General features: G+C 37.5%; 5 protein-coding genes across 5 annotated transcripts; 3 read left to right on the top strand and 2 right to left on the bottom strand.

The window, feature by feature from the left end:
- Positions 1-3910: 3910 nt before the first annotated feature.
- OR51T1 (olfactory receptor family 51 subfamily T member 1) lies at positions 3911-4888 on the bottom strand (the record flags this gene model as incomplete). Its single annotated transcript, XM_079103562.1, has 1 exon — positions 3911-4888. One exon carries the CDS (start codon positions 4886-4888, stop codon positions 3911-3913), a length of 978 nt encoding a protein of 325 aa, XP_078959688.1.
- Positions 4889-15782: 10894 nt separating this feature from the next.
- Positions 15783-16730, top strand: LOC306640479 (olfactory receptor 51H1-like; the record flags this gene model as incomplete). Its single annotated transcript, XM_079104762.1, has 1 exon — positions 15783-16730. The coding sequence occupies one exon, from the start codon at positions 15783-15785 to the stop codon at positions 16728-16730; it is 948 nt and encodes a 315-aa protein (XP_078960888.1).
- Positions 16731-30462: 13732 nt separating this feature from the next.
- LOC306640463 (olfactory receptor 51H1-like) lies at positions 30463-31419 on the bottom strand (the record flags this gene model as incomplete). The annotated part of the gene is made up of 1 exon (XM_079104747.1): positions 30463-31419. One exon carries the CDS (start codon positions 31417-31419, stop codon positions 30463-30465), a length of 957 nt encoding a protein of 318 aa, XP_078960873.1.
- Positions 31420-37090: 5671 nt separating this feature from the next.
- On the top strand, positions 37091-40549 carry LOC306640534 (chloride intracellular channel protein 4-like). The gene has a single exon (XM_079104831.1). The coding sequence runs from the start codon at positions 37238-37240 to the stop codon at positions 37997-37999; it is 762 nt and encodes a 253-aa protein (XP_078960957.1). The 5' UTR covers positions 37091-37237; the 3' UTR covers positions 38000-40549.
- Positions 40550-64376: 23827 nt separating this feature from the next.
- OR51S1 (olfactory receptor family 51 subfamily S member 1) lies at positions 64377-65348 on the top strand (the record flags this gene model as incomplete). The annotated part of the gene is made up of 1 exon (XM_079104724.1): positions 64377-65348. One exon carries the CDS (start codon positions 64377-64379, stop codon positions 65346-65348), a length of 972 nt encoding a protein of 323 aa, XP_078960850.1.
- Between the last annotated feature and the right edge of the window lie 6741 nt (positions 65349-72089).

Genomic DNA, 72089 nt, shown 5'->3' on the forward strand with positions numbered 1-72089 from the left:
TTAAAAGAAATTTTATAACATGATTCTTGTGATTATTAAAGTATTTGGTATTTAAAATTATGATATAACCAATTACACTAAATAAGTTAGAAATAATTTTGAAGTAGGAGAAAGTAACTCTATACTATGGAATATAAAATCTTATGCATGCATATATGATTTTATATTTTAAAAAATAATAACCAGCTAAAGATGGTTGGATCCCACAAATTGTTTTCTGTAAAATCATTTGCTTCTTGTTCATCTTTTAGTTGTGTCTGCTTAGTAACAAGCAAAGATATAAAAAATAATCTCAGTATTTTGGTGAGGTCCTCAGCCACTTGGCAAGACCCTATCTCAAAAAATGAAAATAAAAAAGGCTGGGGATGTAGCTCAGTGGTAGAGCAACCATGTGTTCTATCCCTGGTATGTGTGTGCATATATATATATATTTTTTTTTTATATGTAGATAAAACATATATGTACTTTATATATATATTATATATGCTATATATGTATATACATATGCATATGTGTATATGTAATGTATATATATGTATACATAGTGTATGCATCATATATATAGATTGCACACACACACTTAATATAGGTAGACATGTATACCTATATATATACATACACACATATACATATGTATTTAGAAGAAGTCAATCTTTAACACTTATTTTATGAATTGGGAAAAATACTATTGTTATTAAATTTTAATGTTTTATTGCCTAGATGGAACTCACGAATGATATTATTTCCATCTCAAAGAACCATTTTAATGAAGTCATTCTTTGATGGATAAATAGTCATATTTATTTTTTGCCCCAGGTGAGTTTAGCTGAGGTTTTACTGTTGGATAGCTGACCCTGACTAATGCCCTAATCAGGAAACAAAGGGTGAATCTTGCCTCTTCCCACGTTGTTACTCAATTCTTTCTCAGGGACCCACACATTCTCCAATTCTGTCAAAATGATTAGTTCATATGTCTCTCTTACTTTTGTTTTGTTTCCACAAAAGAATGGCATAACTCAAATTTCTTGGTGTAGTTCCAGTACTTGTACAGCGCATATGGAATGGCATCTGGTGGGGAGCCTGATGCAACATTTCCCAACTAGTTTTGAGGAACAGTCTTAACAATAAAAGAGTCTTCAACAAGTTAGAGAATATTACAAGCACAACAAACACCTGGAGTGATAGAAAATCTGTTGTAAGAATCAGTCAGTGGAATTGTAGAATAAATCTAACACAAACATGCTGCGTGTGTGTGTGTGTGTGTGTGTGTGTGTGTGTGTGTGTGTCTCACAGGGAATTCCACCTTCGTGTATAGGTAAAAAGCAGCAACCAAAATTAAATACATAGATGCATAAAAGGAAGATCAGTAAATTAGAGGAAGAAGAATGGGGGAGGGAGGGAAGAGGGGGGCAGGAACCTAAATGGAATAAAGCAAATACCAAGCATGTATGACTCTGTTGAAATGAGCCCAACTATTATGTATCACTGTAATTCTCTAATAAAAAAAAAAAAATCAGTAACAGAATTTTAAGTCCTGTGGTTGCCCTGAAAAATAGTTCATGTTCTATTAAACTACACATACACACACACACACCATTTTCATGAGTGAAATGAAAAATAGTGTTTATATCCTGTTTAGTGTTTGCCCTAAACTCAGAAATTCAAATCTATGCCAAACAGGAATTTCTCACGTGATAACATGTCAATTAATCTTGTTTCTACACTAGAAGACTGAATAGGTTAACTGTCTGGTTCTCTCCATTCTCATATAGTTTTCATACATTTCCTATCCAGCTTACAGTAACATTTCTTTGGAAATTTACCAAAATAATTCTAAAAATTGATTTATGAGTGTAAACTAGAGAATATAAGATAACAATAAACAAACTAGGATAAAGCTCAATATGGTTATGACATTTATTATACAGTGTAAAATTGGTGGTTCACTCAACAACTCAATAGACAGAGGAGGGAAATAGAACCAAGACTGCAACACACCGTATGAGACCTGAAAACTTAAAATATAATAAAGCAATATCAGAAAATAATGCAATATAGATTGATTGTTCAAATAACTCTAGTAGGAAAAAAAATCACAATGTAATGTTTCATATGTGTGGGCATGACATTGTGTCATACAAAGATAAATTAAACTAAATTGAGAGCTAAAGGAACTTTAAAATTTACTTCAATGTAAGTAAAAATATCATATTTGGATGGGAACAATTTTCTAAGAAAACAAGAATGCAAAAGTGAAAAGGAAAAGCATGTTTAAGTAAATGTAATTGCTTATATGAATAACATTTAAATAGTAAATTAGAAATTAATAATAGGATATACCCAGGATTTACCAGGTGTCATGCTCTTGGCCTATATTTATCTCTGTTAACAAACCTGAAATTCCAGAGGCCTAGGAGGCTGAGGCAGGAGGATCTTGAGTTCAAAGCCAGCCTCAAGCAAAAGTGAGGGGCTAAGTAACTCAGTGAGGCCTGTCTCTAAATAAAATACAAAATAGGGCTGGGGATTTGGGGGATGTGGCTCAGTGGTTGAGTGCCCCTCAGTTCAATCTCTGGTACCACAAAACAAAACAAAACAAAATAAAACAAAACAAAAACACCATTAAGTTTTGCAGGAGCACAGAGTGTTATATTTTATTAATTACTTGTATTCTGTATATTAGGAAGTTAAAGCTTTAAAAAAATCAACAACTTTTCCAAGAATATAAAGGTCTAATATGTTCAGAGTTTGAATCTTAATGCAGGTAGTATGATTCCAAAATCTACAATATCAGTCACTACACTAGACTTATTTTGTTTCCTTCTAAATTGAATAATTCATATTACTAGGACTCTAATAACATAATCAGTGGCACAATCAAATAAATGTTTACATGGATATATGTCAAGGATGACTAAAATGTTAAATAATAGGACTTCATAACCTAAACCATGATATAAATATTATATGCTACCATTCACCCATGCAACACAATGTTACAACTAAGTGGCATGTACCAGGCAGTGTATCAGGTTTTAAGGATCAAATGAAGCATAAAACATAGGCCTTCTCTGAAGCAGCTTACAGTTTGGTGATGGGGAGATCTAGTAGACAAACGTTAATACTCACTGACTAAAATATGCTTAAATAAGCTTAAACACACATAAAAGAACAACAATTGCTTATTCCAGTAGAGAATTAAAGGAAAACCTTCTAGTGTAGTCTAACACAAAATATTATGACTTAACAGAGAATATTGAACATCATACAAACAAATGAGACACCTAAGCATACACCATTGTGTAAATCTGTAAATGTGTATGTGTACAGAGAGAGAGAGAGAGAGAGAGAGAGAGAGAGAGAGAGAGAGAGAGAGAAGGGATTTTTAAAAAGATGTACAAAGAGTGCATCTGTGAGTAAACAGTCCTCTTTAGACGTGACCCTAGGAGTTGAAACCGGCATGCAAGATTTTCCTATAGTGTTTAATCACAAATTTCTGTGTGCATGCTTTTGCATACACATGCAACTTTTCTTTTTACCACCTCAAAGAAAATCTTCATTGCTCCTTTGGAATGTGAAAAAAAAAAGATTTTTAGCTGAATGCAAATATAAAATTATTGTCATTTATTTCTGTTCTAAGAATTGATGTTTTAAAACAGATAAATTGTTCCATTGTATTAAAATGTCTTTATTGAGCTTTTTATGTGATCACACAGGAGACACCATCATTTTGTTAAATGTTTTGAGAGCATATACACAATTAAAATGGGTTTTGAATTGTGGTATTTTTAAAACTCCGATAAGCTCAAGGAAACACTATTCTCTTTTTCCCACTCTTATATTCCAAATGGAATTGCCTCAGTCACCAAAATGCCTTCAGAACATTTCCCCAAATAAATTTCTCTCTTTAATTTCACCTTCTCCTAAGGCCCCTCACATTGGGGTGCTGTGACCTCTTGAACTGGAACAGCTGAAATATGGCCTGGCGGATCATCTTGGTCTTCAGGCTGTAGATGACTGGGTTCAGTACAGGAGGTAAGAGAAGATAAATATTGGCCAAAATACTACAGATAATCCTTGGGGTAGAATTAAAGAGACGGTGTGCTAACGACAGGGTGATCATTGGCACATAGAAAACAGTAACAGCACAGATGTGACAGACACAAGTGCCAAGAGCTTTTTGTTGCTTCCTGGGGGCCACAATGGTCAGAACAGTACGGAGGATAAGGACATAGGAGAAGAGAATGAATAGTAAGTCAGTGCCATTCAAGAATAGCTGAAGAAACATGCCCCAAAAATTGCTGATCCAAGGGTTGGAATGTGTGAATTTGATCATGTCTGGGTGGTAGCAAAATGGGTGGGAAAGTTCTTGGCCTCCGCGGAAAGACACATTACTCAAGGCTAGACCACAGGGAAACATGAAAATCACCTGTCGTATGAAGATGATTAGTCCAATCACTAGGCTCATCATGTCTGTGAGGACAATAGCATACTGCAGTGGGTTACAGATAGCCATGAAGCGGTCAAAGGCCATGGCTACCAGCACCGAGGACTCCAGAAAGGAGAAGAAGTGCACTAAAAACATTTGAATGAGGCAAGCTTTTAAGCTGATTTCCCGGGCATAAAACCAGAGAACCCCAAGCACAGTGGGGAGAGTTGTGATGGTCAGACATAGATCAACAGCTGCTAGCATGGAGAGGAAATAGTACATGGGCTTATGGAGACTCTGCTCAGTAATGATGACAAACAAGATCATGGTGTTTCCCAAGAGGGCAACTGTATAGAGACAGCAGACAGGAATGGAGATCCAGACATCAGCACGTTCCAGCCCAGGGAAGGCAGTGAGTAGGAAGCTGGAGGAGGAGGATGTGGTGTTATTGAAAATCAACATGTTGAGTTGAGGGCACACCTTGAAAAGAAAAACAATAATGATAATATTGTCATTTAATCCTTTTTTTAATCCTAACTTTTGCATAAACCCTTCCCAGATTACACAAAATGGATCTCTTTATTCAAAACTCCCAATCTAATCACTGTGTCTATCACATCGTTCTGCAGTGTTTTGGATGGTTCTTTTTAGGATCTGGCCATATTTTCCTGTCTCCAGATCATAATCATTTCCAGATTATACCCATTAGTCTCCGTAGTCTCATTCTCACCTTATTTTCTAGACTAGCCTGACTTGAAATAAGAAATTCTTACAGACGAGTAAAACACAAGCATACATAGCAAACAAAAACAGTTACAATTATAACCTAATGGGTCTTTATATTAAGTCTCCTAGCTATACAAATTACTACGAGAATAATAGAGAAGTACATAAGCATCACCCTGTGTACCTGTGGGGTGTACTCCACAATGTCTTTGTTAGAAACTGGTCCAGGATGACACATCCAGAGGTATCTTTGTACCTAGTTGGTGGACCACACTCTCCTCATACTCTCCTATTAGAAATTCCTCTTAGTATTAGGACTTTGTTATTGCACTTCCTGCATGGGGGTAATTCCTATAACTCTGTCCTTCACCACTCCATGTATTTGTGTGGCTGGGATTCACTGTGTCCTCTAATTCTATTTCTCTATATGGTTTTGCAGGTTCTATTTTTCCTCAGGGAAAAATCCTCAGGGTTTTGTTTCTACTCCTTCCCATGGATGTCTACTAGGGGACTTTGCTTGACTGTCCTAATGAATCCTATCCAGATTTTCAGTGATTTTTCTGGAATGTACAACTTCAGTTATCCTTATTTAATCCTAGTAAATAAGCCTAGACAAAATACCCTGCCATTATCAGTTTGTACTTCATTTCTGATAATGTGTTAAAGTCATGATAGAAATTTAATGATTCATTGTGGAGACCATGCCCTGCTTCATTAACTATAATATGATGGGCCCATGAATGTTTGTACCACTTTTTATTATTGGGAAGATACAAGAACAAATCCTGCATTCCTCCTTCTTTATTTTTCTTCTTTTATGGATTCAGACAATTGTGTCAATTTAAATAATTATTTGGTTGATGAAATTATTTTGAGGGCCTTGCAAAGTCCATGTTGGAATGAACTTGAGATTACTTACAAACAAGGTGAAATGTATGGGAGCCTCTCAGGATCATGTCATAAATTACTTTGGAAAAATTGTAAATGAGATAGAAGAAGGGACAAATAAAAGGAGACCAATTCATGGACAGGCAGGCTGAGTGGACACCACAAGTTGGAATAACAAGTAGTTCAATGCATGAAAAAATCCATAGAACGACAGATGAAAAGAAATTAAAAAAAAGAAATGGTGTCACAAGGAGGCAGAAGTATAGATTTTATACTTAAGATGACCATTCAAAAAATGTTTAAGGACTGTTGGTCAAAAGAATAACAATTCCTGATAGTTCATTTTATTTAGGCCAATTAGTCATCTTCAAAGAGCTGACACGGAATGATGTATCTGGCTTCATTGTTGTAGGGACATGGTCAGTTCTCAGTGCCTCATCTTCCAGTTGTCTAGATCTACACACTGATGACAGAGTAAATACAAGAAAGTTGCTAGTTCCAGAGCATAATAGAAGCATAAATATGAGAAATGTTAATTTCTACACCTCCTTCAGCCTACTGATGATGATAATAGAAATACTTCCTTCCTAACTCAACAGGAAAAAAGATTTTATACTGTTATATTTAGTATTATTGTATTGTACCTGTCTAGGGTTTGATTAGAAAAAAACACGAAGAATCAGGAAAACTGATGCCATATGGGACAAGATTACAAACATGCTGAATCAAATCAAACATTCAAAATAAATCCTGACAATTTTAATTGTCAGACGGTGGTGAGAGCCAGGGAGACAGGATTGAGTAAAGAACAGTTTTTACATTCAAAATTTTCTCAACCTAGTGAAAATAAATGAGGCAAGAAGCCAAGGTAAACCTTAATTAAGGACTTCTACTAGATGGAGAAATGGAACTGCTATTCCTACCTGGATGAAGATGGAATAACTAGATAGGAAAACAGAAGACGGCTGAGATTTCTGTGTCATTATTTCTCTTTTTGTCTGCTAAGCACATACATTAAGAGTAGATCTCTTTCTTTGTGGTAAACAACCAGGAATCCCTCAGCAATGTATAATCTATTGAATCTCCTCCAACAGTATTTTACGTATACTTTTAAAACATCTGAATTATTATTTCCGGATCACATTTCTTTCTCCAATCAGAATGCCAACTCTTTAGGGAAAAAAAAAAAAAAAAAAACATAAGTTGTTCATCTTCAAATTTTCTCAGATACAAGCACAATGAGTGGCAATTAATAAAAACTCAGTCAATTTTATGTTAGATGTATTGATAGATTTTTTTTTCCCTTTGGGTTCATTTATTTTTAATGTAACATCAAAAATTCTGTTGTATTAATTACAAAAAACTTCAGGCAAATGTTTCTGACTATTTTAGGTTTTCTGAGATATTTGACATTACAATCATACTAGATATTTGACATTACAATCATACTAGATATTTGACATTACAATAGAAGAAGAAAGAAATATAGATTGGATCTAGAAATTTTGAGGGAATGATCCATGGGGAAATAGATCTGTCTAGACACCCTGAAGATTATCCACTTAACTAGAAGAAAGATGGTAGATAAACAGAAAATGAAAATAATTAAGATTCTTTATGTGTACTATCCATTTTGGTAACCTCCTTTCTGTGTACTTTTATAAAATCCCAGTAAATTTTTAAAATGGATATTTTTTTCCTGTTTTGAAGAAATAAAATGGAACATATTAAATAATGTAGCCAAGGTAGAAATTCAAACTCAGATTTACTAACTCTAGTAAAGTCCACTATATCTTGCTAAACTTTAGACCATCAGAGATGTCAACCTTAGAAGATAATCTAGATAGTTGGATGCTGTGATTTTCTTCTTTTAAAATTAAAAAAAAATTATATTTTCTTATATAGCTATATAATTCAAAGGAGGGATAGAGATGAACATAATTTTCCTGATAAGTGGATGATGTGATATATAATGGGGGTGGAGGGTGGGAGGTGAGAGAAAAATGAGGGAACTTTAGATTACATAGAGGGAAATGAGAGGGAGGAGGGACAGGGGTATGAAAAATGGTGGAATGAGACAGGCATCATTACCCTATGTACATGTATGATTACACAAATAGTATGAATTTACTTTGTGCACAACCATAGAAATGAAGATATATCCCATATGTGTACAATGAGTCAAAATACAGTCTGTAAAAATAAAAATCTAATTTAAAAAAATCTCTGTCTTCATCACTTTCTAAAGAGTATTTGTGGAGTCCAAGTGTATTTGGAAATGTGTGCGAATGTCTGCATGTTTGTATTGTGTGTCTTCATGTTGGGTGTATGTAGAGGGAAGTTCAACAATGGAAGGGTAATCAAGGATAAAATGCCCATAAAGCAGATACCCACTAACTTTTGGTCTTTGAATGGTATATCATCTCATAAAGAACAACAGTAAAAAAATGACACTGGATAATGAGAGGTGGGTAGGAGAAGAGAAGAAGGTGGCTCACGCTGCTAGAGAACTTGTATCCTGTGGGATGAAGATGTGTAGGCAGGAGAAGGAGCAGAATGTTCTCTCTTGATAAGCTGATATACTTGGGAGCTAACTGTAAGATGAAGTTCAGTGCCTAAGTTCATCAAGTTTTTCCCTACATTGTCCACTAACCAGGAAAATGGACTAATGTTTTCTATCTTCAGGTACAAGTCTCCATCTGACTGGTTTAAGTAGAATATGACATCTTCCTATATATTAAAAAAAAAAAGCTAGACAAAATTATCAGAATAAGACCCACCCATTTCTATACCTTAATGATTTACAAGTCAATATCCCTGTTTTCTGGCATCAATAGTGATATAGACCCATTCTCTTCATTTACCAACTGCAATCTTCTGTTCACTTGTCTACACTGAATTCTATTCCCTCCATAACCAAAGCCTTTCCCTGACAACTCCAGGATGTGTTAAATTGATAATTCCCCTCTGCTTTGTGCATCTTAGTGCTTAGACATTTACTCTGGTTCTTCATAGTGAAGCAAAGTGACTATTGATAATTTAAATGCCCAAGTGTCATCTCTTCTTTCTTCCTAGAGTGTGAGGTTCTTTATAGGATGGGCATACATGCTTTCCAACTCTCCATGTTAGCTACTAAAGCAAGATCTCAAATAATAGCAGTTTCAATTAACAAATTTAATTGTTGAAAAATTATAGTCATAAGAGAAGAGTTCTGGGTCCTATCTTCTTTTCTCTTTGTCCATTCTTTTCCTTTATATCTTGTATCTCCCTATCCCAATTTCATCCAGGATTCATTATACCATTCCTGCCATTTCTTCAATTGCCTTATTCATAACTCCCATGAATACATTGCTCTTTCTTCCTCCTATCCTTCTACCATTCTTCATTTTTTAAATTCTTTTCCATTTAATTCTTTCCCACATATGCACTCTCCTTACCTGGTCACATTAGTGGGAAGAACCACCAGCTTCTCTTCAGGCCCACAGCAGAGCAGGGACTAAACCAAGTCCCATGGTAGGCTGCTTATAGGCAATAACCCAGTAGAGTCACCAGGCAACAGAAAGTAATGTTGATTAGTTAAATGTGCCGCTTGGCGCAAGAGTGATGGGACCCATAAGAATATGTTTCTCTATAGCAGCTTAGAAACAGCTTCAAACCCTGCTCCCAGGCCCAAGGCACACCCCATCTATCAGGACCTAAGAGAAAGTTCTAGCCCCAGGGGCTGACAGTAATAGGTGTCTGCACAAACAGCCTGCCTGTGTCAGATGACTACACCCATTCCTCTTCCCCAGGCCTCAGGCTGCTGTCTCAGTCAGAGAGGCTCTGTGCATGTCAGAGCTGGATTAAGATAGGAAAGTAAGAGTAATTTCTCTGTTCTCTGTTCCCAATATGTATTCTTCCTAATAGGTCTCATTAGCTGTCTAACCATTTCCATGCCCCCCCACAGGAACCCCTCCTGTGAAGTCATCCTGAGTCACATTTGCAGGCAACCTACCTTCTAAGCATAAGTAATCTAACATTTGAAAACTTTATATGTATGTATATATGTATGTATATATATACACACACACATATATATATACATATATAACTATATAAAGTTTTTATTTTATATTTTACTTATATTATTTCATTTTTTATATGTGTGTATATATGTATACATGCATATACATATAATGTTTCTTATATATATATATCAGAAACTGGACTATACACTTTAAATACATTGTATTCAATTAAGATCAACTTTATGAGTTAAATGTTGTTCTCCATTATTTCATAATGAGGATATTAAAACTCAGAGATTTTTAATAATTTTACCCAACTAAAAATTAACAAACAACAGAGTGGATGCTTAAGACCATGTCTATCTCATTCCAAAGCACTTGATCTTTAAAAAATATGTATATCCATTCATATTTTCAGGAAATATGGTTTCAATGTGTCATCCTCAGTCAATCCATCCTATAAATTGCTTGATTCCCAACTACATGCTTACATCCGGATTAAGTGTCATTTTAACCAGAATCTGACTCTCCACAACAGGGAGTAAATTAATAATCCTGATAATATTTAATTTTCTCTGACTTTTCATACTCCTTGAAACATTTTTGTATCCATGTTCTCACTGAATCTGTGTAAATCACACCGAGGGAAGGTACTAATCATAATCAGTATCTAAAAAGATTAAATAGCCGGGCTGGGGAGATAGCTCAGTCGGTATAGTGCTTGCCTTGCAAGCACAAGGCCCTGGGTTCGATCCCCAGCACCGCAAAAAAAAAAAAAAAAAAAAAAAAAAAAGATTAAATAGCCCATAAATTACACATCAAATAATGCTCAGAATGATAAATAAACAACATCCTTTCCTCTGATCCCAAGATGAGTGACTCTGAAAACTTCAAGAGAAACTTATGAATTTTGGATGAGTACAGAGAGAAACATAAAACAATCTTAATAAAGCACTTTTCATCGATTCTTCAATTAAAAAAATGCATTATGATTCCACCATATGTCCTGAACCACCTTAAGTACCTGGAATACAATGAAGTGGAAAGATACTTATTTCTATGAAGTGTGTAGAATAGCAGAGAAGGAACATATCCTGTTAGGTTATCACACAGTGTAAGGAACTAACCCCTCTCCAATAAAAAAAAATTTTTTAAAAATCAGATCAGAACAAGGTGTGGTGGCACACTCCTATATGTCCAGCTACTCAGAAAGCTGAAACAAGAGGATCCCAAGTTCCAGGTCAGCCTTAGCAAGTTAATGAAACTTTCTCAAAAGTAGAAATAATATCAGGAAGATAAGAAGCAGGAGCTTACTGACATCAGCAGATGCAATCTCCTCACTCAAGACTCATAAAAGGAAAAGACCCCTGAGACTAAACATGGCATCACTTTGAACCCTGTCACCTGGTCATTCATCATGAGCCTTGCCTGGGAAAATCACCACAGGGACAAACCTCTAACTTCCTGCCCCCATTGAGCTTCAGTGGAGTGTGGTTTTTCCTACCTCTGATGACTGCACATGGCCCACTCCAAACTGTACCTGGAGCTGATGATCTGAAACTGAAACTGCTGGACCCTCTACTCTGCAGAACTGGTTGGTTAAAATCTGATCTGACCACCTACAGCAAATCTGACTCTGCACTTTACTCAGTATCCTGTAGCCTGTAGCTGCCATAACTCATTTTTAGTCTTTCTGTTGCCTATTCATTTATCATTGTGTGAAGAATGATTGTGGGACTTGAGTTATAGATATTGGAAGCTAAAATTGGAGATGTTGAACATTTTTTTCATATATTTGTTGATTGTATTTCTTCTATTAAGTGTTCATTTCCTTTGCCCACTTATTGATTTTTTTTTTTTTTTTTTGGTATTTAAGTATTTTTGAGTTTTTATATACCCTAGAGATTAATGCTTTACCTGTGGTGCATGCAGTAAAGGTTTTTTCCCAATCTGTTAAAAATAAAAAAAAAAAAGGACAAATAAGTAAATAAAAAGAACTAGGGAAGTAGTTAACTGGTAAAACATCCCTGGGTTTGAAGTTCAGTACTGCAAACAAAGTCGAAATAGCCCTCCACACAGAAACGAGGTTGAAATTATCCAAAGTCTGTATGGAATTCCATATTTTTCCAGCTCACTTGATGCACCATGCTTTCATCCTTTGCACATGTTATTTCTAACTTCCCTTTCCTGCTTCCAACACCTTACATGTATACACTTCATTTTATAAGATGTATAAATAAATATAGGTAGGAAAGAATAAATAGCCTACATTTTTCTGATTGACAGAATATAGGCAATCTTCCCCTCCATCCAAAAGCAAAAGTGGTCTCCCGCCCTGTGTTAACAGGGAAAATTACAACACAATGTCATCATTGAGTCTGAAACTAGCTTTAGAGTTAAAAGACCTGTACCAAAATCAGGCTGAGAGAGAGAGAGAGAGAGAGAGGGAGCTACATAATCAAAATGAAGAAAATTTGAGATGTGTTGACTGCAGAAAGGGCTGTCTGGCTGATGAAGGAAGGATTTGCATTCTCAGAGACCTCAGGATGGAATGGCCCAGGCGGCACAACATAACACCCCTCAAGGGATAGTTGCCAAAAATAGTTGCAAAATCCTTATAGAATCATGATGGTTTCTTATACCACCAGAGGTTTGAGTAATCTTCATAAGTGCTCTGCATGCTAGTGTCAGAGAAGGTCAGAACTAAAGCAATGCTGACTTGGAGCACAGAACTTTTTCACACCCTCTACACAGAAATTTCCGGGTAGGATTATTTATGTTCATTACTTCATTAAATTCTCAAAGAAATTCTAGTAAAGGCGATGATCAAGACAGATGAGAATAGTCTAGAGCATCATTTAGTGGTGGATAACTGAGAGAGAAAGAAAAGGTAAAATATGAGTGTCATTATTAGGAATAAAAGAAGACGTGGTGTGGGAATGGATACAGTAATGGAAAATATGAAATAAAAATTAGTTGGAGAAAGAATAAACAAGAATTTCATTAGGTGATAGAGAAAAAGAGGGGGCTGACTAGCTAAGGAAATGAAAGGAGGAAAGATGGAGAATGGAAATAGGAATGAAGGGGGGAAAGGAGAAGGTAGGGTAAAACACATTAAGATAAAGAAAAGCAGACCCGCCAACAGTAAAATGGGAAGGGAAAACGAGAATGAACTATTTGCATTGAAGGACAGCGTTTCAACTGACCCTGTAGACTTAAAGTTGATTGAAAATTTTTCAAGAATTTCCCAAGAAAAATAACCAGTGTGAATGAGCCAACTGATCATTCCCAACTGAAAGCCATCGGAGTTGTTTCGAATGAAGAATCAACAGACCTGAGGAAGTGTGGCTCCACCTTCCATGTAAAGGGTAGCAAAGCTCCTTCCTCAGAGCACAGCGGGAGACTAGACAGGCATCACAAAGTGCTTGCTTTGATTTGACCCTGGTTATTTTTTGAAGAGAAGCCTGGATTCTCTTTACAAGACACAACAATTTTCATACGTGAACTCCATGACTTTTCAAGATTCCTAACATATCAAACAGAAACTAGTCTCTTTGTAATCATGTTTCCCAAACAGCAAATCTTCATCCCACAGTAAAGAAACTGTGGAGCAGGAGTAGGGAAGCCATCTGTTTTATGGATCTGATCCCCTCCAACTGAGAGTCCCTAGAACAGCTCTTGAGACATTTGTTTTCTCTTTTCTCACAAGTACACATATGAGATAAAAGATACTATAGTACCTCTCGAATATTCTCCACTTAAGTTATTGTCTGTGACCTTTTAGAAGAAAAGATTTTCCCTTGATTAATGATTTTCAATCCATATGAAGAACAGCTGGGAGATGTCTGTGGGTTTTCAAGTTTCCTTGAAAGAAACAATGACCGTCAAATATCCATATTCATTCCTTGTTTTGTTCCCTTATTCAATACATATGCAAATGCTCATATATTGCTCTGCATGTGCTCAAAGAGGTGAGGAACAAGGATTTTTTTTTTCTTCATGGAAATTTAACTTTTAGGCAGAGAGAGAGAGAGAGAAAGAGAGAGAGAGATTCAACAAATACTTGTGCAATGTGTAATTAACTATATTCATTTATAATAAGAAAAAAGCCCAGAATATGAAAATAGCATACCAAGAAAGATTAAACTACCATAATCATTTAGCAATAACTTACTTAAGAAGATCAGACAGGCTAGGAAAGGGGAAGTATAGAAAGAGTGAGCGAAAGCAGAAGGAACTGGGGAAAACATTGTAGAAAACTTATATCAAAGTTGGGTGTGGTAGCACACACCTGTAATCCAGGTTACTTGGGAGGCTGCGGCAGGAGGATCAACAGCCTCAGGAGATTGGCCAGAGCCTGTCTCAAAAATATAAATAATAATTTAAAATAAATTAATAAATAAAAAATAGACAAATAAGTGAATTAAAAAGGACTGAGAATGTAACTCAGTAGTAAAGTGCCTTTGAGTTCAATTCTCAGTACACACACACACACACACACACACACACACACACACACAAAAGGAAATAAAAGAAAAAAAAAGAAAAGAGGAAGAAAACCAATATCAGGGAATATCTTAGTGAGATCCAGGAACTGAAAGACTGCAAATGTATCTGCATTGAAGAAACCAAAGTGGAGACTAAACAGTATAAATCGGTGCTAGAGAGATAGTTTGGGGCTGAATTATGCTCATCCTCAAGACTAATATAGAGATTTAGGACTCTATGTACATTGGAAACTTGAAGAAAACTTTGTTTATGATGAATAAATCAGATTTCTAGTATAAAAGACTTCTGACTGAATGAAAAATATATTAGAGAATGCACTCGTGAATACAAAAAAGATCAGTTAAGGGAATCTGAAAGAAGTAGATGTAATATTTATTAGCTATAAAAATAGGAAGAAGAAATACATTTTATATGCTTTAGAGACAAGTTGGAAAATTGTTTAAATATTGGTAGGATGGAGGAAGAGTTTTCAGGAATAACTCCCAAAGTCCTGGTGTGTTAGAAGACTCTCAAAATAAAATGTGTGTGCATGATACATTCCTGGGTAATTTATATGAGGTTGTGTATGAGTCAGTAAATTTTATTCTGTTTTTTGTTATCTTAAAATGAAGTTAAGAAAAATATTGTGTTTTTGAAATACATGAATTAAATGTGACTATCTGCAGATGTAGTTCATTACAAACACAGTGCAATAAATGCCTAGACTGTGTGTGTGTGTGTGTGTGTGTGTGTGTGTGTGTAAGTATACTCACATGGATTTATATGATGTGGGTTTGTGTTGGCAGTGGAATTGTGTATACATGTGGTGATGGCATTGAGTTAAGCAGGTTTAAAAGTTATTATTATTTAGCTAAATGCTCTGTTATTAAGCACTTGGATATGTCTGCTTCTTTTCCAAATCTTGAGGATTGTCAGAGGAGAAGCAATCCAACTTCTTTCTTGTATAAACTCTGGGGGTTTAGTCTCATATTAACTTTTCTAGAACAAGTTAAATTTAAGGAATCAGAGGCAATTATATGTGACTCTCTAGGAAGCTAAAATACAAAGTGATACGGGAAGTGCCTTGACACTGGTTTGTAACCCAATTCTTCCTTCTGTTTTTTTTTTTTTTTTTAATCTATGTACTCCTAAAGTCATTTACTTATCTCATATGAGAATTTTTTTCAATTTAGGAGCTGTGAGCCAAGTGAGAGAGTCTGACTTCACCCAGTACTGAGAAGACCATCATGAACTTGAGCACATCACATGCCAATCACCAGAGTTTCATTCTGACAGGTATCCCAGGGATGCCAGACAAGAACCCATGGATGGCCTTTCCACTGGGATTTCTCTACACACTAACCCTCTTGGGGAATGGTACCATCCTGGCAGTCATCAAGGTAGATCAGAGTCTCCATGAGCCTATGTACTACTTCCTCTCTCTCTTGGCTCTAACTGATGTTAGTCTCTCCATGTCCACCTTGCCAACTATGCTCAGCATCTTCTGGTTCAATGTCCCTGAAATTTCCTTTGATGCCTGCATCACTCAGATGTTCTTTATCCATGGCTTTGGAGTAGTAGAATCCGGAGTTCTAGTGTCCATGGCCTTTGACAGATTCGTGGCTATCCGAGACCCACTACGCTATGCCTCCATCCTCACCCATGGTGTTATTGGAAAGATTGGAATAGCTGTCCTCACCCGAGCCGTCTGTGTGGTCTTCCCGGTGCCATTCCTTATAAAGCGACTGCCCTTCTGCCATTCCAATGTCTTATCTCATTCGTATTGTCTTCACCAAGATGCCATGCGGCAAGCTTGTGCCAGCACCCGCGTCAACAGCCTCTACGGCCTCATCATCGTCATCCTCACGCTGGGGCTTGATGCCCTTATCATCCTCTTTTCATATGTACTCATCCTGAAGATGGTGCTGAGCATTGCCTCCAGAGCTGAGAGGCTCAAAGCCCTCAACACTTGTCTCTCTCACATCTGTGCTGTGCTCCTCTTCTACGTTCCTCTCATTGGTGTCACTATGATCCACAGGTTTGGAAAACACTTATCACCAGTAGTGCACACACTTATGGCCAATGTCTACCTGCTACTTCCACCTGTGCTGAACCCCATTGTATATAGTGTCAGGACCAAGCAGATACGGAGACGGATCATCCAAGTGTTCCAGGGGAGAAAGAACAGGGCTTAGTGGAACAGAATCACCTGTAAGATAAAGAAGTTGACACTGAAAAAGTTAATATTTCCATTTTTAGCACTAGATTCCAATCAAATTTTGCACATCTGGTAAAATATGGGGTTGCTGAGGCTTATGGGTGAAGATACAAAACAAATCGTTCTCATTCTGCATGTATTCTGTTTTGGAATATGTGCATTTTGATATCTGGTGTCAAAAAATCCAGTTTAATTTAGGAACACAGTGATTTTTATTCTTTGGAATGGAGATAAACATCACTGATATAAAATTATATGTTTATACAGATAAATCATGTTTATTATTGTGATATTAAGCAATATTTTTCTTTAGTTACCAAGTAATAACTACATCAAGAAAAATTCAGCAAGTCCTATAGTTCTACTGAAGGACTGGGTATATGAAATATTATTTTATTTTTAGATAGAGAAAAGAGAAATGTCACAGAATCAAGCAACATTTGTTTCTAGATATTTAATGGGCAGATGGTATCTCTGAGGAAATTTAATCAGATTCATGTGTGCTTACTTAATACATACCTTTTCTTTTAAGTAATATCACCTGTCTATAATGTTAACATAGTTCTAGTTTTCTGTCAAATACTTAGTGTACTAATGCATGTTCTGCCTTTACTCTTTTGATCCAACATGAATGGTATCAATTTTGCTGTGTAGTAGATGAAACAGTAAGATTTTACAGAATAAAACTACTTCTGGGATTTATGTAAGGCAAGTAAAAATTCTCAGCATAAGGAGAAGATTTAAGGATGCAGTACAAATATGTGTAGCAATAAATATGTCAAATGCAATGTGCTTATACATTGATGCTAATGCCTGTTTTAAGAATTATGTTAAACATTATGCAATCAGTTTGCTGGCGTATTATTTATTCATTCAACAAATATGTATTTAACACTAACAAAATGCAAGTCATTATGGTAACCTCCAGGTTTACAGAGAAAAATGCATCCATTTACACTCAATTTCTAGAATATGTATCTAGAAAATATGTATACAATTAAAAAGGCAAGTAATATTACATTAGAGTATCATATTTAATTTGTTAACACTAATAATTATTTTGTATACTATCTCAGTAGAGTCTCCCAACGACCTTTGAAAATAGGTGTTATTGACATTTTACATGGAAGGGAAATGAGGTTCAGATCAGTTAAGTTACTTACTCAAGGTCATGCCCTTTCTAAGTGGAATGGCTAGGTTCAGATTTAGAGCTATTGATTCTGAAGTTTGTAAATTGAGATTTGACCCATGTGTCAGGGTTTCCTATACTTGCAAGCAAATTACACAGAGAAGAAAAAGACTAGTGGTTTAAAATAAAGATGAGTGAGAAATAAGTTTAGTAATCAATATTGCTGAGATCTTAAGAGGTTCATTTTACCAAAATGAAATAGAAAATATAGCAGATAAAGAATAAGCTTGAAAGATTGACAAGGAGTTAACCTTTTCAATAAAAAATTATATGTTTCCTTTTTGGTTTGTGAAAAACACAAATGTACATGTTTGGAGATTAGGAAGTACAATTCTTTATTGACCAAGACCTCAATATTGATGCTGTCTAAATAGGGAGCATGTACCTTCAAGAGAATCCATTATAGTCCATTAGCCTATGAGAGAAAGTCACAGAATTTATGTATTTAAGTTTATCTCAGCCTTCAAAAGTACTTTTTATATGTTTTCATGTAAATAATATATTAGTATAGTGGTGCCTATCTATACATTTTGAATGAGTAAATATACCATATGATATATTAGAAAAGGTCCTCATTGTTTGATTTAAACAGATTCATAACTATAAACCATAACCATACTATATTATAGAATGATGAAAAGAGTTAACCAACCAACCATGGAGTATGTATGCTTGGAAGACACACACACACACACACACACAGAGTTTTTTTCAGAATACATAACAAAAGCTAGAGGAAGATGACTTTTCAATGCCCTTATTCTCTGATGGGATTGTGAGCTGGCAAGATCAAAAACCTAAATGCTTTCTACAAGCACTCTTCAGATATACCTCTCTATCCTCACTGTGCAATCCCTCCTCTGATCTCTACAGTCTGACTTTCATCCTCATTGCTACATGAAAACTATGTTTCACAGCTCAGGTCTCTTTCTAATTAACATTCATTATTCATCTGAATTCATTTTCAACTTGATTTCTTTGGGTATATTTCAAATATTTACAATTCTTAGTTTTTAATCCTTTTGCTCGTTTCATAGCACCTTTCCCTTCTTCTACTGCTACCTGCTATTTTCTCGCCTGCCTTCACTCATACAAGATGCAGATATTTCTCAGTGTGCCTCTTATTTTCTCAGTAAATCCCTTCTTCCAAAATGTTATTCATGTTAATGGTCTTAAAATACAGCAGTATGAATCAATCTCTCTCTTTCCCCCATCTTCATTTTAAAATTTTAAATTAAATGCATTTAACTGATAAATAAAAAACATAAATATTGCCCTTACTAGTGGAATATCACGTATGTCTTGATACATGCATACATTGTATAATGTCTAAATTAGGTTAAACACTTTTAAAACATTTATTACTTCTTTATGGCGAAATAATTCAAATTATTCTATTTATTGAAATGAATACACTGATGTCCTATAAAATTCTTTCTCCTTTTTGACTGCTTGTATGCAATCTCTATCTGTAGCTAGCTTTTCAATACCTGAATTACCACATAATCCAGATATAATTCTGGCCTTTGCCCCATAGCAATGACTTTCTGTTTTTAAAAGTGTAAACATTCTCCTTTCATACAATATGAAACATATTGACACATATCCAATCAGAAACTAAGTTCTTTTACTGGCAAAAGTCATAAAGTCATTCTTTTTATTGCTAATATTCCATTGATAAATGAATAGATGTGTTAATGATGAATGCATCAGATGGAGTAGCAGGCCGGTTCTAAAAAGTTTGGGGAACTAGATGTGGAATATTTACTAAGCATCTATACTGCTAGGCTGGTGCCCTGATTTGTTTCATAGAACTGAAACCTGTCATTGTTATTGCCAAGTGTTCATCAATTGTCAGCAGTTACTATTTAGGGAACAATTCAAATTCCTTATCAGATACGAACAATTAAACATAACCAACTCACAATAAATTTGAAAATAAAAGATAAGCAAATTGATATGACTACTTAATCAAACATATAAACTACACAATTGCCACAGAATCTCCTCCCCAACAAAGTACTGCCCATAAACACATTGACAGAAACACAGAAATTTGTTCTCACCTTAATTTGACATGCAAATTTTCTAGATACAATTCAGTTTTCAGTGTGGGTAAAATTTTTCTTCCTCATGTGCTTCAACTTCAGGACAGCTGCACATAGCTGGGAAGAGCCCAGGTCAGGAGAGAGGAAATGGGAAGGAGAATATGAGCAGCCAAGCTGGCTTTGATGAGATCTTATGGAGAAATGCAAACTATTATTAGCAGCTGCTGTGTGTAAAACGATGGACCTGGAGAAAGATGTGCAAAGAGTTATGAAGACTTATTACATATTTTGCTACCAAAAGTCCACTATCACTCTTTTAAAGATACTTTCATTAAACACCTTCTTGGCCTCATTCTTCAAGAAAGTAAGTTAGAGATCTTGTCCACTGAATGTAATACAGAGCAGAGATGGAGCTATAGGGGTGCCTGATTTGTTAAAAAATAAACAATCATTTAAAAATTGCACAGACCGTACTCTTTCATCTATATCTCTTTTTTCAGTGATGTTAAGCAGGGTTGGACTGGGTGACACATACCTGTAAATCCAGCCACTCAGGAGGCTGAAGCAGGAAGATCACAAATTCAAGGCCAGCATCAGCAAGTTAGTGAGGTCCTAAGCAAATGTCTCAAAATAAAATATAAAAAAGGACTGGGGATATGGTTCAGTGGTTAAGTGACTCTGAATTCAATCCCTGCTACCAAAAGAAAAACTCTTTTTCTCTCATTAAAGGCATTGGTTTTTGAAAACATTCTTAAAGTAAAAGAAGAGGAAGTTCCTTCTATTGGCTCTTCTTGCTGCATACTGAATGAAGTGTCTTTTGACATCTCCTCTTTTTCATGCCAGATTTATCACCTGTCAAACACTCTAGGCTTTGAACAGCACTGAACATCTTTATAACTCAACACAAGTACTTGATGATTGATTAGCTGTCAATCTTTACTCACTGGGCATCATATTTCTACCCTGAATGTAACATCCAAGTCTGATTCATGTATCCCAAAATTTTCCATTTGTGTACATGTGTGTGTGGGTATGTATGTTTGTATGTGTGTACACACCCATATTGTCTATCTGCTGTAGTTATAGTTAACCAGCTGGCAGTCCTTTCTTCTTCCCCATCTCCTTTTTCTGCTGGTAAAAATTCACCAATCCAAGGTCTCTTCTTTCCTCTGTAATACCTGCTTCTTATTCCTATGTGTAATTACATAAACATCAATAGTTTTCAGAGTTCAATCCACACAATTTCATTGATGGTTTTTTCCTATATCTTTATTCTACTCATCTGTTCACCAATGGTTAAACAGACATTTACATTCCATTGACCCTGAAATCATTATATCTAATTTAAACTTCTGACCTTCCAGTTATTAAGTTCATGTACTCACTGACCCTCTCAGGGACCCCTCAAATTCAGCCTACCCAGCACAAGTCAACATTTCAACAGAACAAATCTTTCTACAAGCAAAGTCGCAAACCTTGTAGGTAAAATCACTCAGCCTTTGAATTGCCCCAGTGGCTAAGAATACAGCTCAGTAGTAGAGTGTTTGCCTAACATGCAGGAGGCCCTGGGTTCAAGCCCCAGTGTTAAATTAAAAAAAAAAAAAAATCCCTAGCTGAAGCCTCCAGAGTAGTGCCATCAAGCCCTGTCCAAATTTCAGATAAGTAAATAAATGAGTGTTCTTCTTTTAAGGCACCATTTTGGAGGTGATTTGTTTTGCAGTAACAGATAACTGAAACAGAAGGGTCAACTGGAGTAGGATGCTCCTATAACCAACAGCTATAGCAGCTGGAATTGCCTCTGCTGGAGTCAGTGAGATTCACCCATTGGGGGAGGCAGCCAGCGAAGCTAGGAAGCTGGGAGGGCATAGTGAGACTTCAGAGGCCTACAGGGACTAGAGGAGAGTGTAGGCAAAAGACTGAAGGGCTTTGAGTTCAGTGCTAACAGAAGCCCAAGGGCCTTACAGGGCTATCAGAAAGCATTTAAAGAAAAAACATGACAAATATTATTGACATTTGGAGTAAAGGTCACTGTTGTCATATTATGAGAGAAAGTTTATCAATACTATTGTCTGCAATAATATGGAAAACTGGAAATCTGTCTAATGGAATCAACAGTTTAGCTGAGATGAAAGTGATGTTTGTTTTCTACCGACCTAGAGTATCATACTAAAGGGGAAAGATGGGCTGAATAAAACCCAGGCTTTCATTTTAATAATATATACAGGACATCTAAATGAACAGGGGCTTATTAGACTTAACAATGAACTATTATTCTAGCCGTCCAGTTGTTATATTCTCAAATTTGAAAAAATGACTTCTAGGCAAAGATCAAACCTGGGATACGACTGTAAATTTTTCATTGAACATCAGAGAGGAAAAGAGGGTGCCCAGTAAATTTTGACAACAGATAAAAGGCCCTTTATGGATTTTAAGGATGTGCTTTACAAATGTCCTCTGTTAAATAATAGACCCTCTAAGAATTTTAAGGACATCACCCTAAAGCAACTTTACCTGAAACTCAAGGCAAAGAAAGATTTATTTCAAACAGTTTTGTCTCCATGGCTTTTGGCTAATGGAGATTATACAAATATTCATAAGAATCAAATAACAGTTAAAGATAATTATTTGTGTGCAGAATGAAGATAAGAGAGTTGTTATTATTATTATTATTATTATTATTATTATTATTATTGGCCCTGGAGATAGGCACAGTGGAGCACACTCTATAATCCCAGCAGCTTGAGAGGCTGGGCAGGAAGATCAGAAGTCTGAGGTCAGCCTTAGCAACTTAGTGAGAACCTCAGCAATTTAGCCCAAAATGTCAACAGGGCTTAGTTTCAGAAGACTGTAGGGGATAATTCATTTTCTTATCTTTTCCAGCCTTTGGAGGCTGTATCCATTCCTAGGCTTGTGATCCCCTTCAAAGCCAACTATGTCAGTTTAATTCATCCTGGAATCACATTGTATCACCCTAGCCTGTATGCTTTTGACCCCATTTCTCACATTTAGATAACTCTGTGATTGAACTAGGCTCACTTAAGTAATCCAGGATAATCTCCTTATCTTAAAGTCATTTTTATTAGCAACCTTGGTAGAAAAAGAGTATGAGGGTCTCTTGATCCCAGCTCATTCAGCCAACCAGCCTGGTACCCACTGGGAACCCAGAGACAACTCAGGAGCACTTGTTAGGATGGACATCAGCCTGGTCCATGACTCCACCCAGCACCTAGTCTCACTGGTTTGGCAATCAACCAGATCCACTGGCTCCTCAATCCCCAGTCTCCCAACCATCCCCTTGCCACCAACCAGCCCAGTGCCTGCAGCTACCTGGCTGACCCACAGCTTTCAATGCCTGATTTGCCCAATACAGAACAACTTTCAGAGAAAGACACACAGGTCCCAGCTCTCAGCCCTCAGGATCTCCTGGGAGAGAGGTTCTTGACTGAGAAATGAAAGGGCAGGGGCAGGAGAAATACAATTTAGAGACTAAATTATAAACCAGGAATTGTGGGGTCCACAAGTGAGGGAAGGGGCTAAGACCAGGATCCTATGTTACACGAGGGACCACAAAGGAGAGTCCTGGGGTGCAGTCTTCCAGAGGGACTGGCAATTACTATACCCAGCCTCCAGCAGTCCTGCCTCCAAGTCTAATCCTCCCACCTTAGTAACTCTCATCATCCTGAGGGTGGCATTACCAGCAAACTCCGGACAACCCCACCTACCAAAGAGAGGCAGAGAAGATATTGAACTCCAACAGAAACAAAAGTTCAATTTTCCTTCAAGACTTTTCTTTTCCTTTTCTTTTCTCCATTTTTTTTCTTCTTTCTTTTTTTGTTTCCCACTCTCACATTCCCATTATCTTTGAAATCAAGTACCTTTTATGCATCAAGATACTGAAGACTGGGAAGCTCAAAAAGTATATTAGAGTTTTGTTGTAGTTTTTAAAATTCTTTTTATTTTTCTCACTCTGTCTGTTTTCCTCTTACTTATCTGTTTCCTCAGAGTCTCTTTCTCCCTTTTCTCCTGCTAACAACCAACTTCTTTTGATTCCACTTTCACTCTTCCTACGATCTAGTATCTCTACATTCTCACTTCTTACCTCACTAACATTACATCCTACACCCCCTCCCCATCCTCTTTGTTCACCATTAGAAATCATAGACCTTATTTTTTATGCTGTAGATAATAATCAAACTCATTATCTTGGTTTATTACAACAATACTGTTAATGTCTAAATAGGGGCTATTTGACTTAAGACTATATATTGTTTGTATTGGATGCTGTTAATATTGATCTCCCCTTTAAAGGTGAGGTATTGGAAACCTGCAGGGACACTCTAAATCTATAGAGTGGAAACTGTAATACCTTGGATCCACACTGCTAGAGGGGAAGATACACAAACAACATGAAAAAACATAGGAAGAACGTGCCCCAATCCAAGATGTTATATTAATAGAATCCATTGACGGCACCATAGAAAAAATGTCAGACAAGGAGTTCAGAATGCACATACTTAAAATGATCTGTAAAGGATGATAGAGAAAATGTAGGCAACAAAAAAAATCACTTCAATAAATAGTTAAAAGAGTAAATGCAGGAAGCAAAAGATTACTTCAATAAAGAGATAGGGATTCTAAAAAAAAAAAAGCAAACAAATTCTTGAAATGAAGGAAACAATAAAATAAATTAAAAACTCAACAGAAAGCATCACCAACAGACTAGATCACCTGGAAGACAGAACCTCAGAAATGAAAACAAAATATTTAATCTTGAAAATAAAGTTTCCAAACAGAGAAGATTGTAAGAAATCATGAACAGAACCTCCAAGAATTATTGAATAACATGAAAAGACCAAATTTAAGAATTATCGGGATAGAGGAAGGCATAGAGATACAAACCAAAGGAATGAACAATCTATTCAATGAAATAATATCAGAAAATTTCCCAAACTTGAAGAATAAAATGGAAAAATCAAATACAAGAGGCTTACAGGACACCAAATGTACAAAATTACAACAGATCCACACCAAAGCACATTATAATGAAAATGCCCAACATACAAAATAAAGATAGAATTTTAAAGGCCATGAGAGAAAAGTATCAGATTACATCTAGGGGTAACCAATACTGATATCAGCAGATTTCTCAGCCCAGACCCTAAAAGCTAGGAGGGCCTGGAACAATATATTTCAAGCTCTGAAAGAACATTGATGCCAACCAAGAATCTTATATACAGCAAAACTAACCTTCAGATTCGATGATGAAATAAAAACCTTCCATGATAAACATAAGTTAAAAGAATGTACAAATAGAAAGCCTACACTACAGAACATTCTCAGCAAAATATTCCATGAGGAGGAAATGAAAAACAACAATGAAACTCAGCAAAGGGATGAACTACCCTAAAGGAAAAGCCAATCAAAGAAGAAACCAAGTGAAGTTAAAAATCAAAAATAAGCCAAAATGACCAGGCATACAAATCTCAATAATAACCCTGAATGTTAATGGCCTAAACTCATCAATCAAAAGACATAAACTGGCAGATTGGATTTTAAAAAGACCCAACAATATGCTGCTTTCAAGAGACTTATCTCATAGAAAAGAGACTTTATCCCACAGACTAAAGGTGAAGGGATGGGGAAAAAAATATCACACACATGGACTCAGTAAAAAAGCAGGGGTCTCCATTCTTAGACAAAGTACACTTCAAGTCAAAGTTAGTCAGAGGGGATAAGGAAGGACCTTTTATATGCTTAAGGGAACCATAAATCAACAAAACATAACAATCATACCTATTTATACCCCAAACAATGGAGCATCTATGTAGGTCAAACAACACTTCTCAATTTCAGGAATCAAATAGATCCCAATACAATAATACTGGGTGACTTTAATACTGGGTGACTCTCTCACCACTGGATAGATCTGCCAAAAAAAAAAAAAAAAACTAAACAAAGAAACCATAGAATTCAATAACGTAATTGATAATTTAGACATAATAGACATATACAGAATATTCCATCCATCAATGAGCAAATACACTTTTTTCTCAGCAGCACATGGGCCCTTCTCTAAAATAGACCATATTTCCATGTAACATACTTTCCAGAAATTAGGTCATGGACCTCTTTAGGGGACAACTATCCTGTCTACCACAGTTTCTGATCTTAAGAGTGGAATGTGAACAGAGAGCAAGGGTAGAAGTCTGTCTGGAAGACTCCAGATCATGTTAGAGTTCCTCCTTTTATTTTTTTATTTGTTTGTTTGTTTGTTTATTGGATATTGAACCCAGGGGCACTTAACCACTAAACCATATCCCCAGGTTCATATATATAATATATATATATATATACTATATATACATGTATATGTGTGTGTGTATATATATATATATATAAAACAATTTAGTGAGACCCCCATCTCAAAAAAATTATATATACATATATGTAATAATATATAAATATATGTAATAATACATATTAAATAATACATATTAAATATATGTAATAATTACATATATTTAATATATAAATATATGTAATAATTATGTATATATAATTTTTTTGAGATGGGGGTCTCACTAATTTGTTTAGTGACTCACTAAGTTACTGTGGCTGGTTTTGAACTCATGATCTTTCTTCCTCAGCCTCCCAAACTGTTGGGATAACACACACGTGCCACAGCATTTGGCTGCTCCTTGATTCTTTATTCACAGGTGTTAGCATTAAGAAAAGTCATAACCTAGATTCCTAAAGCTGGTATAGAAAAATTGGGATTATATCACGGCTCAGTAAATTTAGCTTGGAAGTTCTGATTATAGACTCTATTTGCAACACTGAAAGGATTAAATCTACACATCAAAAATCATGCTGACTTCAGGACATCCTTACCTGGGAAAGAAGATAGCACTCTTCACTTTTTAGGTGATCTTCAGATAACTGGAAGGTATTCCTCTTGCTTACGTGTTGTTTTCCAACATTCCACTGTACTTTTTTTTGTTACAATCCTTGACTTCTAGGTTTCATCCTCATTATTATGTACTACTGTGCTTCACTGAAGTGCATGAATGTATGTGTGTATATACATAGATACATATATATATATATTAAATTACAAAAATAACATAGAATGCATCCCTTTTAACCCATGTTTCTCAAAACTATCCATAATAAAATAATTTGAGCTTTGTTTTTATTTTCTGAATCATTTAGATCAATACAATGTTGTTGTTGGTGTTGGTGTTGTTATTAGTATTATTATTATTATTTGCTTCAGTATCACTGAGAAGTCAAATTGCCATAAACTTTTCCAAACACTCTTTCTGAGCTTTTTCCAAACACTCTTTCTGAGTTCACCTCAGTGTAGATAGATAACAGACCATTCCCACGTCAGAACTGATACTGAGAACTTACTTTCAATCACACTGCATTAAATTGCCCCCTTTTTAAGCTTCTCTCATTAATATCTACTGGACAGCTGAAATCTTACCACGGAGAGGAACTAGATTATACTTCCTTATTTTGAGGGTATTATGCAGTTGTTTCCTTGCGGAAGCAGAAGACAGTTGTTGAGTATACACAGAAAAGAAACGAGAAACCTGGTGGAAATCAGCATGAACTTTGAAGTAGAGTGATGTGGTTTCGAGTTGTGGTTGTGCCCACTTATTTGCCATGTGAGCCAGATAAAGTTACAAAACTGTGCCTCAATGTATTTTTTATTAGGGCATTATAGTTGCATATAATTGTGGGGTTCATTTTGACATATTTATAAATGCATATAACAGAGTTTGCTCTATTTCATTCCCCAGTACATCCTCTTACCCTTATTTCCTCCCTCCACCTGATCCCCTTCTTCTGTTCTATTGATCTTCCTTCTATTTATGTATTTACTTTTTAATTTGTGAATTATAGTTGTTTATAAAATTTGTGTATTTTTCAACTGAGAATAATTATAATATCAATTGATAATTCTTGAATGTTACTCTTTCCAGACCCTAAACTAGTATTATATACATTGACTCCCTTAATCTCCTTAACTCTACAACATAAGCAATATCCCTATGCAGATTTCATAGATTAGAATAGAGAGTACTAAATTAATTTGATATTTTGTCCACAACTACAGATAATCAATGGCACAGACAGGTTTTAAATCCAGAGGTATGTAACACTTAAGCTGTTGCTTTCAATATATTCACACAGAAATAATTCTGAAGATAATAAGATAATATCCAAAACATCAATTATTTCTGTTAACAGATGGCATAGACCATATTGTTGCTATTTCTAATACTTACCTGCAGCTATCATCTTCACCTGTAAAGGGGAATGAGAAGGAGTCTGAAAGTGAATAGAGAGAAACACCGAATCTCCTTCACCATTACACTTTTTTCTGAGGCCAACCTTTATTTACTTTAGGCACCAAATTCAAATGAAGAACATTTCTGTTTGTCTCTAAAGCACAGACTATGATTTTAGAATTCTTTGCCTTCACTTAAATTTAAAATTCTGGAATGGAGGAAAATGCCTAAGACCTATATGTGTTCAGAGACAGGGATCATGCCTTGAAAATCTTGGTCACTTTTTATTGCTTCTAGGACCTACTACCCCAATTTGGAGAAAGTACCTTTTGGTTTAGTCTTTTTTCCTTAGCATATATTTGTATTTATTTACTTTTAATTGATGCATAAATGCTGTACATATTATGGGGAACAATCTGATGTTTTAATATAGGTATGCATCATGCAGGACTCATTAGCAACAAGAAGAGATCTGGAGCTTTATTCCCTGCTCCAGACTCAAGGCAGCTGTGGTAGTGTTGGTGAACCCTTAAATCCTGCCAGGCATAGTGGGCCTCAAGTCAACTATAAAGTCCAGAAGATTTAAATGATATTTTATACTTATATTGTTTTGATGTATGTCTGTAATACACCTCTTTACCTTATAAAATTAAGAATAATAGCTTATTTTATTTAACTAAAATTTATCTGGTAAGGCATCATGTACATGAAAGCAGAAAGTAAATGGAAGTACTCTTTTTCCGTATGTACGATCTTAATGAATTAATCTTACAAATTCTAAAATAGTCTCTGGTTTGAGCAATAATTCAATGACAAATACTTTATAGATAATATGATCATGTAAACAGATACAGGTAGCTCAGAGTATATACATGCCATGGTTCTTTCCATTTCTTATACTTAGTGTATATAGCCTCAAATAAAAGCCATAACGATTCTTTAAATCTCTTCTGTGAATACCTTCACCATCTTTCTGCCTAACCCATCTTACCTGTCTCCTATGACGTCCAACATTCTACAGCAAATCTTCCAGACCATGCCTTAGCCAAAAAATCAACTGTTTTGTGCATGTGTGTGTATGTGCGCGTGCGTGGGATGGGGGGGCGAGGAATAGAACCCAGGACAGTTTTCACAAGCTACATTTCCCAGTCCTGTTTTTTTTTTTTTAAATTTTTGAGACAAGACCTTGCTAGATTGCCCAGACTGGTCTTGAACTTGTGATCCTCCTGCCTCAGCCTTTCAAGTCCCTTGGATTACAGCAGTGCACCACTATTCCTGGCTCATAAAGAAGTCATGATTATCAAATAAAATAACCTAAAAGAATTCGGTAATGTGTCCTTTACTTCATAGACAATCTATAAATACAAGTCCTCTTATTCCCTTATATTCAATGTTCTTGAATATTTCTTACAATTACACATTTGATAGTTTTACTTATGATAATTAAATTTATGATTAAATGTAATTTCATAATAATACCAGAGGCAAAGTGATACTATTTCCATTTTCTAATTGAAAAATCGTGACTAAGAGAAATTAATGTTCAATGTCATACAGATCTCAGTTGGAATAGCTAAAACTCACCTTCATTTTTTTATCTCAAATTATACAATACCACTGACTCCTGCTCATTGATATATATATATATATATATATAAAGACATATATATTAAGACTAATATATATATTAGTCTTAATTCTAAAATGTGATTATTTTTCTGATTCATATTCTATTTAATAACAGGGTTTTCTTTTATCATTTAATGGATATAGTTTATTTCTTCCCTACTAAATTCATGAAGGTAACTTCTAAGTCTTAAACTAGAATGTTAATTTAATCAACTTAAGTTTAAGAGTTGTAAAACTTGTGGACTATTTTAGTTCAAGGCAGTTACTTTTAAAAGTGGAATTATTAATATTTCCTGCCTTAAGTTGACATGTTCCTGGTCTTAAATGCAAGTTTACAGGGAAGTACAACTCTTCTAGATGCTATTCTTTCTCTAATAAACAAAAGACAATTTGGCCTAGGAAAAAACAAATGTTTTCCATGAGCAGGGGAATTTTTCTTTCCCCAATTCAAATCACACAGAAAACTTTAAAAAAATAAATGTCTTTATTTCTCATAGTCTTGAGCTTTCACAGAATAGGCTCTTTCTCTCTAAAACTGATAGACTATCCCTCTGCAGTAATCTTGGTTTGAACAAATATCTGGATGATCTTCTTTCGAATTTCTTTGGTCTTCACCGTGTAGACTATGGGATTGAGCACGGGAGGTACAAGAAGGTAAGCATTAGCCATGAGGGCATGAGTCAACGGTGACAGGTGCTTTCCAAAGCGATGAATGACAGAAACCCCAATCAGTGGCACATAGAAGATGAGCACAGCACAGATGTGTGAAACACAGGTGTTGAGTGCCTTCCGCCGGCCCTCCCTGGAGGCAAGAGCCATCACTGTCCTGAGAATGAACACATAAGAGAGGAGGATAGAAAGGGAATCGGAACCCTTGGTGAAGATAACTGCGATGAGGCCATAGAGACTGTTGACACGGGTGCTGGCACAGGCAAGGCGCATGACATCTTGGTGGAGGCAGAAGGAGTGGGAGAGGATGTTGGAGCGGTAGAAGGGAAGCCGCTTGATGAGAAAAGGTACAGGGAAGACCACACAGACTGCCCTTGACAAGATGGCCATCCCCGTTTTGCAGACCACTCTGTTGGTTAGGATGGTGCTGTACCTAAGGGGGCTCCATATGGCCACCACCCGATCGATGGCCATGGCCACCAGCACGCCTGACTCAATGGCTGAAAAGGTGTGGATGAAGTACATCTGAACAAGGCAGGCATCAAAGGCAATGAACTTGTAGTTAAACCAGAATATGCTTAGCATAGAGGGCAAAGTACAAAGAGTGAGCCCCATGTCTGCAAATGCCAGCATACACAGAAAGTAGTACATGGGGATATGCAGGGACGATTCAGACTTGATGGTGGAGATGATGATACCATTTCCAAAGAGAGCAATGACATATATGGCGCCCAGAGGGAATGCCATCCAGTAATACTGCTGTTCAAGTCCTGGAATTCCAGTTAAGACAAAATATGGGTGTTGGAAGTGGGAGTGGTTATTATCTGCCATGAAGCCAATGTGATGTAGACACAGGGAGCTGGTAGGATCCCGATAAGTGGCTTCCTAAAAAATACAGTGATAGGGATTAATTTTATGTTTAAATCTGACTTCCCTGGACCCATTTTATTTCCCTCATGGCAATGTGAAAGGGAAAAGGGGGAGCACAGGAGAGAACAGAGATCCTGAGATTACTACTCTAAGGTATGTCCTATTGAGGAATTTGGACTAGCTCAGGGAAAAATGACCCACCCAAGGATAAATAAGTTACATTCAATTTAAAGCACACATTGTGGCATGAATTCATTTGATAAAAATCTTCTATCTGTCCTATCCTTGCTTTCTAATCAATATTTCTCAAGCTGGTGAATCAGAGGTGAGGATAAGTAACACAGTCATATAAATCTAACAGAATCAGTAAAAAATATGAAACCAATTCTCCACAAATGATGCAACTACCAACATTCATACCTCTTCACGCACAGAGCTTTCCAGAATACAGCAGGACTTGTGTCCCTGGTAGAGACGGAAATATCCAGTTCACATGCTGATATTTCTACCTTCAGCATCACCTTCCTTCATCCCCCTGAGCTTAGATGTGACCTCGGAATCAGTTTATCCCAGGCACCACAGAAAGTTGCTTAAATAATTTAAGATGAAATGAGTTCGTCATTTTTACATTAGCAAGATCTTAGCAGAAGGGAGGTAAATTATACTTGGGAAAACAACAAGAAAATTTCATTTTAGAGTAATCCATTATATCCAAATGGAATTAAGAGACCAGGGCTCACCTAAAGATATTTTTAGGACAAATCATTCATAATCCTCTGCTAAAGCACAGTGATCATGTCACACCTGACTGAGGGAGTATTGTAAAGGCCTTAATGGAGATCTGCAAGACATGATCATATTGGAACCAGCAACTGCTTATCTCAGAGAGCCCCCTGATGGAGTCATGACAAGATTGAAGCCAGAGATAGAACATGCTCTTTTCAGAAGCTCTCAGCCTTAAGATTCTCATCTGTTGTCTTTATCAATTTATTGGAATTGGGTTTATTAAGAATTCTAGATACATACATCTCATATTGAATTCCTACCATAAGATTCCTATGTGTGAACATGTGGACAATAATAATGCCTATCCCATAGGATCAATGTGTGAATTAAAATGTAAAGACTCTACGAATGATCTCGCTGATAAGCAGATGATGACACATAATGGGAGGTGGGAGGGGTTAGTGTTAGGGTTAGGGTTAGGTTTAGGGTTAGGGTTAGGGAGGGTGGCAAGAATGGAGGCAGGAAGGACTGTATAGAGGGAAAAGAGGGATGGGAGGAGTGGGGGGGAAGGGAAAAGTAACAGAATGAATCAAACAACATTACTCTATGTAAATTTATGATTACACAAATGGTATGTATGCCTTTGCTCCATGTACAAACAGAGAAACAATATGTATCCCATTTGTTTACAATAAAAAATAAAAATAAATAAAAAAAGAAAATTAATTGGGCCTTCTTTTTAACTTTATAGAAAATAAAACTATACAGTATGGGATTTTTCGTGTCTTCATGTGTGGTATGTTTTCTCAGAATTATGTTTGTAAAGTTTATCTGTGCTTTTATATATAATAAACAAACATCCATTTTGTCAAAAGAAAAAATAAAATGTAAAGACTATAGACTTTTATTATGCTTTTATTATGACTACTTGGAATAAAAAGTTTTGTTTTTCATATTTTTTTTCCTTATTTTTTTTGTTGGTTGGGGGGAGTATCAGGGATTGAAGTCAGGGACACTTGACTACTGAGCCACATCCCCAGCCTTATTTGTGTTTCATTAAGAGACAGGGTCTCACTGAGTTGCTTACCACCTCACCTTTGCTGAGGCTGGCTTTGAACTCACAGTCCTCCTGCCTCAGCCTCCAGAGTTGCTGGGATTACAGGTGTGCACCACTGCACCTGTCTTCATATATTCTTAGTATTGAGGTTAGATTTTTTTTCTTGTTTTTTTTTTTCCTTATTGTTTTTTCTTTGTTGTTGTTTTTTGCTAGAGCTCTTTCCAATCAATGGAAGCTGAAACTAATAGATACTCTCCTAACACAAAGAATAACATTTAATTTATAAATTTTTAAAAATATGAGAGGGAAGTGGGATATGAAAAATGGTGGAACGAGACAGACATCATTACCCTATGTACATGTATGATAACATGAATGGTATGAATCTACATCATGCACAACCACAGAAATGAAATGATGTACCCCATTTGTGTACCATGAATCAAAATGTAGTCTTTTAAAAATAAAAAAATAAATTAAAAAAATATTTCATACTTCATTTTGTAATTATTGAACATCTGACTCCCAGACTCTTTACCCATCACTGACTGACCCATTCTTATGCTGAATCAAAAAAAAACCATATAACTTTTCAAAAATCTCCCAAAAAACCCTCTCTAAAGATTAGTAATTAAGATTTCCCCAGCCTGAACATTTTATTTATTTATATAAATAGCCATTTTCTTCCATTGCTATTATGAAAGATAACTGACTGACTGTTCAAATACATGACCTTTTAGGTCTCCACCATAGATTTTCCATCTTTCCTATAAAGTGTTTACATTTTGGGCTGTTTCAGTAATTTTTTTTTTGAGAAAAAGTTTATTAAATTTTTCAAATAACTAAAAAGTGAATGAGGAAAATTTTTGAGAGGTGAGAAAATGACAGAAGGAGAAGAATTTAGGTGAGAGGAGGACAGAAATGAGAGAAAAAGGGAAAAAATGAATTTCAAAAATAGCAAAGATTTTTTAAAAAATCAATCTATTTCACTATTAAACAAAGTCCTAAAGCTTAGATAACGAAAACAGCTTTACCTGGCTCACATCTTGTTACTAGCAAACCAGAGGAGAAAATAGGGGAAGAAACTACACAGCCTTGTTGAGGAAAATTACAACTAAGTGCAATGGGAGCCGGGGACTCCATCAGAGAGGACAATCCAAATCGCATCTCCTGACCTTCTCATATAAGTCCTCAGATTTTTTTTGTCATTTAATCTGTATTGTCCAAGACCTAGAATATAGATGAAGTTCAAGTCTAACCTGAAGATTAAGCTCTTAGGCCTCAGTTTATGCTTTGGCATTTTATTCAACCTTCATCCCTGGCATCTGGGAAAAAACAGACCAAGCAATTGTTCTGTATCTGCACCTTAGTTGCCACAAATTATGTGGCCTCACTATAGATTCTGTGCTGAAGAAGCGCATGGAGAATTAAATAAATTATAAAATCTATTTATATGAGAGCAGCAAACAATGAAACTTTAATTGCTGTCAAGAACGTCCAGGATTCCAGGCTTTGTAGGACAGTGGTGGATAACAGAGTAAGAGGGGACTGGAACTAACAGAAGACATTTACCCTTCATTGTTCTGGGACCTATGACGGGGAGGGAGGACTGGATGAAATAGGAATATAAACTCTCTTCATGGAGAGGTTAATTGTAACCATCCCTCACTTGATGGTAGGAACATGAATTCCCTTCTCAAAGGGGAAAATTTCAAACTCCAAACATCACAGTGTCTAATGAAAGGAATTTCAAAGATTCAATGTCTAACAAATATAGAGACATGCACAGTATGTTCTAAAGATAACAGTAGCCTTCTGCCTACATTAATTCCAGTGGCTAGGAATTCCCTGTCAGAGAGGATGCACTCTTTATAAAGGATCAAATATCTCTCCTTCTCTTAGAAAAGGGTCATCCTATATGCCATTAGATTTAAAAGGTAGCTGGCTTCACATTTTTCTCTTAAAGCAGGTGTGAGTGAGAGAGAGGACAAGACACAGGACACAGGGTGCTTGGGTTGGGGAATGAAAAACAAGGGAAAGAAAAGAGTCACAGAAAGAAGTGGTGGGTAATGATACCCTAAAATATGCTGTCCATGGCCACTTTACCCTCTTGTTTTAAAACTGACCTGGCTGCTGAGAGGAGCCCTTGCAGAAGAGGATTCCTAAGTAGCCTGAGGCTCACCTGGCAAAAACATGGCTACTACCTAGTGAGGACTTTTATGCCCTGAGCTGCTCAGGTTCTGCTTTACTGTACCACAGAGATTCACAGATCAACAAGCAGGGTTAATCCCAGGGGCTTCCAATACTGAGGAGGTCTCTCCAGGGCTGTAAAATCAGCCGAGCTACCATGTGTGGGAAATAAGAGTCACCGCGGAAGCTACTAGGATCGAGAGAGAGTAGGATGGAGAGAGAAAGTGTGTGTGTGTGTGTGTGTGTGTGTGTGTGTGTGTGTGTGCGCAAGCGCGCAAGCTCCAGTGGCTGGTCACAGCCCAATCACAGTCTCTCAGGGCCATGTGTGCCAGCCCACTGTTTCCATGCTCTAACCATGCCTTTGTTTTTTCAAAATATCAGCAAACTAACGGGAAAATTTCAAGATAAAGTAATTCCATGGAATTTTGCATTTAAAAGCTATTCCAAAGTTGAAATGACTCCCCAGCAAGTAATTGTTTTGATGTTTTATCTATATTTTTCAGGCTTTAATATCAACCTAATAATTGTAAGTTATGTCCTGTGCAAAAGGAAAGCAGGAAGCCCTTCAATTAGTGATCAATCAATGCAATCAATCAACAGACATTGAATATTCCTTGGTAACCAATTATGATCTTCAGATAATGCTACTCTCTCTACATGCCCTGTGAATAGTAATAATAATAACGAATAACAAAGCAATACATCCACAGCAATGGTAATAACCAAAAATATCCTATATTAATTCTGAAGTTTGTCAGTAATATTATTTATCACATTCATTTTTTTTACCTTAATCAATATAATACTCATAAACCTTCACAGTAACTCTCCTGTGAAGTAGATGATAATAGTGAGTATTATCATCTTCACTAGTAAGGAGACAAAAGGATCACACCGAAAACTGACCCAGACACCGGGTATTTGTAAGAATTAGATTATAGAAATCACTTAGGATTGAAGTAAAAGAGCAGGGGCTCCTCACTGCCTTATATGTGCTCTAGACATCACGTTATTAGATCAGCTTGGGTATGTAAGGAAAAATGTTCATACAGAATGAGGTTCACACACTACGCTCAGTCACCTACCATTCTTCTACATGACAGTCCCAGAAGAACTCAATATCTATGCAGATTGTTCTTTCTTTTTATTATTTGTTCTTTTTGGATATACATGACAATATAGTGTATTTTGACATTTAGTACATACATGGAGCATAACTTATTCTAATCAGGATCCTATTCTTGTGATTGTACATGATGTGGAGTTACACTGGTCATGTATTCATATACAAAGACAGGAAAGTTATGTCCAATTAATTCCTATTCCCCTTTCCTATTCCCCTCCCCACTCCCTTCCCTTCATTCCCCTCTGTCTAATCTAATGAACTTCTACTCTTCGCCTCCCTATCTATCCCTATTTGTGGTTAGCATCCACATACTAGGGAGAACATTCATCTTTTGGTTTGGGGGGACTGGTTTATTTCATTTAGCATGATCTTCTTCTGCACCTCAGATATAGCACTCATCTCCAGGATATACAAAGGTCTCAAAAACACCACCAAAAAAGCAAATAACCCTATCAATAAATGGGCAAAGGAACTGCCAGAAAAAGAAATATGGTCAACAAATATATGAAAAAAAATGTTCGGTCGCGCGCGGGGCGTGGGGCGGTGCTGAGGAGCTGAGGCCACGGCCAGCTCGACGCCAGGACTGTCCTGCGAGTGCAGCGCGGCGGAGCCGGCAGCTAGAGTACCCGGAGCAGGAGCAGCAGCCGCGCCCCCGTTCGCGGAGCCCAACCGAGCTGGCCATGGCGTTGTCGATGCCGCTGAACGGGCTGAAGGAGGAGGACAAAGAGCCCCTCATCGAGCTCTTCGTGAAGGCTGGCAGTGACGGCGAAAGCATAGGAAACTGCCCCTTTTCCCAGAGGCTCTTCATGATCCTTTGGCTCAAAGGAGTCGTATTTAGTGTCACAACTGTTGACCTGAAAAGGAAGCCTGCAGACCTGCAGAACTTGGCTCCCGGGACCCACCCACCATTTATAACTTTCAACAGTGAAGTCAAAACGGATGTAAATAAGATTGAGGAATTTCTTGAAGAAGTCTTATGTCCTCCCAAGTACTTAAAGCTCTCACCAAAACACCCAGAATCAAATACTGCTGGAATGGACATCTTTACCAAATTCTCTGCTTACATCAAGAATTCAAGGCCAGAGGCTAATGAAGCGCTCGAGAGGGGACTCTTGAAAACACTGCAGAAACTGGACGAGTACCTGAATTCCCCGCTTCCTGACGAAATCGATGAGAACAGCATGGAGGACATTAAGTTTTCCACACGTAAATTTCTGGATGGCAATGAAATGACATTAGCTGATTGCAACCTGCTGCCCAAGCTGCACATAGTCAAGGTGGTGGCCAAAAAATATCGCAACTTTGATATTCCCAAAGGAATGACTGGCATCTGGAGATACCTAACCAATGCCTATAGTAGGGACGAGTTTACCAACACCTGTCCCAGCGATAAGGAGGTTGAAATAGCATACAGTGATGTCGCCAAAAGACGTACCAAATAAAATAGCACTTCTGAGAGATGTCTTCAGATCTTCCCCTAAGAATATGCTTTTCCTAACAGACTGCTCATCTTCCTATAAAGTAGAAATGTATTTTGCATGAACATGCAGTTATTCAAGGTTAGGATCAAGGATAGACAAGATATAGTAGTTATCTTAAAATATACACTCCTAAGCAGTATTATTCTAAGACCCTCTCACCCTGCCTACCTCCCTCCCAGTGTATCCTCCTCCTCTGACTTCAGGACACTCCATCACAGACCCTTTACTTGAGAGGCAGTTTGCCATCTCTCCGGAGTCCTCACCATTCTGTGTATAGGTGGCAGAACTTTTGAGGTGCAATGTTCAGCTGTTAAAATAGTAGCCATGACATCAGTCAACCCCAAGCTGGTGCATAATACAGGTACAGGAGAATTTATGTATTTTTTTGGAATTTTGTAGTATTTAGTAAGAGTATATGAAAGGATTGCTACTGTATCAGAAATACTCTTTCAGTTTAGTCTATCCTAGATACGTACTGAAAGATACCATCACCAGAGAAGGGCGCCTTCCACAGAAAGTCACTACAAATCCTGCTGTTCTTTATAGACAGATTTTTAGTTTTGCCTGAAATCATTCATCCTTCATACAGATTGGATCATCTGACGCTATGCGGAAGGTGCAAGTTTAGAGGGAGGACTGGTATTCTTAAGGTCGCCAGCATTTTGTTCTTAGGAGGGAAACCAGTGGACGCCTGATACTCTGTGTTGTTAGTCCTATGTTTCGCCCAGTGCCATTCATTCGGAACAGAATCAGCTGCAGTTTAAAAAGCTCCTTTAGGTAACCATACACCCTGCTGTTTGTAGATTTTTTTTGAGCAACACTACATACCCTGACACTCAGTTGACTTAGCTCTTGCAGTGCAATGATTAACGATGTAAAAATTAATGAGTCCAGAAATAAGTCTAAAGAATGTGAGTGGGTTTGTCAAAATATCAAGTATATTTTGTTTCTAAAGCATATTTAATGTGGATTAAATCTGGAGAGCGCATTATCTGTTCTGTTTTGAAAACTAAAAAGCATACCTTACCAACTCTCATGCCGCCCAATTACTGTCGGACTTCGCACAGTGGGTGCAAAGACAGATTGCATCGACAGATCGCAGTGTTAGGGTGAGTACACGTTCACCAGACTGGCCTGATCTTGGTCTCTGTGCTTCCATGAGTTAAATTTTTCTGCAGCCGCATTGATTGAGGAATAGCACTCTACTATGTGCTTTTGACTTTTGTTATTTAAATTGAGGTCCTCAATTAAAAGTTATTTGTGCTCTAACAAAGAACAATGAACTTGGTGAACGTGGAACAAATGTTTGCTATGTGTTTTATTTATTCAAAAAACAAAACCAAGATGGACTTTCTTAGTACTGCTCCAAAGACTGTGGTTATAATAACATTTTTATACCTAACTTGTTTAAGAAGTGCTATTTCTCATAGGCGTTTCTTTCCTTTTTATTTGCTTTAAGAATTTTAAGAATATTGCTTTAAGATGGCAATGTTTTCTCCCCTTTGATATGCTAACATTTAGTAAGCACTGGCTTTGTGGACGCAGCCTGACTTTTATAAGCACACTGCATTTTTAACCTCAGTAATTAGCTTAGTATAGGAAGATAAGGAAAAGCTCCGGATGGCATCTGTGTGGTCAGGGAGATTCCTTGGCCTTGCCTTTTGTAGAACTGTTGCTGATCAGATTTTAAGCCCCTGTCTTTTTGTAACTGAGGGTTGGATGGTTTACTTGGTTCCAGAAGGAAGCACCGCCTGGCACCCATCGAGAGCTGAGCTGAGCTGCGGTCCGCTGTGGGGAGCAGTGTCCCGTGCCCCCGGGGCGCAGCAGGTCTCCGCACCCCGCAGTCTTCACATTTTAAACAGGACAGTTTGGCCTCCAGGTGATACTGAACCACACCTACTAGCTTAAAGCTGAGGGAGATTTGAGAGAAGGGGCTGCTGTCCTTTAGAGAATGGAGGGCCAGGTGACAGAGTGGGAGCTCCTGGAGAAAGCGCTGCCCTGCCCAAGAGGAGCCGGTGGTCCGCCCACCGGAAAGAGTGCCCTGCGGGGCTGCGTTCCCTCGTTTTTATTTACCAGTGACTACACTTGGCCATCTCTCTGAATGTCCAAGGAAGGCAAGTCTTTATGGTTTTGATGAAGGCAGAATTATTTTTCTCTGTAGAAAGACAGATTTTTTTCTATCAAGGAATTAGTCAAACATGATTTAGATTGGCAACTGCTTAAAGGCTAGTAAAGAGACAGGTCCTGCACCCAGCTTTTACCCCACTGTGTGTCTGTGGGAGGCCCTGAGCTTACAGGCTTGAGAGAGGGACATAAAAATGCTTGTGGCGATTCAAATAGTATTGGACTTGACATAAGGAAATCATCTGATTTTATTTCCTCAGCTAAAAAATAATTCCCCTTCATTTCATTATACTTCTTTAAAGAGATTGGAGTCTGAATGGAAAGAAAGTTTCATCATTTTCCAAGGGACGCTGAGAAATTACAGTTGGAAAGTCTGTACTATTCCAGTTGATATCATTTCCTTTTTTAAAAAATTAGATTTCAGTAAAATTCAGATAAGTTTTATTTCTTGGTAACTTTGGCTCTCACAACTCTAACCCTTTGAACAGTCTGTATACAATTAAGAGATTTCTGACATTTATTCTTACACTGCTTGGATCAGTTCTAGAATTTAGGCATTTTTACTTCTGTTGAGTTTTGAATCTCTCCCGAGTGGCATGCAGATAGTTTTTTATTTCTGTGCGTTAAAGAAAAACCCACTTAGAAAAGTATCTACAAAGTAAAAAGGAGAGGAAATAGAAATTATTTTTTCATGAACATTTTGATACACATTTCATCAAACTAATTGGTTCACGAATTTCTTACATTGGTTATAATCAATATTTAATTCAAGAGAGGGAAGCATTCATTATTGATATTTATAGGCTTTTAAAATTCCATCCTTTACAGATTATCAAGGTTGGGGCAACCAAAATTATATTTTTATCTTGGGAAAAAACAAAACTCCCCAAGTCATAATGTTAAACAGAATTGGAGTATTTTCTTTAGAGTTTCTTGAATAGGCAAATGAAAGCTTACTATAGAATGCTTGTATTTTCTTTTCTCTCTCTGGAACATCAACACCAGTATATTACTGGCAGCTATTGTATTAAAAAATAAAATACATTTTCACTATCAAAAAAAAAATGTTCAACATCTCTAGCAATTAGAGAAATGCAAATTAAAACTATACTGAGATTCCATCCCACTCCAGTCAGAATGGCAATTATAAAGAATACAAGTAACAACAAATGTTGGTGAGGATATGGGGAAAAAGGTTCACTCATACATTGCTAGTGGGCCTGCAAATTGGTGCAGATTGTTCTTTCAATATCATAAAGTTCAAATCTACATCACATAATCACACCTTCAACAGATTTGAACTAATGAACATATTAATCTACATATTAACTAATAACAGATTGCATGTCTGTAATATTGTGTCCTCTATCTTCTACTACTGATAAATATATTATCTTGTGGTTCAGTAGTGCTCTTATTCATATTTTTCTTCCAAGGTATTGATTAATCACTATAAATTTCTTATAATTGTTCAACCAAGTTGTTTTATTACTTATCCAAGTTCATCAATTATATCTCATATGAATTGTGATTTCTTTTAACTTTCTGTCATACAATGGCAGCTCGTGTATAAAACTGAGCAAATGTCACTACACCTCTTTTTAAATTTTAACATCTTACGTCCTTTGGGTTACATAAGATAGAATAACTGGGTCAAATAGTGGGTCCATTCCAAGTTTTCTGAGGAACCTCCATTCAGAGTGGCTGCACCAATTTGTAACTCCACCTGCAATGTATGAGTGTGCCTTTTTTCCCACATCCTTGCCAACACCTATTATTGCTTGTGTTCTTGATAATACACATTCTAATTGGAGTGAGATGAAATCTTAGTGTGGTTTTGATTTGCATTTATCTAATTACTAGAGATGTTGAACACGTTTTCATATATTTGTTGATCACTTGTGTATCTTCTTCCATGATGTGTCTGCACAGTTCCTTTGCTCATTTATTGATTGGGTTCTTTGTATTTTGGGTGTAAAGTTTTTTAAGTTCTTTTTAAGTGCTCTATCTGAAGAGCATGTGGAAAAGATTTTATTCCACTTTGTAGGCTCTCTTTTCACAGTATTGATTATTTCCCTTGCTGAGAGAAAGCATTTTTAGTTTTAACCTATCCCATTTATTGATTCCTGATTTGATTTCTTGTGCTCTGGGGTCTTGTTAAGGAAGTCTGGTCCTAAGCCTACATGACGAAGATTCGGGTCTATTTTTTCTTCTATTTGGTGAAGGGTAAATCAGAATACTACAGTGATGCTGCCACATCAATGTTCATAGCTGCTCAATTCACAGTAGCTAGATTGTGGAACCAACCTAGATGTCCTTCAATAAGTGAATAAAGAAAGTGTAATATATAAATATATGTGTGTATATATATATATATATATATATATATGAATATTATTCAGCCATAAAGAAGAATAAAATTATGGCATTTTCAGTTAAGTGGATGGAGTTGGAGAATATCATGCTAAGTGAAATAAGCCAATCCCAAAAAACCAAAGGCCAAATGTTTTTTCTGAAAAGTGGATGATGATACATAACAGGGGATAGAATAAGAGAAGAATGAAGCAATGTGGATTGTGTAATGGGAAATTAGGGAAGGGGAGGGGAGGAGAGGGGCAGAGAAAGGAAAGATAGTGGAATGAGACAAACATCATCACCCTATGTAGTTGTAAGTTTATACGAATGGTGTGAATTTGCACTGTGTACAACCATAGAAATGAAAATTTGTACCCAATTTGTGCACAATACGCCAAAAGGCAGTCTGTAAAAATAAAAATGAAAAAAAATTTTTTAAAACTTTTAACATCTTGAAAGCTGAAAAGGACTAAATATTTGGTCAAATTTTTAGCTCTGTTAATTTAGGGAGTTTGCATTTTGTTAATTATTTTAAATGTACTTGGTTGAATAGTTATCTCATATCAAAAGCAATTTCAAAAATTCACCATATAATGAACTCCCTCCTCAACTGAATCTTTGACCCATCACTTCCTATACATAAAACTTTCCCTACTATTCAAAACTTTGGTGATTTGATCTGATTTCTCTCAATCCCCCTACCTTAAGCTACTTATTGAAATACATACATGTCCATTCTTTCCAGAATTTAAGTAAATTCCCTCCTCTTAGGCTCAGTTGTAATGTGGCTGTGGAGGCTTAAGCAGGCAATGCTGGAGACAGCGCGACCCCATTCAACCCTCCTCTACTGCTTCAGATGTAGTTCATTACAAATACAGTGCAATAAATGCCTAGAATGTGTGTCTGTGTGTGCGTGTGTGTGTGTGTGTGTGTGTGTGTGTAAGTATACGAGGGTGGAAAGGGATATCTTCACTCTCCCTCGCAGTGGCAGTCCTAGTAGCAGGAGTGACTCTACATAAAAACCACCAGGACCTTTTCTCCTTGACTAAAAGAGGAAATATTTTCTTTATAATATCAACTCCAGTTTCCATTACTGCACTGCAGTGCATCATTTTTGATAGTGTGTTTTTGTGATTATCACCACTATGTTATTACATTGTTGACTCTGGAGACAATCTCTCATTTTTATCAGAGTCAGTGCAGATCATGTGGGTGAAATACTTGTTAATTTAAGAAATAAATAAATGAAAGCAAAAAAAAATTGTAATTTAATCTGCCAGGGGTTGGGTATGACCTGTCATGTTTGCTGAATTTCAACTTGGAGTCTACTACTCTCCAGTCTGATAACTCACTACATTTTATATTGGTATGTTTAGCACTTGGGGTTGTTTATGAAAGGCATCGAGTACAATGGTGTGGATGGAGGTTGGGCAGTAAGACACAGAAGATAATTTTTTTTCAAGATTCGAGAAATGGAATAAATGACCGGGGATAAAAGATAGATTTTTGACTGTTGTGGTTTAGAAATGTGGGGTATCCACCAAAACTCATATGTGACAATGCAAGAATGTTCAGAGGCAAAATGGTTAGATTATGAGAGCCATGACCCAATCAGTGTAACCTAGTCAGTTGGATCTTAATCAGTGGATTAATCCATTGATAGGAATTAACCAGTTGAATTAACCAGTTGGCAACTGAAGGCAGCTAGGGCATGGCCTGAGGGGATAGGCCACTTGGGGTGTGCCTTTGGGGTTTATATTTTATCCCTAGTGAGCAGAGCTCTCTCTTTTTTTTGCCATGTCCTGAGCTGCTTTCCTCTACCACAGCCTTCTTCCATGTTGTTCTGCCTCATCTCAGGCCCAGAGCAATGGAGTCGTTCATCTATGAACCAAGACCTCTAAAATCATGAATGCCAAATAAACTCTTCCTCCTTGAAAATTGTTCTTGTCAGGTCTTGGTCACAGCAGCAATAAAGCTAACTAAACCATTGGCTTTAGGAAATATCAAATTTCTTCATAGTTTTGCAGATCTGAAACAAAAATTTACTTGATTCACAGAGTTCCATTTAACACATGTGTAAGACATTTCCTTACATCTCTGTACCCATTCTTGAATTAAGGAATAATGAGAAGAATGGACTTGGCCATTAAGGGGCAAGGCACATAATTGACACTCTCAGAGAAATCATATACAATATCATTTACCATAAAAATGTCTTCAAATCACAGGGATTCATGAAATGAGAATACTGTGAGATCTTATGTAGGAATTAGAAGCTTCTCAGAACAATGTTTGGTAGATATAAAGAATTAGATTATGAGTTAATGTGGGCTTTATAGGAGAGTTACTATGTCTACATAGGCACAAATCCACAGGTAAGATGCACTTATTTTCTAATAACATGAGGTCATTAGTTTTACCTGGATAGAATCCATGTCATGGGACAGTGGGAGAGAATGGAGAGAGAAAGAGAGGGAGAAAATGGACAGTTGCTGATCTTGAATATCAGGCAAAAGTGTTATGGAAATAGGCAGCAGACATGTGCACATGGGCTGATAAGTTACTACAGCACTGGCAGAAACTAATCTACACTGTATCATGCACTGATGCCATTCCTCTTTAAAACGCTTCTTGTACATCTACCTATTCCTTTATACCAATACCCCATCAGCCCAAGACTAGGCACTCATTACCTCTCATCTGCCCAACTGTGTTGGACTTTTGACTATTTCTATGTTGCTAGTCTCTGCCCTTATCCATTTTACTCACAGCTCAGATTCAGCTTCCTGGGACATCTCTGTCATCATTTATTAATAGATCAATTAAAAAGTAGTTGAGAAAACAATATTAAAGGCACTTTCTAGATATACTGACAAATACAGAAATTTGCAGAGATAAAATAATAATAATTCATAAAGACCCCATGAAGAAGAGTGATGTCAAGAAGAGACAAATGATGAAGCTCCAAGTTCTCCTTCCAGAGTCACAAGTCAGCACAATACACAGGTGAGAATTTCACTGTGAGAACAGTAGGAGCCAGCTGAGTAACTACACACTCAGACCAGTGTAAAAACCAAGAAGTCATTCCAGCAAAAGTCAAGAAAATTCATGACATTTCTGTTTGTATTCTTCAATGTACCCAAGGAAGTGTCTGCAACCAAGAGGAAACCTTCTATTCCCAGGTTCCTCCTTCGGAATAGAAACAAAGAAATGAACCATAAGTTTGGGGTTCTGGCTTGTCTGAGAGCTGCTCAGACAACTGGTTTCTGTATCACTTTACTTGGTGCACAGACTGATTTGAAATAGAGTTTGAAAGCTGCTGAAAACAGAAGACAGAGGCAAGGTACAGCTGCAGTCCCCTAAGCAGACACCAGGGGGACCAAAAGGTCAGAAAAGACTTGAGAGATCTTCTAGCCTGGCTATTTGGTGAAGGTCTTTTCCTACTGAAAGCCAGTAGGCACAAACCAGAAGATTAGGTTGCGTTTTCAAATGCTCAAATCCCACCAAAAATTACAAGACATATCAATGGTGAAACAGTTCAAAGAACTAAAATAAAACTCCAAAAACTAACCCTAAAAAATGCAGATTTATGAACTGCCTGACAAAAAATTTAAAACAACACCATAGATACTCAGTTAAATAAAAGACAACACAAACAACATATAAATAAAATGAGGAACATCGTACATGAACAGAAGAGGAACATCAACAAGGATGTAAAATATATTTCGAAGAAAGAACAAAATGAATATTGTGCAGCTGAAAAATACAATAAATGAATGAGTAATTCACTCTAGAGGGGCTCAATAGCAGACTTAGCCAGGCAGTGAAAATAATCATCAGAGAATAAGATAGGTTATTGGAGATCATTGAGTCAGTGTAGCAAATTATCCAGACATGATGCCTTCATTAGATAAGTCGACCAAAATTGTAAAAAAAAAAAAAAAAAAAAAAAAAAAAAAAAAGGCACCAATCCTCCTAAAACTCTTTCAAAACTGAAGTGGAGGGAACACTTTCAAGCTTCTTTGTGAAGCCACCTTTACCCTAACACCAAAGGCAGACAAAGACATCGCAAAAAAAACTATAAACCAATAGGTCTAATGAATCTTGATGCAAAAATTCCTCAACAAATACTAACAATAAGTATAGCAGCACATTAAAAAGACTATACACCAAGACCACATGGGATTATATCTGGAATGCAAAAATGAGTTGACATATGAAAATGGGTCAATGCGATACTCCATGTCAGTGGAATAAAGGACAAAACCACTGATGCAAGAAAAGCATTTTACATGATTCAGTGTCTGTTAATGAAAAAACATTCAACAAACTAGGAAAAGTAGAAACTACCTCAACATAATAAAGGCCATTTACAAAAAGGTCACAGTTAACTGATTAAAACTTGAAAACTTTTTCTCTAAGATCCGAAGCAAGCCAAGGATGCCTGCTGTCACCACTTCCAACCAATGTAGTATTGGAATCCTGCTTAAGCACTTAGGCAATGAAAAGAAATAAGATATCCCACATTGGAAGAAGAAAAGAAAATTATCTTTGTTCACAAATGGCATGATCTTGTATGTAGAAAACCTAAAACATCACACACACAACACACACACACGCACACACACATCCCTACTAGAATTAATAAGTGAATTCAGCAAAGCTGCAAGATACAAAATAAACACACAAAAACCAGCCATGTTTCCATGCACTAAAAATGGACAATTCAAATATTAAATTAAGAAAATAATTCCACTTAACATAGCTTCACAAAAAAATTAAATATTTTATGACCTACCCAAGAAGGGAAAAGATTTATACACTGAAAACTACAAAATATTACTCAAAGAAATTAAAAAGAACACACATAAATAGTAAGACTTAATATCTATGGATTGAAAGATGTAATATTGTTAAGATGTTCACATCACACAAAGCAATCTACAGATGCAATGCAATTCTATCAAAATCCCAATGACATATATTAATAAAATGAAACTTTTTCCCTAACATTCATATAAAATCCCAAAGGATCTTGGAGAGAAAACATGAGTTTGAAAAGAATAAGAAAGTTGAAGGACTTACACTTTGATTTCAAAACATATTATAAAACTATAGTAATCAAGGGGTATGGTGTAAGGAATCCCACAAAAACCATGCCAGACACGGGAAATCACATAAGGGAGTTTATTAAGCAAACAGAGTGTCTCCCTGCAGGGAAATAGAGAAAATGAGAGGAAAAGAGAAAGGAAAGAGAAAAGGTGTGCGTTAGGGAGTGGAAAAGCGAGGAGGAAAAAGAAAGAGAATCAGGGGGAGAGAAAAGCAAGAGAGAAAAGATGGCGGGGTAGCTACCCTTAAGCAGTTGAATTCTGCCGGGCTAACAGGGGACCAATAACAGAGAAGGATACTTGTAAGCTGACTGATGAACCAATAGCTAGCCAGGATGTTCACAGACTGACAGGTAGTTTGGAGGTGGGGAAATGGCTGCAACAGAAAGGGTGGGGAGAGCAGCTTTGTACATTGCATATAGTACTAGTTAAAAGACAAATAGACCAGAAGACCAGAAGATTAGAACCATAAGTCAGAAATAAAGCCTGGTATGTATGGTAAAATCACTTTTGAAAGGATGCCAAGGCCACTCAGTGGGGAAAGGACAGTGTTTTCAATAAACAGTGGTGAGGAAACTAAATATCAACAACAACAACAAAAAAAAAAAATTAAAAGAGATCTTTACCTTATACCATATAAAAATTAACTCAAAATAAATTAACTAACTAAATGTAAGACCTAAAACTACAAAACTGTTTGAAGAAATCGTAGGAGAGGGGCTGGGGCTGTAGTTCAGTGGCAGAGCGCTTGCCTAGCCATGCATGAGGCACTTGGTTCGATCCTCAGCACCACACAAAAACAAATAAATTTGTAAAATTAAAATTAAAATAATTTAAAAAAAGAAAACTTCATGATGTTAGATTTGTCAATGATCTCTTGGATATGACACTGATGAATGCAAAAATAGACAAACAGGACTAGTTAAAAAACTTTGTGTATCAAATATCACAAATAACAGAGTGAAAAAAACTGGGAGAAACATTTGACATTACACACCTACAACTCAACAATGAGAAAATCTAATAATCTTATTTTTAAATGGGCAAAATAAGGTAAGGGTTGGAGCTCAGCTGTAAAGTGCTTTCTTAGAATGTGTGAGGTCCTGAGTTCAACACCCAGCACCCACTACAAAAATAAGGGATGGGGGGAAAAGTACTTGAATAAATAGCCTTCAAATAAATGGCCAACAAGATTAAGAAAATATATTTAACATCACAGATCATCATAGAAATGCAAATCATCAAACTACAATATCTCTTCACATCAATTAACAAAACAAACCCCAGAAAAAAATATGAGTTAGTAAGTATGTAGAGAAATTGGAATCCTTGGTTACTCTTGGGGGGATTGTGTTTTTGTCAGCTGTTTCTCCACTATGCCATCAGAGTAGGAAAAGTCATTTTGTGGCTCGTGGTGTAACAGTGGTCCACTTTATGTTTTGAAGATAGCCTTTGCTGTTCTGCCACAGCCACTTATTTTTAAAACGGACATATTCCTTTCTCTTCCTCTCTTCCTGCTCCTCACTAATCTCTCCCCCTCCCTTTCTTCCCCATCCTAGGCGGAGTTATCTGTCCTTGAGTACACACCCACCATAGGAAGGAAGTAATCCAGACTTTGGGGATGGTACCAGAAGATCTCAGAAATGACTATCTCCCAAAGCAACAAGAGAATAACAATTGCAACAGAGAGAGAACACAACACTCGGAATATAGCCTTTGAATCCCCTTTTTAAAAGCCCCCTCTTCCTGTTGATGGGCAGAATCACAACCTGTGGGACAGGAGTCCCTGTGTTTCTCCTTTGCTAGCAAAGCAACAAAACTTGTTTTTCCTTTTTCTCAAAACTACATCTTTGTTGCTGGATTGGCATGGGGGACAAGAACTGAGTTTTTAACAACAAAGACACAGGGGACTCAGGTCCCAGAATCTGTGTTTCTCCCCACGGGGGTAGGGGAGGAAGAACAGGTTTTTTTTAAAAGAGCTGATCCAGACAGAGGCACCCTGGATTAGGGAGGAGAAGACCTGGGAGGACAAGATCAGGGAGGAGAGTATCAGAAAGGAGAGGGTTTAGGGTAGTTTCAGGGAGGAGAAGTTTTGTAAGAGGAAAAAATTTTGGTCAATTTTAGAGCAACAAGGGGTATAGTCAAATCATAAAGTGAACTACTGTTACAACACTACTGAACTGCACAATTAAAAATGGTTAAGATGGCAAATTTTACATTACATGTTTTTTTAAAATCACAGTTTTTTAAAAAACTATGAAAGATTTGGAGGAAAAATAAAACAAATGTATCAATAACCACTAGAATGGTTAAATGTGCTATGGGTTATAAAGATCAGAGAAAATGTGGAGATTTCAAATTACAAGAATCATCATAGGTAGAGGAGAGGGACAATGAGGAAATGTGATGTCAGAAGTGAAATTTGAGTCTTAGAGAATCATTCATGTTAGGGAGATCTGAGCAGCTGGATGGGGGTCGGCATCAGGCAGCCTGAGAGCGCCAAAGAACAACCAATCAGACACCATCAGACACCAGCAGATAAACCCTAGTGGCCTCTTGCAACCGCCCATCAATCAACGGAGTCCCCAGCCAACCCCGGGGGGACACTAAACGCTCAGGCCTTCCATGACCTATTCCGGACTACAAAATGCTGCCCCATTCTGAGCCACTGTGCGATCGCCTGGCCCTCCACCCTGGCTTTCAGGTGAATCTCACCCTAGAGCCAACCCCAATAAAGCCTTGTTCAGCCACTTTGGGTATGACTCCTTTTTGGTCACACACATCTGACTTTACAATTAGCACCTTAGATTGAGGAGCTGTTAGAAATAATAGTTCAGGCAGAGTGAAGAGCACAAATGAAATCCCGTAGGTGAGAAGGATCAAGCATTTTTTAGGAGACAGCGCCGTAGCCCCACACTGCTGGTTAGCAGAATGAGGGAAGAGTGGAAAACCTTGGAGCTCGGCATCAGGAATCTTGAATGCCTTAGAAATGTGAAATGGACCCAAGAGGCAAGGAGGGAACAATGGAAAAATCCAGTGAGAGACAATTAAATGATCAGATATATTCTGTACAAGAGGAGGAGAAAATGGAGAACCAGAGACAAAACAAGGTTCATGCAGAACAAATGAGGTACAGAAAAAAAGAAGAACAAGTTGCAAGATTAGTAGTACCATGGAGTCTCAACAGAACTTGCTAAATACTCAGTGAATGGTCAGGAAAAATAACAATAACTCTATAATTTTTCCCTGACAGAAGAATGGTGGTGTGATATACATATGCAGAAAAGTATTGGTTTGAGAGATGTAATGAGTCACTTTTCCTCTGTTCTTAATTGTTTAGAATGGTTTATCCTAAAGAGTCTCTCTGCTTCTGCTTGTGTCTGCCAAAGTCCATCCTTACTCTACATGGCAGTGGAAATAACTTTTTAAAATCATGAACCTCATCTTCACATTCCTCTAATTTAAACATACCCCATTATCTTTCCATGCACTTAAAATACAAACTCCTAACCATGTCTGATGACACTATCTGGTACAGCCCTGTAAATATCTTCAGTGCTGTTTCATGTGATTTTTTTCCTCCTTCCGCCTAGTCCAAGTACACAAGGCACCTTCTGACTCTTCAGAAACACTAAGCTCATGGCCTCTCTACCTTCACACTAGCTGAAACTCTTTCCCTCCATATCTCCACATGGGTGGTCTGTTCTCAGCATTTAGGTTTTGGCTTAAATATCACCATTTCAAGTACGTTACCATTTCTATAGAATTTATCTGCTCTCCATGGATTAACTTATGATTGTTTTCTGATTGTTTCACATGCCTTGTAAAGAGTCAACTTGAATTGTCATGACTACTTGTTTATTCCCTACTGGAATGTGAAATCCATAAAAAGAATCTCATGTCCCTTGTTAACTATCATGTCCTAGAAAAATACCTGACATATATCAGGTGCTCATGAAGGAGTTAAAATTTAAGTGCCCATAATTAAAGCATAGAATCTGTAGTCTAGCAAATGAACTTAGAAAAAGAAACAAAGAGGGACAGGCCTGAGGCCTGAACATACCTAAACAAGCCTAAAATAAGACTGCCAAATCATCAAAAACTAACTGGCCATGGAGGATAAACAATCTCCACAAGGCCATGGACCATCTGGTGTCACCCACTTTCCCCCTTCTTCCCTTTTCTTTAAGGTTAACTTGACCCCTGCTAACCAAAATAAACTGCCCTACCACATTGCTGGAATGTCAATTTGCACGTACTACTTGCTGGTGTAATCAATGTAGTCATGTGCCCGCTTATGTTTGAATCAGCCAATTATGTGTACCCGCGCCAAACTCCCTAACTTTTCCTATATAAACCCCTGATTTCTGAGCCTCGGGGTCGACTCCTCTATCTCCTGCGTGAGACACGTGTTGGCCCGGAGCTCCGTTATTAAAGTGCCTCGTGCTTTTGCATCAAGCCGGTCTCTCATGTTTCCTGGAGCGCGCCATCCTGAGACTCGAGTAAGGGTCTTCCTTTTGGGGGGTCCTACACTCAAAACCATCTGTTGAGTGAGAGCCATTTCAGACACTTAACTGAGATTGATGTGGAAATACTGTAAGAAATGGGTATTATGTTTTATGCTGGATATTTCACTAACATTACAACTAAACCCTCTTTACTGATGAGGAAACTGAAGAAAAAGGTGAAGTAGCTGATTCACAGCCTCACAGAGAGAAAGTAGAAAGGTGAGGATTGTCACCCAGATTAGTTTAGGTATGACACAGCACCATACAGTGGGCTCTGAAAGGTAATATAAAATGATAGACATATTCATTTGAAAAAAAGAGAAAAAGAGGGACCTAAGGAATAGTTTCATTCTGACTCTCTAAGCTTTTAGGGCAGGTTCAGTTGTCATGTTAATAAATTGCTATGTCTCTGTCAAGGACATCAGTCTGCAGATAGATAAGGGGCCCCACAGAGGAAAGACAGCCTTATGTTCCAGGGTGATGAAGGGCTAGGGAGAGCTATGTTGAACTGAAGGGGCATGCTGAGGCAGGATCTGGATACAAGGTTGTACAGGTTCTGAGCTGCTAAGGCCAATATAACAAATATTCCCTGCTCACTTACGGTGGAGTTAAAGTACAGTTGGTATTTTTGAGGGCAGCCTCCAGGCTCAAGGGATCACACCAGATGAAATGGTCTGGAAAGAAATGGGAGGAGGGATGCAGTAACCTGAATCCAAGGGATGTTCGACTATACCCTGGGGACAGAAAGATTAACACACTGACTCCTAAAAAAGAGTATAGGAGTGACAGGGACCAGCCAGGATAAACCTGCAATATGGGATCTGGTTACCCAGGCCTGTTGCAGGGATTACAGGAACAAAAGCACCCCTGGAAGGTCAGAGGGAGGGGAGGAGCAGTAGATGGCATGGTACACAATGAGTGCCCAAGCTGCTTATGGGATTTGACAGATCATGCCCAGGGTGTGACAGGAAACCACAAACTGAGATACATGATCCATCAGAAAACAAGGCATCTATGAAGAACAAGAGATGGGAGGAAAAATAAGAAACCACAAAGAACAGAGAGAAGAGATAAAAGTGAGTCAAAATGACTGAGCCGGCAGAGTGAGGAGACCCAGTCAAACTTGATGATGTATTTTAGAGAGATCTGACTTCATATGAAAAAGTATGCACGTGGCCAGAGATGGAGATCAAACCATAACAAGGATTAAGAGGTCACTCTATAGCCCAAGGGGTCTTCAACTTGATTATGATCTGATCCTGAAGGTACAGAGCAAAGTGCATAAGTGATCCCAACAGAGATGAGCCTGTGACCTTGGTGTTATTAACACCATGTGGTACCACACTGAGCTAAGGGCGATTAGTCAAAACCAGAAGCTGCAAAACCAAAAGGTGTCCCAGAGGATTGAGCCCAAGGCACTCTCTGGGGCTCATTAGCCAGTGTCAAAAAAAAAAAAAAAAGACCAGAAAGGGCTTTTGATAATGGCCAAAGGGCAGGTAGGTCAGGAGAAGACAGGGCATTAGGGCTTATGAGTGCCTGACTAATGTGAGGCGATGGGGGACCTGCTTTATGGGCTATGAGAGCAGGACTGGATAGCAGGGATGGAGGGATTCTTCCATTCCTGCTACAGTTCAAAGGTCATCATGATCTTTCTGCTGGGCAGAATAGCAGGCTCTTAACTACATATTCTCACCCTGGCTCTCCCACGGGGCTTGGCAAAGAAAGGCTGGACACCTGTGCTCATCTTTCCTATACCCCACACCCCACCCAACCCCCCAGACATGGTACAGCCACAGTAACAAAAAGACTACAGCTGAAGCAATGTGTGAGGGTCGCTGGGAGAAGCTAGGTGTGGTGAGTGAACTGCAAAAGGGAGACACACACATGGGAAAGAAGAATAAGATGGGGTGAGAGAGAAAATAAGTGGGGAGAGGCAAGGAAGTGGGGAGATGATGAAGGAAGAGAGGAAAGAGAAAGGAGAGATAGGAATGAAACTTCTCTTTCTAAGTCAGGAAAGACAGGAAGGAGACAGGGAAAATTTCCTTCTCAGAAAGTTATTTCAATTTTTGAAGAATTAAACAGGAAATGGGCTGAGAAATTAGGCTGGGACAGGTGGAAAGAAAAGTACAGTGCCCTTAGTGGAAGATATATAGCTGTAGGTAATGAGAGAAATATGTGTATAAGCAGGTGCTTCAGGACAACTTGTTATACAACTTGTTATTTACATCAGATATAATGGTTAGAGATTGTTGGTATAAAAAGAAAAAATATTAGATATAGACTCCATGTTCAGACAGCTCACCCTGTAATAGGAGGTGTGGAAAGGGTTACAGTTGTGTGCTGGTTTCTGCTATAGAGATGCCTAAAGTTCATGTATAGAGAGGGTAGAAAGAGGAGTGATTCATCTGAAGAGGAGCAATAGATTAAAATGCCTGATGGATCTGGTGGCATGAGTTCCAGGAAGATAAAATTGGGTCATGAAATGGAAAATGGGGGAAAAGCAGCTATAGCTGCATGAACAAAGGCCAGGGCTATAAAGCAGTATGCAGTATTTTAAATTGGGTAAAGGTCTTAGACAAAGAGATAAAGGGCTCTAAAATTGAATGACATTCTTTAGGAATAGAAAGTTCTTTAGAGTAGACTTTGATGGATAAACTTTTGGCTGAGTAATGTCTCAAAATTGTGTGGTGTAGCTCTAAACTTACTTATGGACAAAGTCCTGGATGGTGGATTTGGGAACCTTGAAAATTCAAGGTGCTAATTCTATCCCTAAAACTGAGCTGATTTTTTTGCCTTCTTGCCCCAATGATAATCTGCTGAGGTCCTTGTTCCGGGTTCTTCAGAGTAAAACTGAATCCCACAGACAACCCTGGTGAAGACACAGCATGAGAAGTAATGTGAATATAGGGAGAGTCACCCTGCCTGTTGTCTTGTATTCCAACCACCCACAAAGATTGGAAGCTAAGAACATGGCAGTTTATTATTTACATTCCTTAGCTAGTCATTTGTTCCCTAGGTGGTTATACTGCTCAACCTCAGATACTGTGCTTGCTTCGTTGTTGTTGCTGGTGGTGGTGGTGGTGGTTATGCTCACTCCATGCATAGGTACTTTGTTGTATTCATATTTCATAATGTTCTTGGTTTGATATTTTATTTTATTAGTTAATTTATGTGATATACCACCTGTCCCTAGTTAGATTGATTGATGCTTAGCACTATAAATGTCTCTTTTAGTACATTCAGAGTTAATATGAAGACAAATGGGGTCTCGCAGGACTTGGAGAGGTAGTCACTGCCTTGGAGATAAGCCCACTCTCTCACCCATTGCTGTCTACTCTGGCCCATCCCCAGTGGTTCAACTCCCAGGGAGCTGATGCTATAAACTTTATCACAATGTCCACTTCTTGAAGCCATTCAAATATTGCAGTATATATTTGCAACAAAAGACCCTGTCTGACCCATGCTCTTCAATGTTGATCTAAATACTGGGGAGAATTTTGATGAAGACAATAATAGCAAAGAGTAGATCTGGACACAAATTATAGAGAGCAAATTCCCCTAACACCTGCCATCCCTGGGTTGCAAAGATCTCTCCTGTACACCAGCATCAAGTTCCTTTATAACTAAATATTCTATGTTCCACCCATTTAGTAGTCTCATCATGAATTTCAGATTGCAGTAAGCTATTCTGGTAATGTATAAAACTTCTGTTTTCTATCATAAAATATTTCCAGTAATTTGCAAATGTTTTTTGCAAAAATTTCAGTAATTTGCAAATGTTTTTTGGCAGTGATGACTTCACTTTCAATTTCGAATCCATAGAACTGTATTTATAAAAAGTAAGATTTCAGTTGGATATTTACTGGAATCTACCATATTTTGAAAGTAAAATAAGAATGATTAATTTGTGATATAAAATAGGATCACAAGGAATATGTTTATGAGAACTTGCATTGTGTGTTTAAGTGATGCTTGTATGGATGTTGAATATGGAAGGGATGTTTATGAACCTCTTGTGAATATATATGTGTGTGAAGGGGTAAGAATTACTAAATATCTGCATAGGTGTTTGTGTAAAAATTATTGAGTCTTTGTATTTACCTGGTTGTGATTGTTTAAGGTAGGAAGAGATTGAGTAAGAGCATTATTATTCAGGATTTATAGACATGAGTGTGCATGCGATAATAAAGTACATATGTGTATATATATGTACAGGTGCTTTTGTTTCCACTGCCTTTTTAATGTGATTACATGAACATATACATTTCAAAAGTACATTTTCGAAAGTGCATTTGCCTTAGGGAATGAGCATGTGATTGTCATTTCTGTCACTTTGAATGTGTTATGAGTAGGGACATATATTTTTATTTGAATTTGATACACATTTGCCTTAAAATATTTCTATGAATATAAATATTTTGACGTGTGTGTATCAGTGTATGTTTCTGTAAGAGTTTTAACTGTGTGTAAAATGTAAGTACATGTGCATATGCCTGTTTTATATGCACATTGATTACTAAATCTAAATATATATTTGTGTATAAATGGTTTTCTTGTATGCTAATTAGGTGTCTATGGAGGACTTTTGAAATTCCGGGAAGGGGTGAGCCTGTCAAATGTAAAAGTTCTCATGCAGTCACTTAAATAGTCCCATCAGAGTCTCATGGTTTATTAATAACAGACACCTGCCCCAAACCTCCTTTTTAATCCACCTTATATTAAGCACCCCCACTATCTAGCCTGCTTTTAATGACAAGAGTGTTGTGAAACGTGTGTTTTGCATCAGAACCTTTATTTTCCTAATTGCAAGCACAGTTGCTCAGAGCTCCATCTAGAGTATATTTCACACAGAGAGGCAAAGACTGCAGGCGTCAAGAGAACAGAAGGGGAACAAGAAATATGTTGGGGAGAAAGGACTACACTAAAAAAAAGATGAACCTCTGGAGAAACAGAGGAGATATGTATGAGGGGTGGATAGGGACATTTTGAGAAAGGAATAAGAAGGCTGAATGTATATTTCAGAAAAAGTGATCAAATCCAGAAGAAAATTTAGAGAAACAGAATTATGAAAGTGTCATATTGCAGTGTTACAGATTTACAGAACATATTTTATTTGAGGTTTAATGTATTCCAGGAACAGGACTCATAGCAATGAATAAATAAACCTTCTTTGGGGAAGGTAGCAATTCATTGAGGAGAAAAAGTCAAAGAAATATTAATAATTGAGGAAGACAGAGACAAAAAACACACACTGCACCCTTGTGTGATAGCAGAGGGTAAATACCCATCCCAGATATATGTTTCAGCAAAGGTGGTCAGCAGGGGATTTAGGGAATAGAGGAGCAATGTCTGAGTTGGAAATCGTGATGCCTGGGAGGTATGATGGTGCAGAGAGGGAAACAAATTCCTGTTATAAGATATAATATTTGAAAAGTATAAAAACCAATGACATATCCGAGGAAACCAAGTAGTTCAGGAAGGCTCAGGTGCCTGGATAAAAATGCAACAGAAATGAATTAAGAAGTGATGGGCGTCTGAGTCCAGAGGATGAGGATGTTTCTATAACTAAGATGTGGCTTTTAAAGCTGGGTATGGTGGCACAACCTGTAGCCCCAGCTACTTTGGAAGCTAACATGGGAAGATGACCTGAGTTGGAGACCAGACTGATAAACATAGGAAGATCCCCACCTCAAAAAAACAAAACAAAACAAAACAAAAGTGTTTTTATTTAAGCATTAAAATATTAGAGGAGTTTGTTGTTGTTGTTGTTTATCAGAGTTTTAAGAAAGATGCCACAGCCATGTTGTCAGATTGCTAATGAGATATAGCTCTGTGGGATCTATACAGAGGAAGAATTGAAGGCAAAAGGATTGACAGCAGGGCCTGGGATAATGCAAATGAAAGTCTCAGCAAAGACCACCACACTGTTGATGAGTAGAGTTGGATGCAGGTGAAAGTTTTGAGTAGCAACAATAGAGTTCCCTAAATAATTAATAATGGTCCCTTTTGTATGATAATCCATCCGATCAAGAGAAAGTAAATTTATGAGGGTTGAGGCTAAAGTCTTAGATTCTATGCTAGATTCAATATTGTTCATTACTAATTTTATCAATCATTTTAATGTGTGTCCTTCTGGAACCATCGTTAGGCAGTTCCATACAAATGCTCTCTGGGAGATAATGGCAGACTTTGGGAGGCTTGAAAAATATATAAGATGCCATAAGGAAAAAATCATTCTGAAACTTTTTTTAGACTCAGCGATATGTCTTTATTATTAATCATTGAGACTATGAAGCATCATGACTATTTCCCTGATAAATGAATTGTTCCCCTATGAATAACTCTAATCTATTCCTCTTGAAAACCGCTGTTTTTTCCTGTTCCTCTTTATGCATGTGAGAGTCTTTTAGTCAATATCCCAGAAGCTAAGATTGCCAAACCAAATGAATTTATTTCATTAGGTTCTGCCACACTGCTCCCAGAGAGACTGCACAGTTTGACAGCCTTGATTCAAAGTAGTCTTAATATCCTTTCCTACCACTAGTTTTATCAAATTATTTTATCACACATAATATATAAAATAATATTTTATCATTTTTAATATGTATCTTGTCAGTGACCACTGAGGTTGATTTTATTATTTATTTGTTAGCATTTGTATTTATTCTGTATAAATCACTCATGGTTCTTATATGACTAGATTTTATATCAGATTTTCAGTCTTTTCTCATTTATTTATAATTCTTTTAATATTCCCAAATCTAATCTTTTGCAGTAATGGAAACTACTAATATTTTCTATTATGCCCCTAGTCTGTCCCATTCTGCCCCTAGTCTTTCAACTTCATATAAAATGTCTGTGTTCATATTATTTGTTTTAATTTGGCATTGCCATGATTATTAATATTTTAATTTATGGTTTGGATAATATTGTGTTTACTTTCAGATAACCATTTTTCCTGGTATGATAAAATTTCTTTTTATTTTAATCCAAATTTCAGGATAAACTTATCAAATCCTACCAAAAGGCCTGGCAGCCCTTTGTTAGGACTTTTTGAGACTAAAGATTCTTTTGGGGGGGTAATTAGTATTTCATCTATGTTGAGGCTTATAATCTATAAATAAGAAATATCCCTCCATTTATTTAGAGCTTCTTTAATAACTCACGATTGCTTTGAATGTTTCAGAAAAAAAATTTTGAATTATTTTATAAATTTTCCTGGACTTTTCTATTTTAATGCTATTATGAATACAATTATTTCATTAATTAGTTTTTAGTGTTCATTGCTATTGACGTTTTTAGGTTGATTTTATTTCCTATGGCCTTGATAAACTTATTGATGATTTTTTTCAACTTTTCAACTTTTTTGATGGATTCCTTAGGAATTTCTACATATAGATTCGTGTCATCTATAGATAGTGATGATTTCATGTGTAGCTTTCAAAGCTGGAAATTTAAATTGCTTTCTTAAATGCATTACCTGGATACTTCAATATAATTTGGAATCCAAGTGGGAAGAACATATATTTTCTTAACTCTAAATCTTGGGGAGAAAACAAACTTTTACACAGTTACATATGATATCTTCTATAAGTTATTTATTCATGGATGCTTTTTATCAGGTTGAAGAAGTTCCTTTTGATTTCTAGCTTTAGAAGATCTTATATAATGAGTGGATATAAGGTCTGAAAATAAGATTTTGCTTTTTCTGTGTCTATTGAAATGACCATGGAGTTTTTGTCATTTATCTTAATGTGAGTATTATATTAATTTATTTTAAAATCTAAAACCCACACTTGCATTTATGGGATAAAATCCACTTAAGCACTGTAAATAATTTTCTTTATATGCTACTGAATTTTTCTTTATATGTTACTGAATTTTATGCCAACCACTTATATATTTATTTACAAATAGAGGGATATTTGTAGTTTACTTTCTGATGTCTTTATTTAGCTTTAAAATTGCAATCACATTATCTTACTTAATTGAGATGGAATTTACAAAAACTTCTATTTTTTTCCAAAGTTGAAAAATCATTTAATTTTCTGCATGTAAATTTTATTACAGTTTAAAGAAACTGAAACCTGTGCCTTCAGGGACAAGCCACACTCTAGTGAGGTTGATTGATAGATTTGATAATTACCATAGAATCAGTGGATGCTGTGAGATTAGCATGTCTTTTATTAAAAAAATCGGTGCACTATAATTATACATTATAGTGGGATTCATTACGACATATTCATGCATGCACAGAATATAATTTGATCAGTCTAATTCCCCAGTACCTTCTTTTCCCCTCCCCTCTTCCCTCCCCCTTATCCACTTGTCCTACTCTACACATCTCCCTTCTATTATTACTACTGTCATCATTGTGATTATCACTATTTTGGTGCCTTAGAATTTTGAGGATAAGCAGTGTAAGCAAAAACTACCTAACACGAAATGTTCCCTTGCAGACCTCGGACCAGCAAGCTGTCTTTATTAAGCAGCAGTGGAATGGCACATTTTCAGGGGAGAAAATGGCAACTGGTTACAAGAGGGGTCTGCTTTTTACAGGTCTTAGTAAGAGTTAATCATAGCAGAATGTTTAGTGTGATTTAATCAGTAGAGACTTGGGACATGCGGACTGGGCAGTCAGGAAGCTTTTTTAATTTTGTGCAGGTTAAAAATCTAACTCAGGAACATAGCTGTGAAAGCTTGAAATTCATTCTAACTCAGGGTAAGGGTTGTAAAAGCTGGAAACTCTTTGTTACTGGGATAAAAATGCAGAGCCCAGGGCCCGCTGTTTGTCTTCTCCTTCTCCCCTCCCAGATCACACTGTCCTCCTTCTCTGGGGTGGGGAGGTGGCTGTCATTTTCCTTTTCTTGGGAGCTGTTATTTTTCCATATCCTTCAAGCAAGATTCATGAAATATTTTCATACATAGACGTAGCATAATTGGGTAGATTTCATTTCCCAATAGATCACATCCCCTCCCCTTCCCCTTCCCTCTCAGTCTCCCATTCCTCTACTCTTGGTATTCCTTTGATTTTTGTGAGACACCTTTTTAAAACTTCTTGCTCTCCCTCTCTCGCTCTCTCTCCCCCACATATAATTTATGTAGTGGTATATTTTTCTCTCTGACTTGTTTCACCGAGTTTATTGTCCTTTGGGTTCATCCATGTTATCACAAGTGGCAGGATTTCCTTCTTTTCAAGCCTAAACAATACTCATGTTTTCTTTATCCTTTCATTCACTGAAAGACACTTAGGTTGTTTCCATACCTTGGCAATGAACATGGGATTGAAGACATCTGTTTGAGATAATGATTTTCATTTCTTTGGACAGATACAGAAAGTAGGATTGTTGAATCATATAGTAGTTTTATTTATAATTTTAGAGGCACCTGCATATAGTTTTCATAAGATACTATAAATATGCTTATCTATGTACCAAACATTATTGTGCAAATCTTACTTTTTCTTCACTTCCATGTCAATATTTGTTTATCTCAAGTTTTGATTGTTGATGTTTTATAACTACTGTAGTACAAGCTCATATTATTGACTTGATACCCTCATTTCTGATATGAGTATTTTTACGACACAAACTTCCCCGAAAGCTCTGCATTAGCTCCATACTATAGCTTTGAAAAATTTGTGTTTTCATTTTTATAGGACTCAAAATAATTTTTATTTCTCTGATTATTTCTTCTTTGACCTATTAGTTGTTTAGAAGCGTTGTTGAAAGCTCCTATTTCTTGATTTTGTGGGTTTCTAACAATTCCATTTTACCCATTGGTAGGGTTTAAATATTTTTAAGCCTGTTAAGGTTTATTTTCTCTCCTGGTCTTTAATGTGTCATACAGAACATTCTCTGTGGGCATGAAAAGAATATTCATTTACTATTCATCTCCAACAATATGCAGGTGCTTAACATTTTTTTTAAATAAAACCACAATATGATCCAACAATCCCACTTCTTTGTATCTATCCAAAGGAATAAAAAGCTTGGGTTTTCAATATATATACATATTTCAATATGTATTATATATATATATATATATACACACATTATATGTACTATACATAGATGATTACCAATTTATAGATGTTTCTATTCTGCTGTTGTAACTTTACAGAGTTGCAAAAGCATCACCACTCAATTTTTCATGTTTAGTATAGTATTCAATAAATTACATGCATATCCAATACATTATTATAAAATAGGTTTGTATTAGATGACTGTACCCAGTTGCAAGCTAATAAGTGTTCAGAGCATGGTTAAGGTAGGGTAGGTTAGGCTATGATGTTCACTCATCATATGAGGTGTATTAAATTCATTTTTTACCAACAGTGCTTTTAACTTACAATGGACTTATTGAAACACAATCCCATTGTCAGTTGAGAAGCATCTGTTAAAAATAAAAGCAAGAATACATCTTTTTGTGTGTATACATATATGTAAATATGTATACATATAATTTATATAGATATAAACAATACAATGCTGTAATTATCTTCCCATATAATCTATTTAAGGAAATTCAGAGAAAATTCTAAAAACATATTTATGGAGTCCTTTATATGTACTCACACATTTACTTTTTTCAGTACTCCCTATAAATTCCCTGCCTATGACTTGCTGCAGAAAGAATCATAACCTCAGGGTAGTAAGCTGCTGGCCACCACTACCTGCTTGCCACTAAGGTATCAGTGGCAGAGCTCCATCTCAAGGAAGACCCTACTTCAGGAGCTGGGACAAAGCCCTGAGTTTTCCCTAGTTGACCACTGATGACAGAGCTGCAGGCAATGTGTGATAAGAGTGGCTCCCAAGCAAGAATGACAAGAACATGTCTGTGATGTTCTAAAGCTGAGTAGTTATAATGAATAGACTGATGTCTTTCAAAGTGCAAAGTGCTGAAATGGGTGTGATTGACAGTTTGCCAGTTCATAGAAGCTATAAGCTGCTTTTTGGAGGAGAGGATTTTTCATTCAATTATGCCAGAAATGAATAGCTGGTTTTCATTCCTCTTTAGTTATCTTCTGTCAGATTGACTAGGGTCTTTTTTACATTTATTTTTCTGTTTCAGTTTGAAGTTGCTTACATTTTATTTTAAAATTTTACTTTTATATTTTAGGACCTGTGCCTTTAGAATTAAAAAAAAAAAGTCTCACATTAATTTGTATCCATGTCATGGCCCTTGAGAACATAACATGTTTATATTTTGCTTTAGTCTACCAGCTAGTTCATATTGTCATTTAATATAGAACTTCACTCCCAAATTTTCTGGGCAAGGACAGGGAGGTATGCAATCCTTCTTTTCAAAACTATAAATAATATTTGGATAATACATGTTTAATAAGGCTAATTTCAAGGCATTTATTTTGGGAACTTGATCAGTGTTGATGTCCCTAAGTGACCTGTGTAAACAAGATATCTCCCATGGTCTATGCCATTGTCCTAATTTCCCCCAACTTTTCTCCTGAGGGAAGTGGAAGGAGTTTGAAAATTGATGTTTTGAATTATTTGAATTTGAGATATGTAAGGCATGCCAATAGAGAATTCCAAGGTAAATGAATATAGCAGGATCTGGGGATGTATTTTTGATTCATCAGCTTACAGAGTTTAGTTGAAGTCATGAGCGAAGATAAAACCATTCAAGAAAAAGAGGGCCAAGGAAGATTCCTCAAAAATACCAATGTATCAACTGAGAGGTTAAATTCTGATGGGGAAATTAAAAAAAAAAAAAAAACAGAAAGGTGACTCATAGCAGAGAAAGGCCCCTGAGAAATAAATTGCTTAGGAAAAATGAGTGCCTCTTGATTTAGAAGTGGAGTGGTAATTGATAACCTTAATGAGAGCGGATAAAGTAAGCTCAGTGTGACTGTTTTAAGACAGGACATAAGACAGATTTCCTGGGGTTGAGAGAAGAAGAAAAAGCAAGTATAAGAAAGTAGACTCTCTTCTCAGAAACTTGACAAAAAAGGGGGGAGTTAAATTAAGAAAGAGCTACAGAGAGGCAGGGTTAAAGGACGATGGGAAAAGTTCTGGAGAGAAACAACTGTAGAGAAAGTTCCAAGGCAAGGGGTGGATATTCATTGACTGTTAGAGCGAGAGAGTGCATGTGTGTGTGTAAGTGCCGGGCAGGAGAGAGCAGGGCAGGCTGTGGTGGAAAGCATCATGTAGATGTGTCACCAGACCAAGCGCATCTCTCATCTATTTTCGTGTTTCAGAGTTGAAATTGCGATCCTGGACTATGGCCACGCTCCTTCCCCAGGTAATCCCCAACAGCAGCACTCCAATGGCTTCCACCTTCCTGCTGATGGGCATACCAGGCCTGTCAGCTGCACCATCCTGGTGGACGATACCTCTCATCACCGTCTACCTTCTCTCTGCCCTGGGCAACGGCACTATCCTCGGTGTCATCGCCCTGGAACCCACCCTGCACCGTCCAATGTACTTCTTCCTCTTTCTGCTGAGTGTATCAGACATTGGTTTGGCCACGTCCCTGATGCCTACCCTGCTGGGCCTCGCCCTTGCTGATGCCCATACTGTCCCTGCCTCAGCTTGCCTCCTTCAGATGTTCTTCATCCATGTCTTTTCTGTCATGGAGTCCTCTGTCTTGCTTGCCATGGCCTTCGACAGAGCACTGGCCATCTGCCGCCCTCTCCACTACCCAGCACTCCTCACCAATGACAACATTCAAAAGATTTGCATGGCCATTGCTTTCCGGAGCCTGGGCCTCCATCTACCCCTGCCATTCCTCCTGGCCCACATGCCCTATTGTCGCCCGCAGATCCTCACACATTCTTATTGCTTGCACCCAGATATGGCCCGTCTGGCTTGCCCAGGAGCTTGGGGTCCAGTCTACAGCCTCGCTGTGGTCTTGTCAGCCATGGCGTTAGACCCTTTGCTTATTTTCTTCTCCTACGGCCTGATTGGCAGGGTGTTACAAGGTGTGGGATGCAGTGAGGCTCGCTGGAAGGCTGGTCCAACCTGTGCTGCCCACCTCTCTGCTGTGCTCCTCTTCTACACACCTATGGTTCTCCTGGCACTCATTAACAGGCTCAAGCTGCCACTCCCTCAGCCTGGCCATACTCTTCTCTCCTACATCCACTTCCTGCTTCCTCCACTGATAAACCCTGTCCTCTATACTGTCAAGATGAAGGAGATTAGAGAGAGAATACTGAAGAGGTTCCAGCCCAAGAAGGTGGGCTGTACTCGGTGAGGAGCGAGTCCCTCCCTGCTTGGTGGTAGAGAGCTTCTGCTACAAAGGCTTCTACGACTCCACTCAGTTCATCACACATAAAATGGCCATTCAAGTGAACAAGCGCCCATGAATGGATGACTTCCTGCCCCTAGAAGTGTGCATGTGTATACTGAAGAAAAAAGTCCAAGAGAATGGAAGCAATCCACCCCCTTTGCACTACATGTCAATGGCATTAAAGGACCAAATTCTAGGTCTTCTCACAACCATCCCAGTGTGTGGCTGTTGTTGTTCAGTTGCTGTTGATTGCTTGGCTCTGCCTATACCTTAATTACTGAGGAAGCTGGAGAAGTTCAAAAACTGCACGGTAAAAGAGAACAGCAGCGTACTCCCCAGCCAGACGGGAATCTTCCACTTGTGTTCACCCTCTTAAGCAGTGTACTCACTGATCCTCTGGATTAAATGGAACTAGGAGGATATAGTAAGTCTCTCATTTAGTCTCTTCAAACCAAGAATAGGCCGTTTAAGCTGGGCACAGTGGCACACGTTTGTAATCCCAGTGGCTTGGGAGGCTGAGGCAGGAGGATCGGGAGTTCAAAGACTGTCTCAGCAAAAGCGAGGCACTAAGCAATTCCATGAGACCCTGTCTGTAAATAAAATACAAAATAGGGCTGGGGAGGTGGCTCAGTAGTCGAGTGCCCCTGAGTTCAATTCCTGGTACCCCCACAACACAGAATAGGTCATTTAACTGCTTGAGCTGGAAAAAAAAAGTAACGGTTGATATTTTTCATCTGTTATCTGTTTTTTGAAGTGTTTAGTCTTTTAATATATGAATATTTGTTGTTAAAATTTTATATAATTCATAAAAAGAAATAAAAACCACCTTAAAAGATATCATCCACGTTTAAACATAATTACCTTTAAGAGAATATTAATAAATATAATGTCCATATGAATGTAATCTTACATGTTGTGTATGGAATTATCTATCTTGATTCTTTATTTCCTAGTAGCAGTCTTAAATACACACACACACACACACACACACACACACACACACACACACAGATCCTGAGGATCAGAGTGAGTGCACTGGACTTAATCCTCACTGTGACTTTGAGCATAGACACATGGTTTGCTCTTTTCTTTTTCTTTTTTTTATTGTAAACAAAACTCTGTACATGGAGTAAAGCATACCATTTGTGTAATCATAGATTTACATAGGGTAATGTTGTTTGATTCATTCTGTTATTTTTTCCTTTCCCCTCAACCCTCCCACCCCTCTTTACCCTCTATACAGTCCTTCCTTCATCCATTCTTGGCCCCCTCCCTAACCCTAACTCTAACCCTAACACTAACCTCTCCCTCCCCCCATTATCTGTCATCATCCACTTATCAACGAGATCATTCCTCCTTTGGTTTTCTGAGATTGGCTTATCTCACTTAGCATGATATTCTCCAATTTCATCCATTTGCCTGCAAATGCCATAATTTTATCATTCTTTATGGCTGAGTAATATTCCATTGAATATATATATATACCACAGTTTCTTTATCCATTCATCAATTGAAGGGCATCTAGGTTGGTTCCACAATCTGGCCATTGTGAATTGAGCAGCTATGAACATTGATGTGGCTGTATCTCTGTAGTATGCTGATTTTAAGTCCTCTGGGTATAGGCCAAGGAGTGGGATAGCTGGGTCAAATAGTAGTTCCATTCCAAGTTTTCTAAGGAATCTCCACACTGCTTTCCAGAGTGGCTGCACTAATTTGCAGGCCCACCAGCAATGTATGAGTGTACCTTTCTCCCCACATCCTCGCCAACACCTGTTGTTGCATGTGTTCTTGATAATCGCCATTCTAATTGGGATGAGATGGAATCTTAGGGTAGTTTTGATTTGCACTTCTCTTATTACTAGAGATGTTGAACATTTTTTCATATGTTTGTTGATTGCTTGTAGATCTTCTTCTGTGAAGTGTTTGTTCATTTCCTTAGCCCATTTGTTGATTGGGTTATTTGTATTCTTGATGTAGAGTTTTTTCAGTTTTTTATAGATTCTGAAGATTAGTGCTCTATCTGAAGTATGATTAGCAAAAGGAAATTAGGAAAAGAAGAACTCAAACTATCCCTATTTCTAAAGCTGCATTAGATTTATGTGCATTGATCTTATATCCCATTACTTTACTGAATTCATTTATGAGTTCTAAAAGTTTTCTGGTGGAATTTCCTGGTTCCTCTAAGTATATAATCATATCATTGACAAATAGGGACAGTTTGAGTTCTTCTTTTCCTATTCGTATCCCTTTAATTTCTTTGGTCTGTCTAATTGTTCTGGCTAGAGTTTCAAGGATGATACTGATAGAAGTGGTGAAAGAAGGCATCCCTGCCTTGTTCCAGTTTTTAGGGGGAATGCTTTCAGTTTTTCACCATTTAGAATGATGTTAGCCATGGGCTTAGCATAGATGGCCTTTGCAATGTTAAGGAATGTTCTCACTATCTCTATTTTTTTAGTGTTTTGAGCATGAAGGGATGCTGTATTTTATCAAATGCTTTTCCTGCATCTATTGAAATAATCATGTGATTATTGACTTTAAGTCTATTGATATGGTGAATTACATTTATTGATTTCCTGATGTTGAACCAACCTTGCATTCCTGGGATGAAACCCACTTGATCATGGTGCACTATCTTTTTAATATGTTTTTGTATGCGATTTGCTAAAATTTTGTTGAGAATATTTGCGTCGATGTTCATTAAGGATATTGGTCTGAAATTTTCTTTCCTCGATGTGCCTCTGTCTGGTTTAGGTATCAGGGTGATATTGTCTTCATAGAATGAGTTTGGGAGGGTTCCCTTCTCTTCTATTTCATGGAATACTTTGAGAAGTATTGGAATGAGCTCTTCTTTAAAGGTTTTGTAGAACTCAGCTGAGAACCCATCTGGTCCTGGATTTTTCTTTGTTGGTAGGCTTTTGATGGCTTCTTCTACTTCATTACTTGAAATTGGTTTATTTAAATTGTGTATGTCCTCCTCATTCAGTTTTGGCAATTCATATGTCTCTAGAAACCTGTTGATGTCTTCGAAATTTTCTATTTTGTTGGAGTATAGATTTTCAAAATAGCTTCTAATTATGTTTTGTACTTCAATCGTGTCTGTTGTGATATATCCTTGTTCATTCCGAATTTTAATGATTAGGGTTTTCTCTCGTCTTCTCTTTGTTAGTGTGGGTAAGGGTTTATCAATTTTGTTTATTTTTTCAAAGAACCAGCTATTTATTTTGTCAATTTTTTGTATTGTGTCCTTTGTTTCAATTTCATTGATTTCAGCTCTGCGTTTAACTATTTCCTGTCTTCTACTACTTTTGGTGTTGGTCTGCTCTTCTTTTTCTAGGACTTTGAGCTGTAGTGTTAAGTCGTTTATTTGTTGAGTTTTACTTCTTTTATTGAATGCGCTCCATGAAATAAATTTCCCTCTAAGTACTGCTTTCATAGTGTCCCAGAGATTTTGATATGATGTGTCTCTGTTCTCATTTACTTCTAAGAAACTTTTTATTTCCCTCCTGATGTCTTTTGTTATCCATTCATCATATAATAGTGTATTATTTAATCTCCAGGTATTGGAGAAGTTTCTGTTTTTTATTCTGTCATTTATTTCTAATTTCAATCTATTATGATCTGATAGAGTACAAGGTAGTATCTCTATCTTCTTGTATTTGCTAACAGTAGCTTTGTGGCATAAGACATGGTCTATTTGAGAGAAGGATCCATGTGCTGCTGAGAAGAAAGTGTATTCGTTCTTTCTTGGATGGTATATTCTATATAAGTCGGTTAAGTCTAAATTGTTGATTGTGTTATTGAGATCTATGGTTTCTTTATTCAAGTTTTGTTTGGATGATCTATCCAGCGGTGAGAGAGGTGTGTTAAAATCGCCTAGTATTATTGTGTTGTGGTCTATTTGGTTTCTGGAATTGAGAAGGATTTTTTTGACATACATGGATGAGCCACTGTTTGGGGCATAGATTTTTATGATTGTTATGTCTTGCTGATTTATGCTTCCTTTAAGCAGTATAAAATGTCCTTCTTTATCCCTTCTGACTAGTTTTGGCTTGAAGTCCACATTATCTGAAATGAGGACGGATACCCCAGCTTTATTGTTGAGTCCATGTGCATGGTATGTTTTTCCCCATCCTTTCACCTTTAGTCTATGGGTATCTCTTTCTATGAGATGAGTCTCTTGCAGGCAACGTATTGTTGGATCTTTCTTTTTAATCCAATCTGCCAGTCTACATCTTTTCATTGATGAGTTCAGGCCATTAACATTCAGGGTTATTATTGAAATATGATTTGTATTCCTGGTCATTTGGCTCACTTTTTAAATTTTATTATTTGACAATTCCTTTAGGATAATTCCTCCCTTTGCTGATTTGCTTCTTTGTTTTTCACCTCTTCCTCATGGAATATGTTGCTGAGAATGTTCTGTAATGCTGACTTTCTTTTTGTAAATTCTTTTAGCTTTTGTTTATCATGGAAGGATTTTATTTCATTGTCAAATTTGAAGGTAAGTTTTGCTGGGTATCAGATTCTTGGTTGGCATCCATTTTCTTTCAGGGCTTGAAAAATGTTGTTCCAGGCCCTTCTAGCTTTTAGGGTCTGGATTGAAAAATCTGCTGATATTCGTATTGGTTTCCCCTTGAATGTAATTGGTTCTTTTCTCTCACAGCCTTTAAAATTCTGTCTTTATTTTGTATGTTAGGTATTTTCATTATAATGTCCCTTGGTTTGGGTCTATTGTAATTTTGTGTATTTGGAGTCCTATAAGCCTCTTGAACTTGATTTTCCATTTCATTCTTCAGAGTTGGGAAATTTTCTGATATTATTTCATTGAATAAATTGTTCATTCCTTTGGTTTGTTTCTCTAGGCCTTCCTCAATCCCAATAATTCTTAAATTCGGCCTTTTCATGATATCCCATCATTCTTGTAGATTCTGTTCATGATTTCTTTCCATCTTCTCTGTTTGTTCAACTTTGTTTTCAAGGTTAAATATTTTGTCTTCAATGTCTGAGGTTCTGTCTTCCAGGTGTTCTATCCTATTGGTTATGCTTTCTATGGAGTTCTTAATTTGGTTTATTGTTTCCTTCATTTCAAGGATTTCTGTTTTTTTTAATATCTCTAACTCTTTATTGAAATGATCTTTTGCTTCCTGTATTTGCTCTTTTAACTGTCAATTGGTGCAATCATTTAATGCCTGCATTTGCTCTTTCATCTCATCATTCAATGCCTGCATTTGCTCTTTCATATCCTCGTTTGCTTCCCTCATCATTTTAATTATGTACATTCTGAACTCCCTTTCTGTCATTTCTTCTGCCATGCTGTCATTAGATTATATTGATGTAACATCTAGATTTGTTTCAGGCATTTTATTCCCTTGTTTTCTCATATTGTTCAGGTATCAGTGGACAACTGAGATATTGCAGGTTTCCTCTATTGACTTGAAATGTCCCTGAAGATTTCTATATATATCCCCCCTTAGCCTTCAGTAGGCTGAAGTCTTGGAGGAAGTTGATAATGCGGTGCTCCACAAGGAAGCTGCCTCTCTAGGGGTGGTGGCCTTCAGGTGGGGTATATTCCCTGCTAGTGGGCAGAGGTGCCTCCACTTTTTGACCAATGGTCATCCAAAGGGGAACTAGGCTGCGGGCTGAGGCAAGGCCTGTTTGGGCCTATGTCTCTGGTTTTACCGTCCTTGTGGGGAAACCTCACCCTGCAGGAAAGACTCACCCAGTGGGGAGGTCTCGCTGGTCAGTTCCCCTCCTAGAGGTTCCCCTCAATCTACAACTCCTGCGTGAGGTGGGCAGCTTTCCTCTACAACGTTCCCAGGGGCCTGGGCCTACCTCTTGGACCTGGGAGCCTCGCCCTTCACAGATGAGTCTCCTTAGACTGCCCCTCCTCAGAGAATCTGCCCTCAGTCCTGGAACCTTCACTCTGCCCCTCAGCTTGTCTCTGTGCGGCTCTTCCACCAAGAAGCCCCCTAGGTCCTGGAACCCTGCTCTGCACCTAATCGCCTGGCTATGTGGCCCCTCCTCTGAGCAGCCACCTGGAGCCCCGTACAGTCCCTCCGAGTCCCAGCGACCTGCCGCACGCCTCTTCCTCTGGGCAGCCACCCTGTCTGGTGCGGTCGCTAGAAGTCCAAGCAACTCACTGTGCACCACCTCCTCCCGCCAACCGCCCATAGCCCTGGTGCAGTCACTCTGAGTCCAAGTGACCCGCTGCACACCTCCTCCTCCAGGCAGCCTCCCTGTTGTTCAGGAGCGCTTGCTCTGAGTCCAAACAACTCACCTTGTGCCTCCTCCTCTGGGCAGCCGCCCATAGCCCTGGTGCAGTCACTCCGAGTCCAACCGACCCACCGCTCTCATCCTCCTCCTCCGGGCAGGCCCCCGGTGTTCAGGAGCGGTCGCTCTGAGTCCAAACAGCTCACCACACACCTCCTCCTCTGGGCAGCCGTCCAGAGCCCCAGTGGGTTGCTCCAAGTCCCAGCGTCATGCTGAGCAGCCTCCTCTTCCATGCTCCCAGTTGTCCGAGTTCACTGCTCCAGCGGGGGGAGGATTGTCTCATTGGGCAAATCTACTTCACAATGTTCCCTGCATTCTGGGACTACCGCCCCATCTGGGGCACCTCTCCAACGGGAGAGACTCACCCGGTGGCTTTGAGTTGGTCCCAAGTCTCTCAATATCTCCTCTTCTTGAATCCTGAGTCCTGGAGCAACA

The sequence above is a fragment of the Sciurus vulgaris genome (assembly GCF_902686455.1).
Source record: "Sciurus vulgaris genome assembly, chromosome: 11".
In the NCBI taxonomy this organism is placed as follows: domain Eukaryota; kingdom Metazoa; phylum Chordata; class Mammalia; order Rodentia; family Sciuridae; genus Sciurus; species Sciurus vulgaris.

Coding starts and splice junctions, on each gene's coding strand:
- LOC306640534 (XM_079104831.1), top strand. CDS start 37,238: ATGGCGTTGTCGATGCCGCTGAACGGGCTGAAGGAGGAGGACAAAGAG.